Source organism: Calliphora vicina, chromosome 1 (genome assembly GCF_958450345.1).
Source record: "Calliphora vicina chromosome 1, idCalVici1.1, whole genome shotgun sequence".
Taxonomy (NCBI): Eukaryota; Metazoa; Arthropoda; class Insecta; order Diptera; family Calliphoridae; genus Calliphora; species Calliphora vicina.
This window is the reverse complement of record NC_088780.1, coordinates 85,654,486-85,726,574: the sequence shown is the minus strand read 5'-3', so window position 1 is coordinate 85,726,574 and position 72,089 is coordinate 85,654,486. Positions and strand designations below refer to the sequence as shown.

The window sequence follows — 72,089 nt, the reverse complement described above, 5'->3', positions numbered from 1 at the left end:
AAACTTCCCAATCACTTCATTATAAATAGCTTTTCACAGGTAATGCAACATGAGGCCGAGCATTGTCATGATGGAATATTACAGTTTCATCTCTGGCTGCATTTTCTGGAAATTTTTCTGTCAATGCTCGCTACAAACGAATCTGTTGCGTTCGGTACATGTTTACACCTTTTTGGTCCCACGAAATGCAGAGCTTTGGTGCCGATTCGGCTGGTTGGCCGGGCTTATGTAATGATTCGGTGAAAAAACGATTTTTTTTATATCGCTCAATCATAGCTTCGGACATGCCAAATCGTCTTTCAATGTCTCTCTTCTTTAATTCGTATTGTTCCCGATTTCCCTGCTTTTGGGAGAATCCTACTGCTCTCTAACGTTTTAAAATTGCTGCAATTTCAATTTTCGTAGACAAAATTACATATAAGTTATTAAAAACAAAAATCGTGTTTAAAAGATACACCATTTATTGTAAATCCCGCATTTTTAAGTCATACACCCAATATATGAAATAAAGATTGAAGCTTTTGAGTAAAAAGTCAAAACACTGATATTTTGTAGATATGAACTGAATGTTTATATAGTACAATTGAAAGAATTGTAATGCTTTTAGAAGAAAAATCAAAGATTAAAAACTCTTTTATTTACTACTACTATATCTAAATTTTCTACCTATTTAATATGGATTTGTTACATGGAATATTGGTAAAATATTTTTTGCTTTTTAGTCCTAATTTTTAAATATTACACAACTGCTTAACGAAACTTATTTTGAAAAGAGGTTAAATCTTATTCAGATATTGAAATCTATGTCAAACGCTATTTATTGAATGTAAAACAAAATAGAAAATAGATACTGTAAATGGAAAATTGAACCGCAGAACGATCGTTATAATTATCAAGTCTGCCAGGCAAATTAAAACAGAATTAAATTTAGAAGTTAGCGATATGACAGTGAAGAGATACTCGTTTGGAGGCGCAATATTTTATGAACGGGCGGGTCTAAATTTGTTTTATTTAGAAGTTCAGGCTATAGGAATTCCATTCAACTATATATGTATGTACGAGTAAATTAGAGCTACTCAAAATAATACTGAATATTTTTAAGGATGTTCTCCATAATGTTTTTCATTTAAACGAAATTTTTTAAAAATATGTGGGTTCGATTTGAAATTGGTAGATTTCGAAGAAAGAAAATTTTTGATTACAAATTTGTTAAAATGATGTGTTAAAAACATGTCGTAGCTAATTTTCTAATATTGAATTTCAGATTGAAAACTTACAATTTGCAATTTTAAATTGTAAGTAATAGGGCATTGTTAACCCTTTTCTGCTGTAGAAAATTGTGTCTAATGATGAAATAGATAATTGTGAACCATACGATTTTTATTGCTCATTTTCGCTGGAAATAGTTTTAGTCCTGATATTTAAAAAAATAATGGTGAAGTAAGCATCCAGAAATCATAAATACAAGGTATAAATGATATAATTAACTGATCAGATGTTCGCGATTACATTAAGCTAGTATATACTAGGGTATTCAATTAATCGGGTTTCTGGTTTAATCGGTTAATCGAGCAAATAATTAGATTTAATCGGTTAATTTTAAATTATTCGATTAACCGAATAAATTTCTATTTCAATTTTAAACTGAATATAAAACCACAAATTAATAAAATACTTATGTAAAATGCATAAAAATAAGCAAAACATAACAATTCATCCAAAAAATAAATAATATTTTTCAGTTTTAAAAAAACTCGACTTGGAAACCGAAAGTAAGGCATGATAAAGAATATCCAATATTTCAGTTATTTTTTTTGTATTTTCTAAGCATATAAAATACTCCATTATACTATTGGAGTCCTTTTTGGATTTTTTTTAGATTTTGAATACTTATAATAATTTCGATAAGTTCTGATAAGAGACTCGTTTCAGTAGTATCCCCAGTTTCGTCTACTATCGTGTTCTCATCCGAGAAATTCATGTAAATTAAATATTTCAGTTGTAATACTCACTAAACATGTTTCTTGGATGATCGAAAAATTATGTAATTTTACTTTGAAATGAATTTTAATTTGAATTAAAATGGAGAAATAAATGCAAAGAAATATGTTAAAGTACAAAAAAAAAGAAATTTCGGTTAATCGACACAAATTAATCGGTTTATTTGTTATTTGAAAATCGGCAATTTTGAATTATTCGAACAGTTAACCGACGAAAATTAATCGGTTAACCGATTAACGGTTAATCGATTGAATACCCTAGTATATACTAATTACATAGATGTCACTACTGGTTCATAAACAAACTCTGTTCATTTTAAAAACTTACAGTGGTGGCCAGCAATTTAGGGACAAATACTTGAATTTTTTTATCGACTGAATTTTAAGTGCGATATTGTCAAAACAAAGGGACCTTGGGGTATGAAAGCTAATATTTCTAGTTTCTAAAAAATTTTTGGAATAATTGGTACAACGTGACCTTTACGATATGGACAACGATATGTGGAAATATGTAGACCCGCCTCAGCGAACATTCGCTGTTAATAACATAATATAGCCGAAACAAATGTAATTAAAAATACGAAATTTTGTCTGAATATTTTCTAATAATCAAAATGTAATCATTTAAAAGTTAATAAATAAGTTCATTTAAAAAAAAAATTGGTCAAGTTGTAGAAAAATCGTATGTGTTCGTGGTAGATATGTATGAATTGACACAGCTAAATAAAACACACTTGTGTATTAAAACAGTCCTTTTGCATATATATTTGTGGAAATATTTGAAAAATTAATTAAGAATCACATGGAATTCAGCAAACAATTTTGTCCCTAATTAGCTGGCCACCTTCCATTGTTGTTAAGTTCCATCACCTTTATGTGTAATAAACTTCGTAGCCTAGACACAATAAAATATGAAGGTAGATAAGACGAAATTTGTTTGTTTAGTCAAATCATAAATTTGGAGATCATAAAATTCTTGTGTACATCGGAACCCTATCTTCTTGATCCAAAAAAATATCCGAATGACCATTTTCAACCAGATCGGGTAGTCAATTCAAGTCACGCATGTTATTGCATTTATAAATTTGTTTAGGTAATCATATACATATAACCTCAAACGATTTCATATACAAATGGCAGCGATATTAATGGCTAAAAGCTCCTGATGTTACTAGGTGTTTCAAATAGCCATCATAGGCTAACGTTCCTTTTTTAAAGAAAGATTTAAAAGCAGCTCCAGCGGAAATAATATAATATTCGATTATCGGAGGAAATCGTTGGTCAAGAAAATCCTTTTGAAACAATAACAAATCTAAGATTAAAATTTATTGAGTTATTAAATATAACGGGAAACATCTTTAAACATATTCAGTAAATTTTTTAATATGTCGAGTGGAAATTATTATCCTCATGAAAGAAGCTATCGAAAACTGGTACCGCAACGGGTGTGGAAATGCATTTACAAGGGGAAAAAGTTGAGTATTATTTTAACCCCAAGTGCCATTAAGGGTTAATTTCCATATATACTAGACTTCATGTTATATTTTTCTTAAGTTTCATCAACATCAGAACAAAAATATCTTTCCTTAGAAATTCCAAATATTGAAAAATTTGACTTTTGACCTTTACGATTTAAGATTTTCCAATTTTAGTAAAACTTTCAGAGTATATCAAACAAAATTTCCATACAAATTTTGTTTTATAAACCTTTGATAAATTTATAAACTCTTTATATATATGGGGGTTGGACTATAATATTCTGAATAGGTTTTACTTAAAATTAGGGTTCCTACGCGGGAAAAATTTCCCGGGAATATTTTTTTGTTATTTTTCGGGAAATGTTTGTCGGGAATTTCTTCATAAGTTTTCGTGTAAAAATTACAATTTTCAGATTCGTTTCGATGGCCAAAAGAAGTATTACAGTTGAAATAACCGAATTTTTTTTATTTTAATATTACTGAAAATATGTTAATTTTGTTCATACATTTCTAGTGGTTCTAGTGGCCTGAGACACGTTAATGGCCTTGCGAATTTTTAATAACTTTAACATTTTTTAACAAATATTTTATTATTTCTCATTAGAACGGTAATTACGTACACATTTCGATGCTTTTAAATTAAATTGCAAAAGGAATTATTTAGTGAAAAAATTTTACAAAAACTGAAAAAATTTAATTTTTCCCCTTGTAAATGCACCTCACAACTTCAGCGGCGTTGCGCCACCAGTTAAAGTTATCCTATCATCGTAATATTTTACACAACGTGATTCTACAATACATAGAACAATTCTAGATAATTCTTGCCTTTTTGGTGCACTCTAATATAAATTAAAGTGCTCCAAGATTGTCACTACCGCTACAATTGTTCTATGGAATGTAAAATATTAAGATAACAGAATACCGTTAACTGGTGGCGCAACTGCTCTGTAGTTTGGAAAAGGGGGAATAAATTCATTTTTTAGTTTATGCTAAAATTAGTTAAGCATTTTGATATAAAACAATCGAATGTGTACCTAATTATTGTTCTAATGAGATCTAATAAATAAGAAATGTAGAAAAAAAATTATCATATGGGCAATTCCAATCATCGTACGTGACATTTGTATGCCTATAGAGTGGAATAGATTTTGCAAAAATAAGAGTATCTGAAAAACAATTCGATATTTATGTTCCATTCAGAGGGTACTATATTTGAAAATAATAAAAAGTTCTTTCGAAATATTGTTATCCAAAATATTGAGCGAAATAAGGGTATATCGTACGTGACATAAAACGGAACTCATTTTGAAGTACATGCAGAAATATGCGAAAATATTCGAATCGTGAGAGGCGTTTTGTTTTCTTTTAATTTCTAACACTAAACGAAATATTTTTCCTTTACAATCCATCATATTTAAATAAAAATAATATTTGGATGATTTTATAATAAATAAAATTTAATATCGTACGTGACATATTTTTCTCTTATAATAAAACAATTGGGGTATTCACATGGTCTGCTATTAGTCATATTGTCATAATGTTCTAATATATTACAATAGTTGTTGTTGTGTTTTTTTTTAACAAAAAAAAAGTATTATTTTATGACAAAACAATAAAAATAGTTCTAATAGTGTTATTAGTTTGAAATTTTTCGTTTGAAACACAAAAAAAATTTGTTAAAACTGTCATAATATATTAGGACATTATGACCAAATAGTAGACCGTGTGAATACCCCAAATATATATTCTGTAAATATATTTATGTATACAAAATCTAAAAAAAATTATAGAAAATATACATTCGGTTTTAATAAACAATTTGACAATAGCAAAAAAAAAAATCAGAGTCAAATTCATTTCATATTACAAGCTAATTGGGAGCCTAGTTTTGGCCGCAATTTTAGCCTAAAACATTAAAAAATTAAATATAATCAGTTTAAACTATTATTTTTGTCTTTAAAATGTTGTAATATGATTTAAATACTTTCACATAGTAACGTTTTATTATTTTCTTCTATTCAAATCATCTTTGTAACGCTCAAAAATATTAGTCTAACACCCACCTTAAATTACACCGATCGACTTAGAATCACTTTCTGAGTCGATTAAACGATGTCCGTCCGCCTGGTTGGCTGTCCATGTAAACATTGTGCGCAGAGTACAGGTCGCAATTTTGAAGATATTTCAATCAAATTTGGTACGTATTATTTTTTCGGCCCAAGGACCAATCCTATTGAGACTGGCTGAAATCGGTCCATTATTTCACCTAGGCCCATACAAATGTCCTTCCGAAATTGGACTTTATCGGTCATAAATGTTCAATTTATAAATGTATCTCCACAAATTGAGCTCCAAATAAATTTTTTTACGATCGGTCCATAATTAGCCATAGCTCCCATATAGACCCGCTTCCTAAAATCACTTTAACGTGCATAAATCTTTTAAAAATGTTGGGTTATATACAAAATTCAACATAAATAACTTTCATATAGAAATAAATGACACGACCTAATTTCATGGCGATCGGTCCATAATTGGTAATAGCTCCCATTCGAAAATCACTTAAAAATATAAGTTATTGAAATTTTAAAAGAAAAATGTTTTTGCTATTTTACTTAGTGTCGGGCTTGACCGACCATACTTTCTTACTTTAAATATGCAGGTAATTTATCTATATATGAGTTTCCGTCTTAACATTTTTACAGTGAAAAAATAATAAATCGGAATTTAAATAAATAAAAATATACTCGGTGTAGGGTATTATATTGTAGGACATTACCGACTATACATTCATACTTGATTATAAAAATCCTTGATATTCTTATGTATAATTAAAGTAAATTATATAGCACTGTTACCTACTTATAAACAAAATAAATTTCATATTGATTAAAATCGAATTTGACGAGAAACTATTATCACACCAGTAGGTCGACACACATTAATAAGAATCAGCTAATGATTACAAATTAAAAAAAAATAGAAGAAAACTCTACCTCAGCTTAAAATCTATACAAAAAGAAATGTGCATTTGTATCTATAATAAAAAGTAACCAAACGAAAAAAAGCACATGAATCTAAACTGCCAATATTATAAATGGCCACCCATTAATTATAGGTTTTCGTTGGATTTGAGTACGGGAACAGGCATAAATATATGATACATAAACACTCCTTCTGAAATAAAAGGGCTTAAGCCCATAAATATGCATGTTTGTTGTTGTGTTTAATGTTGGCTTTAATGGCCATCAACTCAACTCAGTTCTACTCAAACCAAAACCAAACCAAAGTGTAATAAATTACAACACTTTATGATGTGAAGTGCAACAATTTGTTGATGAGCCTTGATTGATTTCTGTGAGGCCACACACTTGAGTTCTGTTGTGTTCTCTTATGTTTTTTTTTTATTTTGTGATACAATCCTATGCACACTATTGTTAAGATACTAAATGTGAACTCGCCCCTTGTGTAATAAATATTTCAAGTTCACACAAAAATACAAACGAATGAATACCAATCATTTCAGTTCTGTTTTGAAATTATTCTTTAACAAATTTCCAATACTGTTACGATCATTGTGGTACTTGCAACATGTTTGGAAATTGATTTTAAATCGTTGCTAATGAAAATTAATTTCATCTAATTGTTTATTTTGACAGTTGCCGAGATACCGAGTGAAGAGTGTTTATTGTTCATTAATTGACAGGTATAATAAATACACACCGCACTGTCTTATACAAAACAAAAGAAAACAAATCGCTTCTTGGAAAAACATTCGATAGCAAACTATTGGCGAAATATCATTTACTGATTTATCATTTTGCCAAACTGTATTAAAATTTTCAACGAAATATTTGCATGTTTTCCATCTTTTGATTACAATAGTCGTAGGCACAACGAAAACATTTAGTTGCGGCACCCTTTGAGAATCTGCTTATAATTTCTAAACAAAAACGAGAAAAGAGTTAGATGTATGTATGTTCCCTAGTGCCCCAGAGACCGGTAGAACAATGTTGGGTTTCTAAAACAAAAAAACTAAATTTAAATGCTACTTAGAAAACAATCAAAGCGCAGCATTAGTTTGACTTCCAGTATTTGCAGGAAACTTTAATCCTTTCCTTTGTATTCACACGCTGTGTGTACGATTTTCTTTGGTGGGCGTTACATCTTGTAGACGCCTGCATGTATGCAAAGAATTCAAAGTTTTAATCCTTTTTTCCTCTTGTTCTCTTCAAATTAGCAACAGTAGACAACTTTAATTGTGCTGTTAGGTGCTGTGTTCGCAAAATGCAAATATTGTTTGTTGTTTATTTTACAAAAAATACAAATTTTTTCAATAAAAGGGTTGTACGTTGTAACTGACTTTTTCTGGATAATCCCGGATGAGAGTCTATGAGACGGGATTAAACGGCATTGTTTGTTATTTAAAGACAAACAGCAAAAATGACTATTGATCCTTTAATAGACGGCACATTTAAAAAGGGTTTAAGTCAAAGTTAATCCTTATGGCCACTGTGCATTCGGGAAGCGTTTAAAAATATATTAAACAGTTATTTTGTTAAAAGTCAATCCATACTTTATTTAAGTCGGCACATGATGTTTGTTTCATGTCAATGTAAACGAATATTTTTAAAAAAATACAATAATTTTACAAATGTATTTGTAATTATTTTAGATATCTTGGAACTGCAGTATGCCTTACCGTTGTTTATTAAAAAAAAATTATAGCTGCAGCCTGTAAATGATATACAAGAACTGAGGCCAATCGAATTTTGTCGGTTGTAGTAATTTCAAATCGATTTTAATCGCACTTTAAATGTTGCGATTATTTTTATAAATTATAAATTTCATCGAATTTCATCACGATATTATTTATTATAAGGCAATTATGAATGTTCAAGTCATTTTTTAAGGTGACCTTGTATGGCGACTAGGGACAAATACTTTACACTATAATTTCAGAGTACTTCGAACTAATTTTTGAGGGGGTAACAAAAATTTGGTTGCTTCAACTGTAATTCTTCTTTATCAATTGATTTTCTGTTGATAGATCCGAAAAATTCTATGTTTGCAACCGAAGCATTCGATTGGGCACAAATTCGGTTGTAATCACGAATCTGTTTTCTCTGTGTTGGTTTTTAACTTTAATTTTTATAAAAATTGTCTGGCCCTTTTAGTGACTCAGTATTTTGTTGAATACGATGCATTGAGCCAATTAAAGAATGAATTGTCTCCTTTGAAAAAAAGTTTACCATTTCCATATAACCAAATTTGACAAAGCTTTCTTCATTGTATAATTGTGAGTCCGTTTTTTATACCCTACACCACCATAGTGGGGAGGGTATAATGCGTTTGTGCAGATGTTTGTAACGCCCAAAAATATTAGTCTAACACCCACCTTAAAGTATACCGATCGACTTAGAATCACTTTCTGAGTCGAATAACGATGTCCGTCCATCCGTCTGGTCGTCTGGCTGGCTGGCTGTCCATGTAAACCTTGTGCGCAGAGTACAGGTCGCAATTTTGAAGATATTTCGATGAAATTTGGTACATATTACTTTTTCGGCTCAAGGACCAAGCCTATTGAAACTGGTTGAAATCGATCCATTATTTCTCCTAGCCCCCATACAAATATCCTCCCTAAAATGGACTTTATCGGTCATAAATGTTTAATTTATATATGTATCTCCACAAATTCCGCTCCAAATAAGTTTTATATACACAAAATTCATGTCACCAAATTTTGTTACGATCGGTCCATAATTAGTCATAGCTCCCATATAGACCCGCTTCCGAAAATCACTTTAACGTGCATAAATCGCTTAAAAATGTTGGTATACACACACAATTCAACATAGTTAACTTTAATATAGACATAAATCACACGACCTAATTTCATAGTGATCGGTCCATAATTGGTTATAGCCCCCATATAAGGCCCACTTCCGAAAATCACTCAAAAATATAAATTATTGAAATTTTAAAAGAAAAATGTTTTTGCTCTTTTACTTAGTGTAGGGTATTATATGGTCGGGCTTGAACGATCATACTTTCTTACTTGTTTTGATCTACAATTTCGCTTAGGTTCTCCATCTGAAGGAGATCTGTCCATTGGGCAAGCCACTTAAAAACACGTACCTCATTTTATTGTAACCACTGCAACCCTATAGGTGTGATTGTATAGTTACATAGCAACGTTTATAATAGATCTGTATCCGATTAGAGTCATAGTATCATTTATGTGATAAATTTGACACAAACTTTGTCCTGAAAAACAGCTCCTTAATCTGTTCTGAAAAATGCCCCACGTCATAACACCTCCAAATATGACTGTCTTTTTTATGTTCTCCCATATCTGTCTCTTAATTGTATTTGGATTCATCCGAAAAGAGAACAATATTCTATTTCTGTCTCGACCAGTGTTTCACTTTCCCTACAGGTTAATTTTTTATCTTCTAAACTATGTCGTCACCAGAAATGCAAAGGGCGTAACAGTCAAAAAATTCAAAATTGAGTTTTTAATGGCGCATCAAGGCACACACACGTCTTCACAAATTTTTAGCTTTCTGTTTTTAAAAATAACGACTTTATTGAAGAAAGAAAATCATATTTGTAACCACAACACTTAAATTTTATTATGTTTTTTGTCTCTACTGTAAAATTTTAAAAATTGTTGATAGGCCCTTTTACAGTTTACACGCAGAGAAAAAATATAGTTGGGCATGGTTACTGTAACCATTTCAATATTGTTACAAGTTTTTTAACTATATTATAGTCACAGTAACCATTTACATGATTGTGGTAACCATAATATGGTTAACTTACGATTCACATGATTGTCTCAACCATATATATGGTTACACTAAACATATATATGTTTGTGGCAACCATTTATATGATGAAGGACTTATCATATTATGGTGCTCTCGGCTTAAGGCTTATCATAATCTGAGAACAACATATTATGATAAAATTATTCATCATAAATATGGTTGCCACAAACATATATATGTTTACTGTAACCATATATATGGTTGAGACAATCATGTGAATCGTAAGTTAACCATGTTATGGTTACCACAATCATGTAAATGGTTACTGTGACTATAATATAGTTAAAAAACTTGTAACACTATATAAATGGTTACAGTAACCATGCCCAATTATATTTTTTCTCTGCGTGTAGGTGACGATATGTAGATATTTTACTATGAGCTCTCATGGTAGGGCATAGTGAAATTCATTTAAATAAATTGTTTGTTATTTCAATGGGAACAAATTTACCAAAAAGTTTTTATTCATACAACTGCATTATCAATTTAACGGTCTGTAACGGCTGCTTGCAACATTCATCATGTTTATAAACATTTCCATCAGTAGAAACTTCTACTTGTAAACAATGTTGATAACAAGCTATTCATATCATTTTTTATAAGTACGACTGATTGTGGATGCTTATTGGTAAATAGGAACTAAGGTATTCAATCGATTAACCGTTAATCGGTTAACCGATTAATTGTGGTCGGTTAACTGCTCGAATAATTTAAAATTGACGATTTTCAAATAACAAATAAATCGATTAATTTGTGTCGATTAACCCATTAACCGATTTTTTTTTGCACTTTATATAGAAATATAGTTTTAAACACACAAACTTTATTTCTTAACTCGTGAACAATAGTCTTTTGAAGAACAGTACGAAAACTGAAACTAAGGAATTTGGAAATTACCTTTTATCTGAAATGTTCTATGATGAATTTTGTCATAATGAGTCGGAGGATGACATGATAATAAACGACACTAAGGACATTACTGAAACGAGTCTTTTATCAGAACTAAAAGAAGCAATTGTATATAAAATCTAATAAAAATCCAAAAAGGACAATGCATTGGTATGATGGAGAATTTTATATGCTTAGAAAAAACTAAAAAGAGAACTTCCGATTTCTCCAACATCTACAATCAGTGAGAGAGTTTTTTCTAAACAAGTTCTATTAAAACTAAAAAAATTGTTAGAAAGGAAAGCATTTAATTTTTTTTTTAGTATTTATATTTGGCCAAATTTAATTATTTTAAAGTTGTTGAGTTTCTTAAGCTAATAGGGCCTGAACTTCCTTAATGTAAATAAAAAATCATATTTTTATTACAATTTTCCCGACGTTTCGTAGATGTTATGTCTACTTTTTCAAGGGATCGTCTATTTAAATAATAAAACTTAAAATTAAAACAATATTTTCAAAACAAACATTTAGAACACTTACAGTTTTTTGTAGACATTTTCTTTACATCAAATTATTGTTACATTTATCATTAAACATATAATATTGAACATAAAATACATACATATAACCACAATTGTACAACTTAGTTTAATATCACAGTTCGTTTAATTAATAGCAACCCTTTTAAGTTATATTCTTTTTTAAATGATTATTTCAGAAGATCTCCCTTAAATCATTATTTACTTATTATTTTGTTAGTTTTTTATGTTTTTGTTCTTTTTATTAACAAAATGCTTATATAAATACACAAAATTGGTGTTTTTCTTTTCAATTTAAAATTAAAAAAGAAATTATTCGGTTAATAGAAACCGATTAAAACTAAACCCCGATTAATAATTTGCTCAATTAACCGATTAAATTAGAAACCCGAGTAGGAACGCAAATTTAACTATTTTTATCTATCTGTTGAAATCAAATTACCGTTATCTACTATATTTGCAGACAAAAACTTTAAATTTTTGAAAACTCCTAGATAACTTACGGACTCAAATAATGTACAGATTTATTAGAGATAATTTCCAAAGAATTATATTAAATATTGCATCAAATATCAATTAAATAGTTATCCATCTTTATGATTCAATGCAACAATCATCCTATACTAATCACAAACATTTAATGCTGATTCATTATCATTGATTGTCAACTAATTAGAACAAATTTTTGCTGTATTAGACACACAAACCGCATGCTGGGATTAACTCCAACCTTTTTCCTGGAAATTGGATACTTTGCATTGTTGTTATTGTTGTATAACGTTGTTGTTGCTGTTGCTGTTGGTGCCACAAAGCCAAAACAAACATCAAACTCACTCAAAGTGTTTAAGAGTTTCGTTAAATAACGACACATGCTCGCACTACATTCCTTCAGATCCAAATTGGTATGAGCGCGAATACAACCATTAACCAACAAGCACGAGTATATTTATGAGGAAAGCTATCGCATCCAAGCCATTGTCACTAATCAATGTCAACTGACGCTTCGATGTTAAATAGAGATAATGATGATGATGATGATACACATAAATGGACAAACAAACACATATACACTTAATAGGAATACAACGTTGTGCGGTGGGGTACTGGTAACAAGAGTTCTTAATTAAAAATCGATTCATTTGATGATTGATCGTAACTCGTTGGCACCTGTTGGCTTCTGGAAATGTGTTTAACACGAGCATAAAGAAGAATCATCAAAACTGTATACCCCTTTTTGGCGATGTAGGTTGCTTTGTTTGTAATGTTAAACTCAATGCTTGAGTGCACTCGCAAAATAAAAAAAAAATTAACAGCCAACTTACTCAGCCATGAGAGTTTATTTGGTATAATGAATGCAAAAGAATTGATTCTTTTCATAACCATTTTATCATAACCTAAGGGTGTGCAGTATAAAGCTTCAATGGTGATCCTGTCTAACAGCAGTTTCGAAAGAAGTTATTTAGGAAGACGGTTTAATATTTGGCCAATAATATAATGGCAATTAGGTATTAATGGATATGGAACAGGGATATCAACATATTTACTGATATCAAAGATTCTACTAGATTCCTAGAGAGTCATTCATGGGATAATCGAAATGGGTTCCTCGCCATGGGGAAGGTAATAAGATAGCTGATGTACTTACGAAAGCATAAATACAAATGAATTCAAACAAGATACGTCCCAGAAATTTCAAACTTTAGTATTTTCTTTATTTTCAATGCAATTTCTTATCTAAATAACCCATAAACCATGTTTAAGAGTTCATTATAATATTTGAATAAAAACATAACGGTACATTCATCTTGTCAATGAATTTCACAACATTGTTGAAATTTGCACAGTTTGGTATAGAACAAAGAGAAATAAATCTGTAACTTCTAAGATTAGTCCTATTTAAATGGAATTTTGCATAAAGAGGAAGTCTTGTCGAGTTCAAGGACCTCATGGACCCATCAGGGGCGCGGACAGGGGATCCAAAGTAGGACACCTCGGGTATGTTTAATTTTTAAAACGATTCTATTTCTTCGTTTGGGTTCCGATTTAAAAAAAAAATAAAATACAAAGAATCTCCTCCACTATAAAGAACCAAGCACTATAAAAAACCTTATAGCTTAGGAGATATTCGCATTTTAAAATTAAATTTTCAACATTTTTACCCATACTGCTCCAGTTTATTGATATCAAAGGGTCCAAATATTTCCCGACATTCTCCATATCATAATATTAATAGGCAAGTCGATTTCTTTAGACCCCTTTTACGCTCACATTATACATTCAATTTCGGCAAGATATATACCATTTTAAAGGGATTTATTCACAGAAGTGTAGAATATATATTTTATTAAAATCGGTTCAGTTTTTTTAGGAGTTATAAGCGTTTAAAGATGTTACTAACACATATGCAAAAACGTGTACATGTGAACCTTAAGCTAAAAAGTAAACAAAGCAATGCATGTTTGTCCAATTTGTTGTTGTAAATAAATAAGAGAAACAATTAAACAGTATTGATTTCGCTCTGTTTTAAGTGAGAGTTGTTATAGCAAACAAAGAAGAAGACCTTAGTAATTTAAAGTCGCCTTAAAAAATATATTTTGAAGGTGTTTTTTGTATTTTCTAACTATCAAAGGTTTATAAAACAAAATTTCCATTCAAAATTTGTTTTATAAACCTTTGACAAGTTTAAAAACTGTTTATGCATATGGGGTTAAATATGTAATTGTACATACAAGCAAATAGTAATTTTATAATATGTGCATGTATATATATATGTGTATATTTAATTGTGACGGTTTTCAAACTTTATACGAATCAATGACTTCTCACTCGCGAATTAATTTCTTATTACTGTGCGGAGTTTAGCTGAATATAGACGGAATTAGATTAGAGGGCATAGCACCCAAAATAGGAGGGGTCGGAAAAGGATAATTAAATACAAAGTAATAATTGCAAGGTTCTTCAAACTTTGTCCGCATAGCTCTCTTACCATTTTACACAGATTGGCTGAAAATGGTCGGGATTACATTAGTGGTTGTGGCACAAAGTAAATAATTAATTTTGAATATCTGTAGAACTATTTATAATTCTAAAAGAATTTAAACTCTTTATCAATCAATTTATTCATTCTACGGAGGTTAGCTTAAAACGAATTTATTCCCTGTTCCCTGTTCGAAGTTTAGCTAAGCTTGATATTTACATAAAAGGTTTAAAAATCGGTGCGATCAGAGCAGTGGAGTGGTATCTCCCATACAAAATTAGTTAGTTAGTGAACTGCAATTGAGACATTCTTATTTTCGTATTTCCGTTCATATTTTTTTTAATTTTACTAGGTTAGGGGTAGCGAAGTGCACCGGGTTATGCTAGTTTATTTTATTAGACCCATGCAGTGGAGCAAGGAAGGGTTGTTCTTCACTTGATATCGAAAAGCGTACAATGATGATATGCTCAGTCTGCAACAACTCTTTATGTTACGAGTGTTTTGGACCATTCCACAAATTCAAACCCTAATTACCTTTTTTAAATGCTATAAATAAGCAAATAAATGTGTACTTTCATCTAAAATTACTAAGATTCTGATATTTTATTCATTTTTTAATTTCGAATCACCCATCAAGAACACAGATTGGGATTTTATATCGCACGAAAAATGCTTATTGGGATTATATGTATGTCCCTGGATAAAAGGACGATTTCAGGATTTCTGAATATGCAGAACATAATATTTATTCCACATCTTTTAGAATATGCAAAAATTTCTACCATAAATATTTTGATTCTCAAAATAAAACTCCGTCCCGAAAGGGTTAAATAACATTTTTCAAGCCAGCTACATTTGCAGATTTAATTTAAAAATATAAAATATTGTTACGTTTTAACCTTTTCAAAACGTTTGTTTATTTCCTTTAAATAAACCGGATACTTTTGATTGCAAATAAAAGCCGTTTAGAAGTTTAAAAATTGTAACAACTCTTTATTTATTTAAAATGTACAACAACAGAATTGAATAGTCACTCAATGTTTTTTATACACGTTTATAAATTCTCAGACACACTTTATAATGTACACGAATTCACTTGAAAAACACAGCACTCTTTAAGGCACTCAGTTGATGTTTATTCAAATAGCGTCTCTGATAAACTCACTCACGACTGTAACCTCTGCCACTATTTATAACACTGCATTACCATCTAGAAAGCTCTATTTCTACAATGTTCTTTAACTGAATATTCAAATTCGAATATACTACGGTCGCAGCAAACAGCGTTGAAAACTCAATGGTCAATTGAAAGCTTTTATTTAATAATGCCCACAGATATGTTACAGTTTGCTATTACAGCACTGCTATTTGAAAGCGTTATGCTACTTTTAAATCAGCCCTTAAAATCGTTATATTTGAATTCAAGTACAATTTCGTAACAATATGAAAAAAATCACACTATTTATGAAATTATCTTGTATTGAAATCAATGGAAAAAGGCAATATATTCATTATTCGAATCATATTTTATTGCTATTACAAATAATAATGTATTCCTTATCAGATCTGTTTAAAAACTGGGAAGAGGTTGTCGATTGACTGAATGAAATTTTACGTCATCTAATATTTAAGGTTTAATCAATGCTGCAAAACTTAAAGAAGTAGAAATCAGTGTTAAACTTTCAATGTCCAAGAGATTTCTGGAGGCAACTTTCAGTTGTAGTTGAATTGATTGAAGAATAATGAATTTCTTAAATTTTAAAGATTTGATACAAGCTGCAGCTTTTGCTAAAATTTAACTACTGTATTGAGTAAAGAAAATTAGCCAACAAACCAGCCCATCCCTTTCAAATGGAACTGGCTGGACAAAAACTGAAAAGGAAGAACTTGTGACATTTCAAGCATGAAATCAACAACATTTTCAATTCATTCTGCTTGTTGTTTGGGCACATATAGAGCCGATACTCCAACTTTTTTTTCTGTTTGCTTAACTTTGCATAAACGCACACACTCTTAGTGTGAGTATATGAAAAAATATTAATATGTATGAGTGTGCTTTTGGACAAGTGTGTGTTTTTGTTCATAGCAAAACCCAAGAAGAGGAATAATCAATCTACTCCGTTTTGACATTGGATTGTCTTACAAGAACATGAAAATACTCTTAGCGATTAATTTATCATCGCAAAAAGATCTTCTTTTTCTTCGTTTTATTTATGCTGTTTGTCTGTTTGTTTGTGTGTAGGTAGAATTACTGTGCATAATTTGTATTTTATATTTCTTGCCATTCCATATTCAAATGCACACACAAACTTTTCCATGTCCTCTTCATATGATACAAGAGTTTATGGTTATTTTTTTTTGTATCCACCACCAAAACAGGAAGGGTCAATTGATTTTGTCATACCGTTTGTAACACAGAACAATGATGGTCTCAGATTTCATAAACTACATGTGTATTTCATACATGTCAATCGACATTTGTTAGATTATTTCTTTATCAGTCTGTTAAAACATCATAAAGCTAAAAAAAACTATGGGAATATTCCCAAAAATATTTGTCATCCACCTGCATTTCAAAGAAAGTTTGTACAAATACTCGGATATTTACTAGGGTATTAAATTAATCAGGTTTCTGGTTTAATCGGTCAATCGATCAAATAATTAATAGAGATTTAGATTTATTCGGTTAATTTAAAATTATTCGATTAACCGAATAAAATCTATTTTAATTTTAAATTGAAAATACAACAACGAATTTTGTGTACAAAAACATAAAAAACAGCAAATAAGGTATTTGAGATCATTTTTGTAAACATGTCGCCTATTTGCTGCAACAACGTCATAACTCAAAATCCGTGTTTTTTGAACTGAGTAATACAAAATATGAGCTGTTCTATAATCTTTCATATAATTTTATCAGTTTTCAAAAAAGTCAATTATTTTGTGTGTGAGAGTGTTTTTTTGTTGTAAACATCAAAATTAAAATTCATGTTTTCTCTAATATTTGACAAGTAAAAATTTGGATTAAATGCAGATTAGAAAGATATTAACATCTACTTTTTATATTTCTGAAATCGCATGATTTGTTTAAAATTTATTTAAGAAATAGTAAAATGTTATAAAACATTCAAAGACGTTTTTCTTGAAACGACTTTTTTTAAATTATGACGTTGTTGCAGCAAATGAGCGATGTGTGAGTTTTTTAGGGTTTTAGTGAGATCTTCTGAAATAATCTTTTATAAAAAGAATATAATTTAAACGATTTTTTTCTTTAGATTTACTAAAACTTTTCTTGGAAAAAAACTCTCTTGTTGATTGGATATGTTGGAGAAATCAAAAGCATGATAAAGAATATTCCTTTTCGAATTTTTTTAGATTTTGATTAATTTAATAATTTCGTTTAGTAATAATAAAAGACTCATTTCAAAAAAAGTTTCTTCTATACATGTAAAGACAAACAAAGTTTCAAATACAAATTAAATATATCAGTTGTTATACATACTCACTTATCATGTTTATTGGATGTTCAAAAAATATCTAATTTTAATTTGAAATTTGTATTTGAATTGAAAGGCAAAAATAAATACAAAAAAAAATTTTTAAATTGCAAAAAAAAAGGAATTTCGGTTAATCGACACAAATTAATCGGTTTATTTGTTATTTGAAAATCGGCAATTTTAAATTATTCGAACAGTTAACAGTCCAAAATTAATCGGTTAACCGATTAACGGTTAATCGATTGAATACCCTATTATATACACATGTGAGCTTTTTAGGATGTTCGTGAGATCTTTTCCTTTAAATTATTTTTTTCTTTAGTTTTAATAAAACTTGACTTGGCAAAAAATACTCTATAAATACTGTGTTTGTAAATGCTGTAGAAATCGAAAGAATATGAAATTTCGCAGTTCTTTTTTTAGTTTTTTTTTCCATTTATAATTTTCAAATTCCTTATTTTCAGTTTTTGAGCTATACTTCAAAAAACTATTGCTAAAATAAGTTAGGAAATAAAATTAGTGTGTTTAAAACTATATTTTGTCTATCATTAAGTCTAGACTTTAAGCTTTAAATTAAATCGTAAGCAAAAGAATTGTTGGCCTTCATCAAACTATTAATTAAACATTTTATTATTTGCTCAAATTGAATACAACCTTACTAATCTCTTATATAGCCACGTCCAACGGCTATTATTTTTAGATAAGTTTACCAAAACTAGTATTTCCGAATTTGAAGAAATATTAAAACCAACTTTTTAAATTAAACTCTTCATATACCCTAGGTACCACATATTGGGGTCTAAATTCGTTTTTAAAGTCCAAATTCAAAACTTAAACAACTACACCTGTTCTATAGCCTTGATAATTGCAGATTTATTTACAGTTTTATCCGTAATTCCCCCTACTGTGTTGCGTTGGAATTTTGGCAATTAGGCCATAAAAAAGTTTATATAGGATAGAACCTCCCTTTTTTATCATCATTCTTTTTATTTATTTACCTCCAATTATTGATACAGGTTCTTTAAGGTAAAATAATCATTAGTACTTAAGATTTTTCAAAGAATTCAAAGAATATTATTTAACTTTAATATATATTGACTCAAACCTATCTTTAGTATACTGATTTTCATGGATTGATCACGTTGGAAAAAAATACTGTAACTTGCACCAGTACGTCCACATATTCCAACTTATCATCATAGTTCCTTCCACAATTCTCTCCTATTCTTATTAAAATCACTAGATCCAATAACAGTAAAGTCATTTCCATTAATAAAGATCGTATAAAAATACATAACATAAGTAATTGAAAAATAACTTTTTTAAATTTCTTTGCAACACCAGAAGGGATGGTTGGAGTGCGGAAGTAATTTTGTAATTACCATGAGCTTTGTCTTTTTAGTATTTTGGACTATTTATATTTTGTAGATCCCATACTTTTAACCCACGGGTGCACCGGTGTCCCAACACAATAACTAAATAACCTGAAAAATAATGGGTTCCATTTTAATTTTAATTAAATCGTAAATGTGTCTCTTATTAATGTGTTTAGATTAAAACAAGATCGGTTACAGCATTTATTTATTATTTATTGTCTTTGAAAATTAACAGTTTTATTGGAACTGTATTCAAGAATTGTTCAAAAATTTATAAATAGGGGGCGGATTTATATGCAAATAGATACGAACGAGATCATTCCAATATATAAACATACTAGGGAATTCGAATTATTCGATTTTTCTCTTGTTCGAATAAAACGAATAATTCGAATAAGAGATTTTAACTTGTTCGAATAATTCGATCACGCGTTTAAAATTAATCGAATTACTCGAATAATTAAATTTTTTTTAAAAAAGTAAAGAATGAAGTTTTAATGTCTTCTTTTAAATATATTATTGTTAAAGAAAAACAAAAAATAACGTTAAAGTTAACAATTCAAGTATTGATAATGTTAAAAAACATTCGAAAACAAAGTCCATAACTCCCGAACAATCTACAAAACAATTGACTAGCAAACCCATTAGTTTCCGTTTTGGAGCTATGCTTTAAAAAATTTGAGCTAGTTGGGCATGATCCTGAATTCAAATACAATATAAACGTATTAAAAACTTTTTTATGTCGTTCATTATTAATTCGGGTTTTAAATTGAGTAACAAATTCTTTAGTAAATTAGTTATTCACTATTTCTAAATTATTTAAAACAAATTGTTTATACATCAAGCTCTATCAACGTTGCCGAATCTTTGCTTAATAAAGTGGTCTTTGGGAATTACACAATAAAGAGAATCTATCCAAAGTTTGATATCATTGTCAGTGAACATGATTAATTTGAAGTCAGGCAGTGCATTTTCATTGGTTCAAGTCCTAAGTTAAAAATTTTGAAAGATTTGTTTTTAGAATTGTAAGTTCTTGCAGTAATATTTATATATTTATAGAAGGAGCTATCGGAACACTCATCTGCAGTGATCGAAAGTCCCTTTGTCTTTAGTTATTTGTCGAATTTCAGAAACAATACAATTTATGTGAGTCATTATTTTTATTTATTTAAATTTGAAACTATGAAAATTTTTATGCAATTTAATAAATTTATATATGAACATTTATTCGTTTTATTCGATTATTCTACATCAAATTGTTCGAATTATTCGTTATTCGAAAATGGCCATTTTTAAATTGTTCGAATAATTATTCGTAAGAAATTATTCGATTAATCGAACGATCATTAGTCGAATGAATACCCTAATACATACATATATATACTTTCACTATTCTATTAATATAAATATGTAGAGATTTTTCCAATAATAACAAAATTCTTTTTATGCAATAATAATCTTAAAACAAACTGATTTCGGTTATGTTATAATTCAACAAAAGCATACAAAAATTGAGAAAATAAAAATGGATGTCGGTAAATTAAAATTGTTTATGTTTTTTTTATTTATTGGGTGTTAAAATGCGGGACTCACAACGTATCTTTTGAGCGCGGCTTTGTTTTCAATAACATATATGTCATTTTGAGGGTTGCATATCTGTCATTTATTAGCACTTAGTTATTGAACATTATAGGGTAAAAAAAAAAGATTTTATTACTTCGAAAATGTATATATGCTACTTGAACGCTATAAAAGAAAGTCAGTTTTGCATCGAATTAATACTAGCGATGAAAAATGGATCCATTACGATAACCCGAACCGTAAGACATCATGTGTGCAGCCCGCCAACCAGTCGAATCGAGACCAAAGCCAAGTATTCAATACACTTAGGTAATGCTCTCTATTTGGTTATTATCGAACGCAACTTATAAGTGTGAAGCGAGCATTGGCCGAAAAACGTCTGAATATGTAGCCAAACATGAAATCTTAACATTCCATCATTGCAACTTTCGGCCACATGTTGAAAAATCTGTCAAAAGTTATTTAGAATGAAGTGTTTTGGAAGTTTTGCTTCACCCTCATTATAGTCCAGACCTTGCCCCGTCCGACTACTATTTCTTTCTCTCGATGCAGAACGCTCTCTGGAATACTCTTCACTTCAGAACAGAGTATCCGAGTATCTTGACCTCAAAAGAGAAGCAGTTCTTTTTGGCAGGGAATCCATATGTTGCCAGAAAGATGGGAAATAGGTAATAGGTTGCTCTAAAGAAGCTAGAATTTTATGTATGTCGGAGGGTATACAAAATTCGTCTTAGCCTTAAAATTCGTACTTGGTTTTTTGCTTCATGCTAATTTTTTAGGGAAATATGATTGTTGATGGTCACTTGGTAGGTTGGTTGGTCGGTAGCCAGGAATAGTTGTGTGTACTCATGTGTGTGTTTGTGTGTGTCATATTTATTTATTAACATAAAATACACAATTGTCATATTCAACGTTTTCATCGTCTTGTGTTAGTTGTTGTTGGTGTTGTTTTTGGCATTAATCCGCTGCTTAACAATTCATAAACAAACAAACAGTCAGACAATTGAAGGAACCCAAAGAGAACCCACTTACTAATAGAGGCGATAAAAGGATTAAGTCCTACTTACATGAATAAATGAGTGAATTGCATTATTAGCAACCGTTCTCCTTGAAGAGGATTAATTGAAATACATACTCGCACTACTAAATACGAGGTGTTAAATTAAAGTTACAAGCATTATAACAATATACACAAATTAATACATTTATTAGGAATTATTTGGTTATTAGTAAATAAAGGAAATTGAATGAAACTAAGTACTTAGTTAATATTTTATTCAGATGATTAATTACTAAGTTTAAAAAGAAAAGAAAGAAGAAATGACTACAATTTTCATACACTGTTTGCCTTTTAACTCTATACAAATCGAGGTATTTTTTTTTTGTATATCTCGTAATATGTTTATGACATGTTGATATATGTATATGATCCACATACGAAAAACAATATTAAAGTATAAAAAGTCCAAGAAATCAATACGTGCACGGAAAAAGTGGCAAAATTAATTAGCTAATTTTATTTATATAATAAACTAGCTCAACCCGTTGCGCTTTACTACCCCTATCGAAGTAAAATAAAAAAATGTGAAAGGATTTTATAAACTAACAAACAAACAAATAAATGAATGTAAGTAATTCAATACAGACCATTTTACGGCAAAATATCTAAAATGATAAGAGAGCTATTCGGACAATGTTTGAAGAATCTAGCAATTATAGTTCTCAAGATATTTAGAAACAACTATTTTCTTTGTATGGTAGGTGACTCACCCCCCTTTTTTCTACCCGTCCAATTTTTGGTTAAACCTCATGCTGTGATAAGAAATTGAATCGTTTATAATTTGAAGACTTTCACAATTATAGTTCTCCAGATATTCAAAATTAACTATTTACTTTGTATATGAGGTGCCACGTCCACAAATCCCCATTTTAGGTTCATGTCGTAATATGAAATTGATTCATCTAAAGTTTGACATTAACAATTATAGTATTCCAAAATAACTACTTTAATAACTATGATAGCCCATTTCAGCCGCCCATTTTCAGCCAAACTCCGTACAGTAATAAAAAATTGATTTATACAAAGTTTAGATACTTTTACGATTATAGTTCTCCAGATATTCGAAAATACATATTTACTTGTGCCACGCCCCCTGTTCGGATCGGCCCCAGTTTTGGGTAGACTTCATGCACTAATAAGAAATTTATTCGTATAAAGTTTAAAGATTGTCACAATTTTAGGTCTGCTGATAATCTATACTAACTATTTCCTTTGTATGGGAAGTGCCCCGCCCACTTAAAATTTCAAAATAAAAAGTAGCCTATTGTTCCTTCCAGATATAGAGGAACATATAGTAAAAATTTCAAGAGAATCGGTGTAGTGGTTTGGGCTCCTATAAGTAACAGAATAACAAATAAACTGACTTCCATTCATTTTTACATATCGTCATCTTAAATGCAAATGAACGTAACTACACTTTTATTTTTTTTTACAGGAAAAGCAAAAAGGTCATAAAATCAATAATAATAAAGTATTCTTGGCAATTTTTTGCGTTTCAATTTCCTTAATAAAGTTATAATTTTCGATCGCAATTGCGTGTGTATGTAGTTTGATAAAAAGAACCACAATCAATCAAAAACTCGATTTTGAATTTGTATGTAGTTACGTCCGTTTGCATTTCAGGTGACGATATATAGATTCAAAATAAACTTTTTCAATTCTATTACATTTTTCAAAAAATAAATTAAACTGTGGAAACCTGTTTTCTTAAGCTTAATCTGAATAAAGTATAAGAAAATACAATTTCATATTTGGTTGGGAATTCGAAATAAATTCCACAAGCATTTTGGTATATTCTAGACCTTATTTTTTATTTGAAATTTCTTGTTTTAATAATGTTTAACTCAAGTGATTTCATGGCAGTTTCAATGAACGTCTACTATGTCCAATATTCTTTTTACCAAAAAGACTATTCTCATTTGGGATTTTGGCATTGCTACTAAAGATGCCAAAATCCCAAAAATTCTTAAAATCTGAGAATTGCATTTCTACAACCTTAAGTTTTATTTTATTTGTTTTAAAATTGTTTAAATAGTTAACGAGTGACAAAATACAATAAATTTCTAAATGTTTCAGGTATTTCTCTGCTTTTGACCTGTAAATGGTCTGACAAAAATTTTAAAATTGCTGTGGACATACAATAAAATAAATAAATAATTTACATGAAGCCTTTGATTTATCCGTCTAAAAATATCGTCAAATGGCTATTTTAGCTAATTTTAAAATTATCATGAAGTTTACAACATATTTTTTTTATTCAAAATCGTATTTTTCTTATTTGTTTTGATTTAATTTTGTATTAGGCAGCTAAATTAATTTTTTTCATGAAAACCACTTATAGCTTCCAAAAGTATTATGCACTTATCTTAAATGTGCAGGTATGAACAATGCACTTAAATTAACGAATTTATATGGAGTTTGGTAAATAAATATACAAAACACAAGTTTTGTGCACTTATATGCAAAATGCTCTTAAGTGAAAGGCAGTTAAGTCAAAACTACTGTATATGGTCGGGCTTGGCAGACCATACTTTCTTATATCGATAACATCGATAACATTCGATCTGCTTTTGCCTTTTCGTAAAGGCATTGAAATTGCCGGAGATTTCGTAACCTGAACAATATAAACGCCTACCAAGGCTGTAGAGTCTACAGACTATTTACTTTTGGTTGTAAGAGAGAGCATAATTAACAACAATATTCTATATAAAAGGAAGAACTCTTAATAATTCCTTAAAACAGAGAAATATATTGAAAACAAGTAAGATGAGCAAAGCACTAAGTAAATGAGCAAAACATTTTTCTTTTCAAAAACATCAAAAATTAATATTCGTGAGTGATTTTCGGAAGTGGGCCTTATATGGGGGCTATGACCAATTATGGACCGATCACCATGAAACTAGGTATATTTAATTTTGTATTTCCAAAAAATTTTGATTCTGCCCTTTCTGTTTTGTATTAATTTCCATTTTTGCATTGTTATTGTATATTTTGTTTTCGCAAGTTTCATTAAAATTGGCCCAAAAATTCATAATATTTCGCTGTCTATCATATAGAAATTCCAAATATTTCAAAATTTTACATTTGACCTTCACGATTTAAGGGTTAACGTTGTCCGATGTTATTAAAACTTTCAGACTATATTTAAAATTACCTGGACTATAATATTATGAATAGGTTTTACTTAAAATTCATAACAGTAAGGAAATTCGGCTCGTTCGCCAAAATATGGCCAAAAAATTAGTTTTTCGAGAAAATCGCAAAATTTAAATCACAGGTACGGAAAAACTATAGAAGATATTGTCATACATTTTTCATATTTTTATTCCCTACTATGATCGTGCGGTGGTCGAACTTCGACCACTTTTAAAACGCTTTTTACCACTTTTATGAAAAGAATTTTAAAACAATTTTTGATATTGTGCATATCTAGAGAAAGACCCCTTTCACACTAGGCAATTTAGTTGCGCAAGTCTCTTGCCCAACAACAAAACAGCATGCTAAATTTTCTTCTCCTTAACCCGATATTACCTTAACCCGAAACCATATATGTATGTTTCAATATTAGTGGACAATAACATACTTAAAAGTGTCCCACAAAAAAACGTCTTATATACGTTTTATTGTTCCCAATAAATCCCAATGTAATGATCAAAAAATTCTGAAATTTGTTTAACAAAACTTTTAAAAATATGAACTTGGATTTTTGAAACTGCCATTAAAAAAATTAATTTTTGGTTATACCTGCGAATATGTTAACGGTATCCTACGAAGACAAAAACTCATATATGGAATAGTATATTTGGATATACTTCAAGTAAAAATAAGCTTTTATTTAAATATTTCTCAAAATATGTTAATTTTGTTCTTACATTTCTTATTCTAGTGGCCTGAGACACATTAATGGCCTGGCGAATTTTTAATAACATTAACATTTCTTTTATATCTTATTAGAAGGACAATTACGTACACATTTCGATTCTTTTAAATTTAATTGCAAAATTTTTACATTTAAACGGTTAAAATCATAATATACTTTTGATGTTTTAAAATTGGAACTTTAAGAATACCGTTATTTCTTGTTTTTCGCAAAGTGATCGAGAAGAACTATAAGTATTTACGTACTACCCAGCAGTTAAGTAAGTATCTCTTATAGAAAATAATTGTCCCTAATGGCTGATCATTTGGCTGAATTCATGAGTTCTTTGTAGTTCGTACAGAAGTAAATTGTTTATTTTGTACATCCCATGTAATCCAGCGTGAAGACAATTTTCGCTAAAGTGTATCTAAGTAATCTAGGTTTTATACAAACGGTTTTGATATAATTCACATAAAGTTTATTTACTTTTTGCTTAAGTATACTTAGACTACTTTGGACCAGCTATCAGTGATTGTAACCCTAAGTGATAGGTAAAATCACTAGTTCGGAACAGTCACAAAGTATAGCTGGGTATGGAATAGCTACATGAGAACCCCTGCATAGTTTTTCGTTCACTTTTGTATCTCTGTGACTTGTTCAATGTTTTGAACATTTTTGATTTATTGTCACTGAAGCTTTTAAGGAAGCGTTAAAAAAGCACCGAGCACTGACTCAATGTTATTCACTTTTAGCACTGAGTAATGATGTTTCCTGTTATAATTGATAAATGCAGTTGATTTATTTTTTTTGTAAAACTTTCATTTATATTTTATTTGGTATTTATTAATATTGTCTAATTTTGTGTGTTTTTCTTTGTTTAATTAAATATTTATTAACATAATAATTATAATAATAATAATTAGAATCAATATTTTAATTGTATGTTACTTAAAATTTAGATACTTTTCAATGATAAGGATTAACTATTTGTAGTTGTTTTTTTTGTATTTTACAAACTTAAAACTAAAACTATAATTACGTTTTCCTTTATAAACTAATGAAGTAGAATAGAGTTCTGTTTCTTTTGTTTTTTGAATAATTTTTTTTTAGAAATGTAAAATTTAGTTGATCAAAAACCCTTGAATGAAATGTTTTCAATATTTAAAAATCTTAACTATTTCACTGTAATATTCCGATACAAGTTATTTTTTGTAATGAAAACGAATTCAAACAATTACATACATACTTATTAACCGCATTTAAATAATATACACATATTAATTTACTTAATTTATTTAAATTCTATTGTTTATAAACTATATTTAAAGTAACGCCATACAAACATGAAAGTTAATAATAATAATAATAATAAAAAGAAAAAATATTTGAAAATTAAATTAAAATAATAAAGAAAAATATTACACAAATAATCACTTGGTTGTTGGTTGATAGTTAGTTGGTTTTAACATATTGACACAATAGAGACAAACCTTATATGAGTACACTGCGAGAAATGATGATGCATTTGTCATAATTACAACCAGTTGAATATAGAAATTCCCAATTTGAGTGCTATATATGGGTACTATAAATGTAAAATATATTTGACAATAACTTAATTTCTCCTATTTAATCCTTATGCATGCTAGTTTTAAGTAAAGTCCAGTTTTAAGTAAAAACTCAACTAATATTTCCGGAATTTCAGCACAGGAATAGCTCTATTATACGTTAGATTGATGCTTCGCAATACATAGCCTTTCAATACATTTTCTTATATAGTTTTGTTTTAAGATTTTCTTCAAAAATATTTTTCCTGAAATTGTCTAACCATATTCCTAAGTTACTTCGTTGGAAAGGTATGGAAATGCTTTAAATTTGTTTGTACTCAAAACTATATACTATACTATCACTAGTACAGAAATGTTGGATTTTTTATGTTACGATTTCGATGATTTCTTCAATATAGGAGCTTCCAAAAGTTAATTTTTGTTTTAATTATATATCAGCAATTTCTTGACCGATTTTTTTGATTTTCAATTCCAAAAGTCTCGCGGACCATTTGTTATCTTGGGACTTCAACATACACACAAACAGGCGGACATAACTACCCAGCAGTTAAGCAAGTAGTCAATGTATACTTTAAAGACAGTAATTGTAACAAATGTCTTATCACTTGGCTGACTCCAATTTATATATTTTGGTCATTTGACACGTATGTGCTCTTTGTAGTGCCCAGATAAGACAATTGGTTACTTTATACATCCCAAGTAATCTAGCGTGAAGACAATTGCCACTTAAGTGTCTCTAAGTAATCTGGAGTGTAGTCACTTTAAACGTTTAACGTACTTTATAGAGACGTTAATGAATATTGTAGAAATTACAAACTGAATGAAAAACTTAAATTACCACTCATGGTGAATAGTAGTATCAAAATATAAAGCATGATTTCAATGTGTTGAAGTAATCTCGTAAAAAAAAACTACGAAGTGGCAAAATCAATTCGTGAGCTAGTAAGTATCAGATATTTTTCTGCTTCATAATTAAGGCATAATTAAGCATTTCTAGGCAAGAGTTTTAAATTAAAAATTTTACAAGAAATATTGGCCGTCTGGAAATTAATGTCGCACATTATAAGAACCTGATCATCAATATTTATGCACTTTTAATTAACTTGTTGTAATAATGACAATTGTTCTAGATTTTTTTCAGTGTACTAATTAATATTTTAAATAGAATTATGTATATAATTTCGGAATTTTGTTTCTTTTCGTTAAAAAATTTACAAAAGCTTTAGGTACTTAAATACTCTTACACTTAAATTGTACAAATATATGAAATGAGGACACAAACACAATTTTTTTTTCTAAATTTAAAATTAAATGAAAAAAAATAAAAATGAAATCAATTGAAATTTTGTTTAATTCTAAAGTGTGGTCAGATCGTAATCTTGTTTTATGTGCTGTTGCAAGTTTGTCATTAGATCTTGTGTATGTTGCACATGCCCTTGTTGAAGTTGTGAATGTAGATTTGATTGCATTGGATTTGTATTATTATTGCTATTGTTGTTGTTATTATTACTATTATTGTTGTTGTTGTTGAGATGTAGACTATTATTGTTGTTGTTACTATTTGGATTGTTACCATTCATGCTGTTGTTATTGGCGTTGCCGCTGCTGGTATTAACATTAACATGAGAATTTTGTGCGGCCGTTGATTGAGATCCATTATTGTACGTATTACAGGGCATTTGTTGTGGGTTCATTAAACTTGCAGCATCACCCGCTGCTGGTATATATGGTGGATTATTTAATGATGTACTCACATCACCCATACTTTCTAAACTATCTGAGCGCATACACTGTAAAGAAAACAAAAAAAATGTGAGAAAAATTCAGTGAGCAAATTGAATAAATTTCATTGGAAAATTTATATTTTATATTATAAAAATCATAAAGGCATAAAAATAAATAGAAATTGCGTGAAATTATTAAATTTATCATATTTGTTATTTGGATTGTAAAGATTTATATCGCAAAATAAAAATGTCGACTGTTTATTTCAGTTTATACATCATAAATTAAATAATGTTAGTAACTTATTGAAGAGAGATTATACCGTTTTCCTTGGCCAAGATTTTTATGTTGCCAATAAAAAAGGGTTTAAGTTAAAGCTGGTTTTGTAATTGTCTAAGAAAGGTTTAAAACGTCAAGCCATCAGCAAGTGCTGTAAGAATTCCTTAAGCTAAATTTACACTATCTGAGTTCGTTTAGAGGTTATTCTCATTATTTTTTTTTATCACAGATCACGCATGATTGGTGTCATCCTAATTTTATTCAGTATTGTTTGATAATTCGTCATGGAAAAACTAACACCGCAAAAACGTCTCCAAATTAGTCTGCATTATTACGGAAATCAGCCTTCTGTGAGCAATGTTTTTTTTTTCTTCGAACAACAATGCCTTTATTGAGAAATCATTTTGGTGACCTGCTAATTTCGTTTTCCGGACCTGTCAACTCTAGTAGGCAAATCAGTAGTAGGCAAATAGAGGGATTTAATTTGTGTGCATGTATGGGTTTTTACGCTCTTTAACGCTCTATTGTTTACATTCGGGTTGTGTACGTGTAAATTGACGAAAATCTTCGTAATCTGAACAATATGAAAGCGCATCGCTGGTCTAGATCATGTGAAATCACACCTCTGAATTTTTTCTTTGTTGTGATGTCAATTCAAAAGTCGCATTTCGTGAGATACCGAAAGCAATGCTGGATAGAGTGAAAATGAATAAATTTCTTCATGGGATATCACAGTCTCCCAAGTTGGAAAGTGGTACCAGACAACTGCGTTTGTTTGGATTTTTCAAATACTTTTAAAATTTTTTCTAATTTTTTGCTCCGAAATTTTTTGTAACGAATATTGAGAAGAAAAAGATATAAATAAACGAATGTCCAAAACATAGTGGTAAGTATCTTCTGATTAGAAAAAAAACGTTATTGTTGGTTTTTTGATCAGAGGAAAAAACAAATTCTAGTTAATGGATTTGCTTTAAAAAATAAAGCCATCGAAATACAAAAAGTCTTTATAATGGTGGATTCCTATATATTCAAGAAGATACTTTGTCAGACTTCCTAAAAAATCAGGGGAGACGTTACATCCCGAGCTGATTTAGAGGAGACCTTAAAAAAATCAAATTAATTGAACACAATCTAAGTCCTGATGTTATTTTCAATAAGGACATTCTGTACAGAACTGTTCTCTATTGGAATGCTCTAAGGCATCTGGAAGAAACAAATTAAACCCTTTTCTTCTTGGAAAGGTAAGTAAAACCCGCTCGTAATACCTCTTAATCTTGATACAACGAATGGGTCTGACAACATATCGTTCACTATATTGGCATTTGCCTGTATTTGTTGTACATAATTGTATTCCAGCGTTTGGAGACGCATAAAGAACTTTATAATAATCGTTGTACAACATTTAATATAAAAATTTTGGAAAACTCCTTATTAACATAATAATATCCTTAAGACTCTACTACAAACTTTTAAAATGTCATGCATCACAACAAATACTATTAATTTCAGAAGCATTACCCCCAAAATCCTAAATTCTCAATAATATTTACCTCATTTATCACAGGCTGTTGTGATTGTTGGTGCTGCTGCTGCTGTTGTTGTTGCTGTTGCGCCTGCTTTTTAGCACTGACTCGTTTTGGTTTTTTGGTCACTGGTGTTATTGGATTGCCATTTGCGTCGGTCTTTTTGCGTACATTCTTTGTATTTGGTAATTTATTATCTTTCTTCCATTTCATACGTCGATTTTGGAACCAAATTTTAATTTGTCTCTCCGACAGCACTAATGTGTGGGCAATTTCAATACGTCTTCTGCGGGTTAAATAACGATTATAATGGAATTCTTTTTCCAATTCCAGTATTTGATGGCGTGTGTAGGCGGTACGTTGTCTTTTTGGTTCCATGCCTGGCTGATATGAACCATTTGCTAAAATTGCAGAAAAAAAACAAACAAACATTAATAACTAAAAAAGAAATACAAAATATAAAAACAACATAATTTTATACTAAATAAGGAAATGAAATGAAATAAATATAAACACATGTTATGAAAAAATTAATTTAAATTTAACTATGAAAAAAAACATGGACAACGGGAAAAATATACATTTGAAACAGAAAAAACTTTAGTTTTTGTGGAATATGGACTCAGTGAAAATAGGTTTAAATTTGTTATAAACCAAATAGATCATGTTTCAAGTACTTTTTTTACTATAACAGAAATATTCATTTAGTACATTACAACATTTTCATTTGCAACTAATTCGGTTATCTCAATAAAATTATTTTCTTTGTGTATGTAAACTTGCATATGGGAAATTCCATGTCATCGTAAGTGACATTTGTGCGCCTATAGAGTGGAATAGAGAGTATTTGAAAAATAATTTGGTATTTATGTTACATTCAGAAGGTAGAGTAACTTCGGGTATTGTGGACTATGCGTCTAATGTGGACCAGTGTCTTTTTTCACAAACTATTGAAGGTATGATAAAACTGATTTGTCGTACATTTTACAATTTGTTTGAAACGACAATTGCACATTTGCTGTCATGAGTTATTGATATGTTGACTTTATATTCTTGTATTGAAATTAATGCGCGTGCTCAACATTTTTTTCGGCTCAAGTAAGAAACAAAATTTGGTACAGTTACTTTGTAGAATTTAATGTTTGGTTGTTTTATATAGTTAAAGTGGACACGTAGTTTTGCATATATTTGATAAGAATTTAAGCACATTTAGATTATTAGGTAAAAATATTTTTTTACCACTGTAACCCAAGTTCGTGTAATGTGGACCACTTAAATTTCTTGATTATGTACTACTGGTCCATATTACCCGACAATAACTATGTACTTTGTAAGCAATCTATCTAAGCCAAGAACGCGACTTTTTAGTTTGTATTAATAAAAATATATTGAAATTAAATTTTTAATCATACATGATTAGCTGGTTCATGAATTTTATGTATTAAATAGTAGTCCACATTAACCTCATATAGTGGTCCATATTACCCTCCAATTTTTTTAATGCTGGTTTTTGGGTTCCTTACAATATTTTCACATAATTTTTTGATCCTTTGATGGAAAAAATTTTCAACTGCAAAAACAATTAGAGAATACATTAGCTAATATATTGCTTCACAACTTTTTTAATATCCATATATATTGTGGCCAAAATTTAGAAAAAACAAAACGGTAGTCCACATTACCCGAAGTTACTCTACTATATTTTAAAATAATAATAAGTTCTTTCGAAACATTGTTGTCCAAAACATCAAGCGATATAAGCGTATATCGTACGTGACATAAAACGGAATTAATTTTGAGTTACATTGCTAATCGTGAGAGGAGTTATGTTTTCTATTAATTTCTTACACTAAACCAAATATTTTTCCTTTACAATCCATCATATTTACTTAAAAACAATTTTTGGATGATTTCATAATAAATAAAATTTAATAACGTACTTGACATACCGTAGGTGACAGATTTTGCTCTTATTGTAAAACAATATATATTATGTAAATATATGTATGGTAGAAGGGGGATCATTCGCCATAGGGGCACATCTGCCCAAATGGTGATTTCGTAAAGAAGATTTTCGAATTTTCTCATACAAACATTTTTCATCTATATAGTATATAAAAATGGATGTATGTTCCGAATGAACCCAAAAATGGCTGGACCGATTTTAATGAAATTTTCAGGGAATCTTCAGAAAAGCCCAGCGGGTAACACTCTAAAGTCAGATTTTTGATTTTCGGTCTGTGGGCGGAGGGGTGTGTCAATTTTTACATTATACCGCTAATGCCATCTATATATATAAAAAACCGCTGGACCGATTTTGATGAAATTTTCAGGGCATCAGGTAATAGCCCAGCGAGTAATACTGTATAGTCAGATTTTTAATATTCGGTCTGTGGGCGGAGGGGCGTGTAAAAATCCAATTTATACATTATACCGCTAATGCCGTATATTTCATAAAAAATGTGTGTATGTATGTTCCGTATGGACTCAAAAATGGCTGTACCGATTTTGATGATATTTTCACGGTGTCTTCAGAAAAGCCTTTTGGGTAACAGTGTAAAGTCAGATTTTAATTTTCGGTCTGTAATAAACAATTTGGTTTACTCTTACATATTAGGTACATGAATAAGAAATTTCCATACTGAATTTTTGAATTCATTGGAACCAGCCGAAATGCAACTACATGTATTAACATTGAAGGTTGATTCACCGACTTTGTCCGACACTGTATATTAATATCGAGATTGATATGCACTATAAACCAGATGTTTTCTAAAGGCCAGCAACGCGTACCGGGTTCAGCTAGTTGTGAATAAATTCGGAAATAGTCAATCCCTTTTTATGATCGATATCTCATTTTATTGCTATTATATGTGGGTTTGTGATAAAGTGATAAACCTGAAAAATTTCTGCCGTTTTCGATTTTTCATGTTTTTTCATATTTTTTTAAAAAAATATATTTTTTGCTTCAATTTGTTATTATAACTCCGAAACTACAGAGCCGTTAAAAACGCAATATATAAACAGATTAAAGGTTATGTAAATTTGAACTTTTCCAAGACTATTTCAGTAATATCGGACTAACCCTAATTATGTGGAGAAACATCTACAAAAATTCGTAATTTTAGAAAAAAAAATAAAAAAAAAACTTCTCCATAGAATTTAAAATTTGGACCATATTTGTACTACTGGAACCACAATACATCAAAATTGTGTAGTGGTTTAAAAAGCCTCTAACATTTTTTTGATTTTGTTGCCCTGTGTTATTTATCATCTTTGAAATTTGGAAAGTTTAATTTTACATATGATGTGAGGTAGACGCCATCAATTGTTTTTCAAAAAGCTGTGAAAAAATTTCATCTTGTGAATTTTTTTCTACTAACTTCTTTAGTTTTTGTGATACAAAAAAGATATTGGTTGGTGATAGAATGTCAATAATAGAGAACAATAAGTGACAATATATTTTTTGATCATTTAATTGTAAGTACGATAAAATATATGTATGTATATTAAACATGAAAACTTCCCCTGGGGAACATTCGCCAGATACAAGTAATCCCTGTGATGTAGAGTAAAATGTTGATAAAATATTGGAATAATCAGTCGCAATTTGTTTAATTTGTTTTTGTTAAGTTATGCGAAATAAACAATAAATATTTAGTTTATTATACTTTGTATTGTGAATTAAGGTATATAACAGTAAAATACGTTTTTTTTGTTTTATTTTACAAATGACAAATCTGCCCTCTTTGGCGTATTTATCCCACGGGTGGTGTGGTTTCGCCGTTTTTTGTCAGTATAGAAATGTTAAAAAATAAGTACATTAAGATGAGATATAAGATTCTCCTTCTACCCTATCCAAAAACTAAAAAAATAAATGGAAAATATATATTCGAATTCAAAAAACCAGTTGATAATAGCAAAAAAAAAACAATCAGATCAAATTCATTTCATACTACAAGCTAATTGGGAGCCTAGTTTTCGCCGCAATTTTAGCCTAAAACAAACTAATTAAATTAAAAAATTAAATATAGTCAGTTTAAACTATAATAAGCTCTAAATACTTTCACATAGTAACATTTTAGTGTTTTCTGATATTCAATTGGAATTGCCCATATTTCAATATGTTTTTAAACTTGAAAATATTCTTACAAACTTTATGTCTTAAATAAATTTTTTATATTTTGTCCTTGTCATTCATGAATTTAAGTTTTAGTTAAATATAATATAACATTCACAATTAATTACAATGTCAAAATAGCTAAAAATGAAGTACATTTTTGGAACTATTAACTTCGCGAAGTTGGGGCTTCGTTGCCCCCAAAAACACCCAAAGGGTTTTAAGATCAATCGCACAACATTTGTCAAATAAAAATTGCACAAAATACATATTTCAAAAATATATCAAATAACAACAATGCACAGCTGTGCGTAATTGTTGTAATACAAAAATGTTCCAAAAAAAAAACAAAGAAAAACTTTGAAACCAATGTAACTACATAGTATGAGGTATTTTCCCTTCTTTAGGCCTTAAGGAAGTGTTATTGACCAATATTGTTGTTGTTGGAAATGCGAGTGTATTTTCTTAATTATAAAAACAAAAGGGCGAATAAATGTGAAACAGCGCGGCGTCTTAAACGGCCAAGAAATAGTAAGTAAGTATGTAGCACAATATATTAGTTTACATTTCCAATTTGACGTTTTACGCGCCAGGATAATTAATCAACTTCAAAGATATGACGAAATGGTAAATACTTGCACAGTAACATTTTTGTGTAACAGATAAACTTTTCGTGTGTGCGAGAGTTTGCAGGAAGGCAGCACCTTAAACCTCTTTTTTACGCCGCAGTCGTTTCTTTTTAAGCATAAAAACAACCCCTTCTTGTTAGTTTTTCTTACAAAGTTTATGTTCATTTTAAATAAATTAATTTTCACTTCCAGTCTCACACCTGCTGTTGTCCTACAATATTTTGAATTAAAATAGAAATTCACTATTTATTGTTTGCTCATGTCTACAATTTGAACTTCCATTTGAATTAATCTTGTGAAACTTTTGACAGTCTTTATCAAAATAAAACCTTTATGCTTATCCTCCTCCCTCTTTCATCAGCAACCAACATTTAGTTTGAGTTAAATGCCAATAGAGCCGTAAAGTTTTGCATTAGCAAAAAAATTTTGTTTTTTTTTTCAAGGTTATTTTGTTTGGTTTTTGTTTTGCAACAATTCGAAACTGTATTCAGTTTGAATTATTGTTTTATTAGTGACAGCTTCATCAGTTGTCATTGGGTAGATTTAGTTTGATTTGTTATAGAGAAAACTGTGTTATAGCTAAAAGTTTTAAGAGCAGCTTAACTGTAATAAATACATCATCGTTTTTGCTGTAGATGGTGATATAATAAACCATATAAAAAACGATTATATATTTAAATTATTGGGTATTCAATTTTTTCACACAAAACTAATAATTCTAAAATGTTAAAATGGTTCGAATTATTCGATTTTGTATAAAAAATTTTAAAATTTATGTATAAAGACAAATTACGTTGAAAATTTATTAATAAACTTTAAACGAATCTGGTAAGAAATTTAATCAAATGGCATCCAATTTTTTTTAGGCCATGAAATATAATTCCCGGTTTCTTAATTCTGTTTCCCGGAAATAATAAAAAAAATATCTTCATTAGCAAATTAAGCCAAAAATTAGTAAAATTTATCAAATAAAAGATTTAAGAGGTTAAAATTGGAATTCTTTTGGTTTTCAAAATGAACTTGAAATTTCAATTTGTATTAAGTTGACCTACTACAAAAGTAAACTTTCTTGTTTTCAATAAACAGTTTTCTGTTTTTGTCACACTTAGTTTTATTTGTAGCATTTCTAAAGCCTTTTGGAAAAAGATTTCCTGATGATCTGGCCTAAGTAACCAATGAAATGCGCATAGGAACTAGATTATCCCCCAAAAATAAATTTCAGTGAATTTATAAATAATTGGGAATTCAGCCCACTAGAACTTACCAAAATAGTTTTGGTTGTTTCATTCTAAATGACGAAATTTTTCTGTTGTAGCTGAAGAATGTTTTTTTCAATTATTTAACCCTTAAATGCATGATTTTTATTTATTATATTTCATTCATTTAGCTTTAGTTTGATTTAGAATTTCGTTAGCTGAAACTTTTCGTACTCCATTTGATTTTTCTGAATTAGAATCTGAATCAGTATCAAGATTATATTCGTCTAAAATTAAGTGGAACTGGAATGTAGACAATTGGCAACAATATGCGTTAAAAGGTTAAATTGTGATTCTTCTTTGTCAACTGATTTTCGGTTGCTAGTATCGAAAAAATCGAATCATTCGATTTAGAACCTATGTAAAAACAGGTATCAATGAGATCCAAGTTAGTTCCAAATGACACGATAAAAGAATAAGCACATAGATTTATCAATGTATCAATTCCTGATCTAGGTTCCACCATATTGAATGTATCCTCTATGTCAAAAAAATGCATTTAAAGTAAATTCCCTATAGTTCACAGATCTTTCTATCAGCCCAATTATGAATAAAAATTCTACAGGAGTAGAATTTTCCCATTTTTCCTATTCAAAATTAATGGGAAAAAAACTCCCGGGGAATTTTTTATTCATAATTTGACTATATATAAATCAGTAATGAAATTTCAATTTGTATTATAGCGTGAATTTATTCGTTATCAACATATTGTGCCTTAAATAAAGTCCCAGAAGCAAGTAGTGATCTTGAATTAAGGACTCAATAATCATTTCAATAGTCTTCAGAAAAAAGAAAGCCTGATTGGTCTTTACTTTATATAATGTCCATCTTGATGGAACATGTGGTACACGTTGTCATGATCTAAGGATCAATAAAATCAATGGCGCCATAGTTTTGATTTAGATGTACATCTGAACCAGGAGATTTATATGGACGAATGATTTTTTTATTTCCTGTCGTATTCGGTGCTGTATAATCAGTGTGTCGGTGATATCGAAGATATCAGTGTACTGATTTTCCATTGCGTGTCCCGACTGTTCCAGATTTGATTATTTATTATAAGAAAATTTTAATTATTTGTTTTTAAACAAGTAAGAGAGCTGTATTCGGCTGTGCCGAATCTTATATACCCTTCACCAAATTATACTTTAAAATTAAATTTTTAAATATTTTTAGGTAAACAAGATTTTTTTTTTTTATTTTCGAAATTGATTTTTAATTTATTTTAAAACATTTTTTTCCAATTTATTTTTAATATTTAAAATTTGTTTTTTAAATTTATTGAAAAAAAAATGACAAAAAAATTGATTGGAAGTTTTGCGTATAAAATCAGTTTTTTATCATTCATCTAAAACAGATTGATAGTAGGTAGGTATCGCACACGAACCAAAATCAGATTCCCTTTGAAGAAACACACTTTTTGCAATAGTTTTGAATTGTTTTAGTTCCTCCCTATTAACATATCTGTTTCAGTTTTATTTTCTCTACGGTCTTTTTTTTTATTCATATAACATTTATTTATTTTTCTTTCGTTTGCATTGTTCAAAAGAAATTTTAATAATTTTCATATTAATAATTGCGTATCATTTCAGTTTTTAACAGTTTCACACAAAAAAACTATATATAAGAAATGTATATATTACAAAATTCTTGTTGACGGATGTCTTGATGATGAAGTCTTTTTTTTCATACGTATGGCTGGACGGATGAAAGGCTGGCTGGCTGACTGACTGCCGTGGATGTGGTTGAACTACAAACAACTGCCACATTTGAAAAGTCATGTCATAAAGCAGAAATAAACTTCAATAAAAACTGCATTGTCATTGATTACATGTAATAAAGGATGAAATTTTTTACTCCAACAAAAAAAGTAAAAATTATACAAGAATAATGGAAAAAATAAGGCCAATTGTAATGATATTTCTTCTCATTCTCTCATTCATACTGTCTGTGTGATGAAATGGCCAATTTAAAATGAAAACGAAACTAAACACAATGCTGCCTGATCATAAAAGAATAAAAATGAGCCACTAATTCACACAAGAGAAAAGTGTGAATTTAATAAAAGAAATAACAGAGTTTTAAAGGAGTGAATTATTTGAATTTATTTGCAAAAAAAAAATTAATTTTAAAGAAAATATCATAACATTTAAATACCGTTAACTTTATTCTATAAATTGTGAAAATATCATATTTGTTATTCGTAATTGAGTTAATTCGATACCTAACCTGGAGTAAATTCATAAGACCTAACCTGGAGTAAATTGAAGACAGATTTATTATACAAATACTTACCCCCATATGCATAAAAAAATTTTAAATTTATCAAAGGTTTATAAATCAAATTTTATATGGAAATTTTGTTTTATAAACCTTTGATAAATTTAATTTTTTTGCATATGGGGGTAACCATAGAGAATTATACATAGAGACAAGACACTCTGATTTGTCAAACAAAAATACAACAAACAGTATTTCTGATACAACAACAAAATACATTGACTAGCATGTATTTTGTTGTTGCAAGAGATAGGTTTTTGACAACAGACTTAGGTTTTTGACAATTCCGTCTCGTCTCTATGTTACCCTATGGGGGTAACTTTCTAATTTTGATAGAAGAAGTTGTTGCAATAAAATGATCAATTCTTCTAATTCTAATTTCAAAATTTAAAGTTTTGTTTACCCCAGCGAAAACTTAATCCTTTTTTGTCGATCAGAAACAGAAATCACATATATAAGTTTCTGATTATAAATTATGCGTGTCGTGTTTTTTATTACTTGATTTTTATAAACATTCATAAAATTCCAATTATAATTTTATAACATACTCATAACAAAATAAACAAACGAGTAGATGTTTCTAGATACAAACATGTGAATGTAGGATGAACAAAAATTAAAAAAAAAATGTTGATACGCAGAATTCACAGTTTGTTAAGAGTGTAGTAGATGGAGTAATAAGTAGTAGATATGTGGTTGTTAAACTCGTAGAATAGTAGTAGTTAATTTTATTTATTTTTCATTTTTACAACAATTATGCGTTCAATTTAAGTTCGTTTTTTAAACACCGCCACCGCATGTTGCTGCTGTCGTCATACCCACAAATTTTCGACTTGTACATATTTTTTTCCATGATTTATTACTTGAATATGACTAAACAGTTTTCGCCATTTGCAGACACATTTTTTTTTTGTATTTCAGTTTCATTTTTCGTATTTTAACATTTCATTGAAATGTAAACGTTGAATTTTTGTATAGAGTCTGTCGCACTGATGGACGGACGGACGGTTGGACTGACAGACATTGCGTCATGGTGGCACGGCTCGTGTATTGATCAAGTTTGCACTGTAATGTCATTTCACAGAAATTATGCCAGTCGTTACTTTTCTTAAATTCGTTTCAATTCTCTTTTAAATGTATTTGAAGCGAAGAGCGAGGGAAGAGAATGATAAAAAAACAAACAAGAAAAGCCATACCGTCTTTATGATTGTTTTATTGTCTTCAATATATTTTTAATCCTTCACCAACAAACATGATCCATTCATTGATTGATCAGCTTGATCAGCCAGCCATAAAGGTAGACAGACGTTCAGCTCAATTTAAAGATTTTCAACAACAAAAGGTTTCAAAGCATGTATGTAAATATACTTTTAGACGGCTTGGCAATCAACTTCCGGGCTTTAAAATAGTTCAAATCACGATCAGATAATGCACATGCTCACATTCGTACACTCGTTTTACACTCACACACCAATTACAGTTGGACTATTCAAATTCAGCTGATTTACATTCGTTATCATGGATGGTTGGTCGGTTGGATGGCTGGATTATGAGTTCATTCATAGTGGGACAAATACTACTCGTAATTGAATAATGATTAATTACTTTTTCTTCTGATGTTTATTTAAATGATTTCTATTTAAATAGAAATATTTATTCAAATGTATAAATAAATGTTTTTATTTATTTGTTTTATTTTCTACTTTCAGTTTAGCAAGTGATTTTTAATCTCTATTAATAAAGCGGACAAATTTATCAAATAAAGTTATGACATTTGCTTAACTATTTATTTATTTATATCTATTTTCGTATTATTATTAATTATAGAAAATTTGCAGTTCATGGAATGAAACACTCGAGAAAAAATTAAGGAGGTATTTGGTATTGCTTTGAATACTGAAATAAATATAGTTTAGTTAAACCAAGGGATTTTGAGATATGTAGGTTAAACAAATGAACACTTTTGATTGTGAATAGGTTTTCTGTAGTCGATTATTCGACTTCATTAACCATTTTGTTTATACCCACAACAATGGAAATATATCTGGCCCCACACATTGGAGCATTGAGTCACCGGCAGTGGTTGTGTTAGATTTAAATTCAAAACTTATAGTTGGGGTATAGTTGAGCCTATAAGTCAAGCGAAGTTTTATTAAAAATAAAGATTTATTTGTTATCATAATTTACACAATTCATACAATTCTCAGTGTTGAAATTAAAACTGTCTGTATTAAAAATATTATAAAATTAGATATTAATGGTAATCGAATTTTCACATTAAACTAAATAACTTAACAAACTACAAACTCTTTTCTGTGAGCGTAAACATTTATTTAGCAGGAAAATAAAACAGAAAAAATTAGGCAACAACATTTCAGCAACAGCGGGAGCTGCATTAGCAGCTTGTCAAATGACTTTGCAATTTGCTTTCAATTTTATTTTCTATATTTCATTTTAACAATTTCAAAAATAAATATGAGCTCATTGTCGTCAACATATCATTTGTTGAAAGATGGATAGAGAGAATCATCTTATGAAAAACAATTTTTTTCCTAAAACATAAAAATTAAAATTTTGTGAGTTTTGGAAAATTAAAATGTTCGCTTGTTATATTTATGTATATTTGACAACATAAAAACTATTTAAAGTCTAAAAATAGGATCTATCTGGGCAAACTGAAAACTGTATCACTTATAATTTAGAGGGTTTCTCTATCAGCCCAGTTATGAATAAAAATTCCCCGGGAGTTTTTTTTTTCCATTTTTCCTATTCAAATTCAATGGGAAAAAACTCCCGGGCTGTATATGTTCAGTCAGAGCATTTGTGATAAAACCTTTTACCATTTGCACTGATTATTTTAGGAAACTTTGTTTTAAATGTTATATTAAATTTTTAATAAAACCTTCAAATCGTCACCTAAAATTCAAAAGGGCCTATCAAGACTTTTTTAAATTTTACAGGAGAGACAAAAAACATAATAAAATTTAAAGTGTTGTGGTTACAAATTGATTGATATTTGTATCTGAGCTCACTTGAAAAATTAAAGTTCATTTTCACGTGTTACTTTTCCAATCCAAAGTTATGCGTAATTCTCGAGAACTTAAATCATCTCGATCTGGTTCTCACTGAAGGTATTTTTTGGTAAATGAGCATTATTTGAAATTGCTGTATATACCGTGAAATTTGGAATATGTACTTCAGGCTACCAAAGTGATGTGGTTTTTATATTTGCTTTTTAAAAGAACAGAGAACTGGCACAGATAGGGATATTTGAAAATTTTTACTCAACGGCTTCTGTAGAATCCGCCATAACCAGAAACCGTAGGGATTATAAGTGATATGAAAAAAGTTAATTTATAACAGTTATTTTGTAACCTTAAAAATAAAAATCCATCTAAAACTGTTATTTTTCAACGTAAAAATAAAAGTTCGGATGAAACTGTTAAAAAGGGAATTTTAATTTGCCGTCACAAAATCAAACTCATTTCAAGAGTTTTATTTTTCCCGTCAAAAAATAAAACTCATTTGACCTATAGTTCATAAAGACCCGTAATATCCAAGATCGTGATACGTAGATATTCGAGTGCAGTTCAGTGACAGGGCAAATCATCAATTCTTTTCTTCATTATGGCCAAAACCGTAAATAACGTTTATTCTGAAAATATAAACTAAAAACTCTCCATATACTGTCATTTACCAATAGATTTGTATTGAAGTGCTCTTTCAGAATATTAAAATGAAATGATCTCAACTCAATGATTAACAGTTATTTTTCAACGTAAAAAAAGTTCGTTTGAAAAGAGAGTTTTAATTAGCCGTCAAAAAATAAAACTCATTTGAGAAGTTTTATTTTTCCCTTCCGAAATTAAACTCATTTGAGGAGCTTTATTTTTTCCGCCATAAAATAAAACTCATTTCGTTTATTTGCTTCTTTTTATTCTTTATAGAGTCTATCTGATATAATTTATTTCTTTAAGAAAAAAACAACAAAAATAATAGGAATAATAAAATCCCACTTGTTTTTATTATGCTTTACATATTGTAATGATTGTCAAACGGCAAGCTTAAGCTGTCAATTTACATAAAATTAGTTTTATTTTCAGAGGGGAAAAATGAAACTCCTCAAATGAGTTTTATTTTTTGATGGGAAAATAAAACTCCTCAAATGAGTTTTATTTTATGACGGGAAAAATGATTAATGACTGAATCGTTCTTTCTTCCTGATTCTGGATCTTCCTATCACTTCCATACTACCACAAAGGGATATCGGAGCTAATAAGTAATGAGTTAACCTGTTCTATAAAATTTAAGTCATATAAAAAATTTAGTTTAGGTTAAGATTTGAATACTTATTGTAAATTTCTAGAAAGAAAGATTCAATAAAAAAAAATATAAAAAATTTAAATAGGGTAAGTTTCAAATCGCAAATCTTGGAATTATGAAAGTACTTGTAAGACATATAACTTGTGTCTCTAAAATGTAATTGGCAAAACAATTGATGATAACCTTAAAAACGATTTATGTGTTACCTTTAGGTGTGGGTTTAGTTTTGTGTCTCAGTTTAAATTTCATATTGTTCCAAATAAACACCAACCAACACACGGAAAATGATCTCCACAACAATGGACTTAAATAAATATTTAACTGAGATACAATACAATACTACTAATGTACACAAATAATTCTTTAAATGCAACATTTTATTTAATTATTGTTTTGTATACCTTCAAAAATGAAATAGAACTAAATGAACAACAACATTCTAACAACGCCTAATACAAATACAATTAAACAAACAAAAAAGTATTCAAATAATAGAAATATGAGACTCACGTTTGTGAATGTCTACTCGCTGTTATACAGTGTACTTGTAGAATAAAAATAAATAAAAAAAAATCTAGCAAAATACACTGAAAGAAATACGAACTGAATATAATGACCTTGAATATAGTTTGGATTCAATTGATGAACTTAAGCCAAACAAAAGCAGCAGCAACAAAAGAAAAAATTCAACAACATTGACGATAATGATAAAACTAAAATACCAACAACAAAGGCATCAATTATTTGTTTGCTATTTTTTTATAGCTATAGAATGAAACAAGTATTTTTTTTATTACTAATTTTTATTTTATAGCTAGATGTTATTAAATCTTTAACTTTTCATTTCGTTGTTGTTTGTTTCGCTTTCTCAAGTTTTATGTTGAAAATCCCTCTAAAACACTAAGACATCGTTCGCTACAATACAGCAAAATGGCAAATTTAAAATGTTTAATTAGCATCAAGATACAATAAATCTGCTGAATAATCATACAAAAATAGCAGCAGTCAAAAATACATATATAAAAGAACAGCAAACATATCGTTTCGTATATCTTAATAAAGTAATGAAAAGTTTGTATATTTTGTAAACGTAACCCCAAAATATTGTGTTTTTCATCCAAAAAAACACTAACATGCAGCGAAGGAATAGTTAAGCTGCTAATTATATTGGCATTTATGTTTATTGTAATTTGGTTAAATTTCTTAGCGAAGTGCTGGCGAAGGTAAATCCTTTTTATAAAGAAATAATTTTTTGAGTAGAGAGACTCAAACAACGTAAGTGCAGTTTTTGGATGTAGTAAGCAGATGAAAGAAATCAGACAACTAATGAATTAATCAATTAAGGCTGTATGTTGTTGAAATTATATGTTTGTTTAAACGCCAACACACTTTTGCCTTCCATATGGGCTGATCTTTTACAGTTTTTTTTTCGCAGAGTCTTAAAAGGATCAATTATTTGCTTACCAAGGAAAAACACCCAATTGTTTGGGATCTATTATTATTTATGAAAGACCTAAGAAAAGTGTTCTAATCACCGAAAATATTGTAAAATATCACGCAAATTAAAAAATGAATATTAACGCAGAATTTTTCAAAATCCAAAATTAACCCAATGCTATTCAGCCGAATCTTAAAAAAAACACTGTAAAAATATAGTGAAGTGATTATAATTTTATGATATTTCCAGACAGTCCAATTTTTTCAGCACATCCTGAGTCGTATAATATGTAAAATTAAAGATTAACGTCTTGACCATAGAGAATTATACATAGAGACGAGACACTCCGATTTGTCAAACAAAAATACAACAAATCATATGTCTGATACAAAAACAAAATACATTGACAACAGACTTAGGTCTCGTCTCTATGTTACCCTATGGTCTTGACTATATACTGCATTTATCGACATATTTTCTTCAAAAAATCAAATTAAAAAATATTTTTTTTATTAAGTGTTTTGAATTCCTTCCGTTATGGGCCGATTTTGTTAATTTTCGGTATCAAAATTCTCATGACTATATCTGATATTTTAATAAAGAAGTGGCCACTTAAAATCCGTACGGATTAAAGCGAGCATAACTTTTAAATGAAACAACGTATGTTAACATTTTATACATGAAATTAAAGGTAATTTATTAAGCTTTAAAAGAAATATAACTGTAGGTTTATGTGTCTTTATTGCGAATAAATTTTCTGGCTTTTCTTCTTATACCTCCCATTAATAGCTGCACAACTTTCCTTCCCACTTCTACCGTTATTCCAGCATATTTATTCCATTTGGTTCTCATCAAAATCTGGTTATTTACTGTACCAGCACTCTTTTTGAATTTACGTTTAACAATTGCCCAATATATCTCTATTGGATGAAAATTTGGGCAAATTGATGTGTTTTGGTATAACATCAATATTATTCTCATTATACAACTTCATAGTTATATTTGAGTAATGACAACTTGGCTGAAACTTTGTTTTAGATGTGTGATGTCTTATAAATGACAGGAATCGCTTTTCCAAACTCTCTTTTTATATATAATTCTGAAAATTCTTTAAAAACATGTCTGAAAAGCTTGACTATTCAAACCGCAGCTGCGGATTGCCTGCCAAATTAAAATTTTGGTTTAATATTACGTATTCATATTTAAAGACCACACAACCTCGAGCTGCCGAAACGTAAAAATTTTGACCTGATATCTGCCGAAAATCAGATTTTGCCTATCTTTTAACCCGACAAAGTCGGATATTCTAGATATTTGTGCACAATTTTATCTCTAGCTTCATTTTCCATTGTGTCTACACTTTTTAAAACTAAACATAATGACTTGCAATTCATTATAGAATACTGGTAGATTTGTTGTTAAAAACGTATGTAAATCTTTTTCCATTTTGATAACAGTGGGCGTTGTTATGATTACTATAGTGCGTACGGATTTAAAGTGACCACTTCTTTATCAGTTGATACGTAGAATACTTGTGGCTTCAGTAAGTGTAAAATAGACTCCGTTATCTATAAAGATCCTGTTTATATATTACTCAAGAAGCAGGTATGTTTTAAAATTAAAACATGAATATACATATTTTAATTTTTATCTTAAAGTAATTATAAAACAGTGAACATATGTTTCCATTATTTGACTGCTTACTTTATAAAAATGGTATCTCTCGAAGTGGTTAATTTAATTAACTATATTTCAACACGCTTTTAATTTTAGAATAGTATTTTATTGAGAGTTACATGATTCCCAAGATATTCCGAATGAATTAGTAGGTTTCTATCAGCTATTCGTAGAATTTCGATTCAATAAATTTCAACAAATATGTAGTGCAAACAAGCCTGAACCTACAATAAATGTAAATTGAAATTAACCCCTTAATAGCGAAAGTAAGCACACAACGAAATATTTCAAATAAAAAGAAAATCTACAAAATAAAATTATCTACCTCAGAAAAGCGTGATCCTTCATGCCGAAATATTTTTGAAAAACATACTAATTGGACATGTAAGGAGATACATTTGCTATTTTTAACGAGACACCTTATCGGACATGGGTTTGAGATCATTGATTGATCTTGAAATAAACCATGCAACCAAAAGTTAAATCAAACTTAACAAAATAACGAATTAAATTATTAAAGTTCTGCAGTGATATCACTGTTTGCCTTTAAGTTAATGGCTTTGTTGCTGTTCGTTCGTTCGTTCCCAAACCCTTATTTTTAAAACATTAATGTGTATTTTTATCGCGTAGTAGAATAAGTTTGGGTCTGAAACATGGCTCATCTGTCATAAAATGCAAACTTCTTAATTTTCAACAAGTCATTGTCGACAGTTGTGTGTTGCGGATTTTTTTTTTGGTTGTTGCTGTTGTGTTCGTTTTCAGTTGTATCTGTTTCTTTGTTGTCTACTAACAACAACATGCACGTAGACAATGTATCTATAGTATACAGATACGTGTAGATACACGTACTACAAACATATGTAGATTGTATTATGTACATGTGTATTTTTATTTATTTACCCATACAGTTTTAAACAATAATCAATACTTTTATTTTATTTAATTTTTTGCTGCATCAGTATGATGCTGTTGTTTATTGCTCATATTGTTATTAAATGCTGCTGCTGATGCTGTCGGTGTTGTTTTTTCTTAGCAATTGATGAAAATTATTGCAAGTCATCAAATATTGAACTGAACTTTTTTTTCAGTTTTTGTGGGCCTTGCCTTTGGTAGTCTAAAACCCACTAGGGGGACATGCCATTGAATTTGTACGATTTACAAGGCTACAATTGCGAGTTGAAATATTTAATTTTATTTAAGTATTTTATATTAAAGCTAAGCATTGAATATTATTTGATTTGAAATAAATTCATATATTATGTATTATTTCAAAGTATGCAGTATGTTACTAAAGTTTTCACATGTTTTAAAATACTTATTCTGTAAATCCATCATCAAAGTGCATTATTATGTGCATCATCTTTATCATGTGTTTATGTTGTTCAAATCCGTTGCCTCAAAATATTGCAACTTGACGTAAATCTCTTGTGATGATGCTACAAGACTTCTTGTGTTCATATTTATTGTCTTAAATATACAATTTATAACTTCATATGAATGTAAACATACGTACATACATACATGTATTGCAGCATGTCATGTTACCAACAGAAAGAAACGTAAAAAATTTAAAATTTTAGGAGCATTCACAAGGTGTAGTAAGTAACTCCATAAAATACTCGTTTGTTATCTTTTGGATTTGGATATTAAATATTGTTTTTGTTTCTGTGAGCTTCTGTTGTCATAAAATTGTCCCATTGTAAAACTAAACCTGTTAATGTTCAGCTTGGGGCCAGTTTTAAAGTATCATTTTATTCAAATCTTTTTAAATAATGAATGTTACGAGTATTTATTAATTAATTAGCTAAATATATAGCCAGATGTTGTACTTTGAAAGTTCATTTAAATAATAAAACAAAAGACTATTTTTGATAGTCTGTTTATGTTTTTCATAAAAAACTATCACAAAAAAAATTCGAATAATTGTTTAAAAATCAGTACAAAGCATTTTTGTAAATACCCAATAATATAAGAAAAAACTATTTGTTTGTATACTGTATTAACTCAAAATTTTAAAATTTTCAGTAGAGGGCAAAAACTGTTTGTGATTACATTTTAAGAGAATTTGAAAGTCCGTATACATCATAGTAAGCAAATTCCATTTGAAAATATATTTACATTGTTTTTCTTTAAAATTTTTGCAATTATTACAAAATAAATATATTTTTTGAGTTAATACAATTTTTCTGGAACTTCTCGATATTTGTTTGTATTATTTTATCAACAAAACAGTATCAACTCAAAATACAACCAAATTTAAATAAAATAATTTGATTATTTTTAACTTGAATAAAGGCTTAATTCAAAATAATACTGTTTTTTATGAAAATATACGATGTATTTCTATTTAAATTTTTGTACTAACTCAAAATAATACATTTTTGTTGATACAAGGTAGTCACTAATTATCACGAAAATGGTTTCAATGTGATTTTCTAGATGAAAGAGTAATCGGAATACTTTGAAATTTATACAGTAGATAGATATTGATGTTGTTAGTTGATTTCTTGCAAAAAGTGAATTTTTAAAAATTTTGAGTTAATACAGTATTGTTGAACGAGTGCGATATGATGTTGAACTTTGGAAATTGTTCAATTAAATAATAAAACCAGAAAATTTTAATAATGTTTTTTTACTTTAATTGTTATGATTTATAATTACAAATATACACAGTTTAGAAGAAGTATGTTGGCGAGATGATATTAAATTTGTGGTCAAAATTTAATGAATAAACAAATAATTAAAAAAGTTTTCTGATATTATATATTTAATAACGTACATAGTTATTCTCAATTCCATTTGACAACAAAAAACAAGCAAGAAAATATTGTCGGTCCTACACTGATTAAATGAAGAAAAACATTTTTATTTTAAAATTTCAATAATTTATTTTCGTAAATGATTTCGGTAGAGGGCCTTATATGGGAGCTATGAATAATTATATGAATAAAATAATTAAATAATGTTTAAATGCAACTTATTTCTGTTGAATTCTATGTGGACACCAACAGTTTTAAGAGATTTATGCACGTTAAAGTGATTTTCGGAAGTGGGCCTTATATATGAGCTATGACTAATTATGGACCGATCAGCACAAAATTAGGTGACATGACTTCCTTATACATAAAACTTATTTGGAGTGAAATTAGTGTAGATACCAATATAAATTAAACATTTGTGACCGATAAGGTTGTATTTTGGGAGGTCATTTGTATGGGGGCTATGTGAAATTATTGGCTGATTTTTGCCAAAATTTTGGCTGAGGCTTCGTCCTTGGGACGAAACAAGCGAATATTTATTGGGACGTGCGAGTTTTTTTTTTATTTTTGCGATGCTCTATTCGATATTGATTAAAGGGTATATAAAATTAAAATGATTTGGTCATTATCAGCGCATCCAAAAATATGCACTAAAAAAATATTTCATTTGTTTAAATCTTTCAACTTCCTTTGTCTGCTGTTTATACTTTTTGAAAATGTTACGCTGATTGAAATATGTTGTCAAAACCCGATTACTAGACCGATTATTTATTTTATAAAGTATTTTTTTAAGGATATTAAAGTTTTCGTTGAGGGCTCCAAAAAATCAGCATTTTAACAATATTTTGTATTTGGAAATACATTTCTAACGCTCTTTGGCGAACAGATAAATTTTTAGTTAAAAAATAATTAGTTTAATATAACTTTTGTTGGTATTTCTTGTATTTTTGTATGCGTTTGTATGTGTTTTTTTTAATTAATCCGCATATATTGAATAACAGGTTAACCGTGTTTTTCAGCTAATGCAGTATTCGAAACCGGTTTTTTAGAAAATTAATTTTTTCGAATAATCCAGAAACGAGTTTTTTTAAAAAAGTCTCTTAATTTAATGCTCTAATTTAGAAGGAACTTTATATTTTAAAACATTTTCGAATATGTAATGCTCGTAAGGTCATACAAATCAGCAGACACTATTTTTATATTAGTGGTAAGCTGTAGATGCCCAATCATAATTGTATTAATCAAACTTTTATAAGTATTTTTTACTATTTTGAAAAATATTATTATGAAATATTAATACATAGTAGTATATATTTCATATGTATATCGTCACCTAAAATCACATCACATTTAAAAAAAAATCAACAAAAATATAAAATATGCTATAAAATTCAAAATATTCAAAAATATGCTGTAAAGGAGCCATATATGTATGGAAAAATATGCACTAACAAACGATGCAAAATTCTTAAGATTGTCCGAAATTACTAAATAACTAACTCAGAAGTTTATACGACGCATAGAAAAATATATGAAATTTTTTGGTTGCCCATGTTACTCAGTTAAATCAACTGAAAACATTTATGTTCCCCATATCAAAAACACTATTTAAAAAAAGTTTACTTAATATGCAATAATTAACTATGGATCGCACAATGCCTAAATAGTACACAACTGAGTTCCCAGCAGTTTTAAAATTATAATTGTTCTTCTGAGGAAACGATGGATATATGAATTCAAATATCTTGGAATGAATACTTGTTTAACGCCATAATATTTAGAGCCCCCATCAATTGACTTGCTTTTAAATTCATCAAAATTTTGCATCCAACCTTAAATTTCAGCTCGTAATAAACAGCCATTTAGTGGTAACTAACTTTCGGTAACGAACTCTCTTAAATATCGAATTGCAATGAGAACAAATATGAATGTTTTTGATACATAAAATGAATTTTTGATACTTTAAAAACTTTTTTGAAGCAAAATGTTTTGAAATGATAATTTTAATTGCTGATAGAGATATGTATATAAGAAGTTATGATATTTCTATAACAAATTCGACAAAAAACTTTTTGTCGAGACGATATTATAGCCCAATGACGACCAAAAATAATATTTTTATTAAAAATTATGTCAATATGCATATAAGTATGCATTTTGAATTTAAATATAACAAAATGTACATTATCAATAAAATGTAGCTAACAAATCGATGTCATTTTACAGAAAAATGTGTGATTCAGATAAATAACAATTATTCTATATGCATTTACATATAAATCCACCCCCTACTAATGACTAATAATGATTTCTCGTTCTCGATGAAGGGTATCATGTAATCGGGTATTCTGAACATGTTTAAAATAAATGGTAAGTTTTATAAACAAATTATGATTAAAAACTAATTTATATTGGGTACTATTAATAGTATAGGAAATATAAAATTATTGACTAGTTGTGTTCCATAATATTAAGCCATTAAATAATGCAGCATAACATAATTGAACATTGTAAACGAAGAATAAAACTATAGTAAAATCATTATTATATTAAAACTGTGGTGTAAAAAAAGGGAATAAAGCCTAAAATTGTCAAGACATGATTTTCAACTAGACAACATTAAAAACAGCAAAAATATTGCTACAAACTCACCAAATATTTATTGAGAGAATGAATCTACAACTCTAAATATATTTGAACTGTCCTTCCAACAACAATTGTGTTTAGGGCATTTTTCATGAAATACAATGATTTAGTTCACGTCTGTTTAACATGTAATTATTCAATGACACAGTGCCTACAGTGTTCAACCCATGCAAACACATGAACATTAACATCATATTTATAACATAAATAGTTGAAGAATAATTATAGTAATCAAATATTTTAGAGGAGTGAATGATCACTGTGTGGTCATTTCAAATATGTTGTCATAACATACCAATAACCAACAGCAACAACTCCATGGATAGAGTAAATGAAAACTTTATTTTTCATACATTTAGTAAGTGACGAGTGCATTTGCATGAAAACCCATTAAATTATTGTAAATCATGGGATACAAACAAACAACTACAGAGACTAGAGAGACAGACAGGCATAAATATGGTCGTGTAAAAAGACATTTAACTAACCAAAGAACATCGACACCCAGCAAATCAACCAAACAAACAAACAAACAGATGGAAGGACGGACAAACAAACAAATAAACTAACCTACTAAATTTACTACTGGCTATTTTGTATTTACTCTACTCCTTTTATACAAGTGGCTTCTTACTGTGAAGTTTTATTCAAAGTCCAACCAAAAAGCAAATCAAACGTAATGGAATGAAGTGAAATGAAATGGAAAAAATGACATTTGATTAATTGGTTTTAAATTACACGTACTCTGTGTTTTAAGTCGTTTTAATAATTTAAAAGTCCAACAAATTATTTTTACTCAGTTTTCAATGTTTTAACTAAATGTTTTACTTTTTTTTATAGATTTATGTAAATTTTTGATTGATTTGTAGTTGTAAATATAAAATTAAATGTGTTTTATTATGGGAATATTTTGTTACCAACCACAAAAATGTTTAGTTGAAGGAAACTTTTGAGATATTTTTTATGTAAATTCGTCAATTCCCACTGGGCATAAATATTAAATGTTTGTTTTTTCGGAATTTATTTTTTACCACAAACTTTTAGGTGTCCAATATATTATGAAGCATATCATTAAGAAATTATTACATACAAACTTGTAGTCTGCAAGTGTGCATCGCTTTACAAACAAGTGTCATGCTGCTTTTCTAAAAATAAACTCAAGCAGTTGTGTACTATAAAAATGTAGTGGCGGGCCACTGTGTACAATAGGTAGATACCGATATAGTTTAGCATTATAGTAATATGATCTTTATAAATATTTATTATAAATAGTAGATGAATAAACATTGTTGGTAATTAAAAATTCACTTAAGAAACATATATTTTTTTTATAACATTTACGTTATTTTCAAAAATCCGTAAGTAAAGTTTTAAGGCCTTATTCATAATCAATTTTTATCATTTTCTTTCAAACAGCCCAGCTTAAAATATGGCGAACTTTCTTATTTGAAAAAAAATAATAACAACAAAATCTATGCTATTTAAAATTTTATTACCAGTGAAATTGATTTAAATAATGTTTCAAACTTTTTATAAAAATTTATCGTTAAGGTCTTGTGATACCTTAAAGATCATTCAAATTAACGACTTTTTCAAGCAAGATTTTGTCTAAATCCTTATACGCCATTTTGTTAGCCACCTTTCGTATTTTCATCGTGCCGAATTTCAACAAAATTTTATCAGTTAGTTTTGAGATATTCAGTTTTTTTTTTTACTTTTTTTCATATTGTTACGAAATTGTACTTGAATTCAAATATAACGATTTTAAGGGCTGATTTAAAAGTAGCATAATGCTTTCAAATAAAAGTGCTGTAATAGCAAAGTTGACCATTGATCGTAAGTTGGCAACGCTGTTTTCTGCGACCGTATACTCGAATTCGAATATTCAGTTAAAGAACATTGTAGAAATAGAGCTTTCTAGAAGGTAATGCAGTGTTATAAATAGTGGCAGAGGTTGCAGTCGTGAGTGAGTTTATCAGAGACGCTTTTCGAATAAACATCAACTGAGTGCCTTAAAGTGTGTTGTATTTTTCAAGTGAATTCGTGTAAATTATAAATTGTGTCTGTATTTCTGCGAATTTATAAACGTGTATAAAAAAACATTGAGTAACTATTTAATTCTATTGTTGTTGTACATTTGAATAAATAAAGAGTTGTTACCATTTTCAAATCACTAAACGGCTTTTATTTGCAATCAAAAGTATCCGGTTTATTTAAAGGAAATAAACAAACGTTTTGAAAAGGTTGAAACGTAACAATATGTTGGCCTAACCCTAAAAATATTCACTATTACAAAAATCAAAAACCCAGCTGTGCGTGCTCATGAAAAACTCTTAAAATCAAAATTTCAATCATATCGGTCCAAAACTTTGCCTGAAATTAATTATGGCCTAAAAAGTAGATCAAATTACCTACTGTGCAACGTTGGGAAATATTGCAAACTTTGTTCGTGAAATTGGCTTGGTAGTGGACAACACTCATGGTACGTTACGTACTGACGGCTATGGCCGATAGTTTGCAACTTAATCCATTAAGACATATCGGTGAATGGCGATCGCTACAGAGCCATGATTACGGTATTTTTATGGACTGAAATAGAAGTTATGAACTTGGATAATCTTTTGTTTATGCAGTATGATGCACTATGTGACACACTTCATAAAACAGTCGATTTTTGCATACTATCGTGTTATCAGACGTCTTGGCGATGTCAATTTGCCGTCTCACAGTGGCCTTGAATTTAGTTATGCAGCTAAATTACAAATAATGTAAAAAAAGATTTAAAAAGAATCCAAAAATAAACGATTTTCATTTTAAAAATTCAATAAATAGTAAAGTTTTGCTGTTTTTTGGGCGAAAAGGTGACTTTAAGAACATATAAGAACATATGTCGGCCTTACGCCCTTCGGAAATTCACCTATTTTTTTATCAAAATTTCAATATTGGGTCACATGCTTTGGGACAAGCAACCTTGATGTGTTCCCTATTTATCCCCAAAGCATTTTCTCAGCCGCGAAGGAAATGTGGATCCTATGGGCAAAATTGTAAAAAATATTATTTTCAGATTTTCGTTCCAATTTTTTGGAATTGCACGATTCCCTTTTACCTTTCGAAAAGTTTTTTTACACTTTGTTATTTAGACAGCAAGGTGAAGAAGTCTTGAATTACAATATAAAATTTAACAGTATCTGATTCAACTCAAATTTTCAAGTTTCACGATGGTCCTTCCCGCACTCCTCAAAATATTCAGCATAAATTAAAATTTCATTTAAATAGTTGGAATAGAAAACCAAACATTAACTGAAAAGTTGTCAATGTAAATTTCCATTAATTCTAAGTAATTATGATGCTGATGATAATGAGCATTTAAAAATAATAAGTGGCCCATTCATTTACTCTCTTCATCCGCACACCTAAGAAAATCATCTAAATTTCAAGTTTAACAACAAAACACACATTGATGAAGCCGACCGTCGAGTGACGGATGAGCCATGTCATTTGATGTTAATGTTGTGACATTTATCATGGGCGCGCACAAAATACAACTTGCAACACATTCCTCATACCAAATGTCATACATACAAACACACAAGCAGACACTCAGCAGTCAAGTCAGTCAGTCTATAAAGTCAAGTGAGTGCAAGAAACTTGATTATCGCCTCTAAATCATAAAGAAGATGAGGATTTGAATGCTGTTGATGAGATAAAGATAAAGATTTGAATGATTTTTTGTTGTTCAATATTTATTACTAGCATAACCCGGTGCACTTCGCTACCCCTAACCTAGTAAAATTAAAAAAATATGAATGGAAATACGAAAATAACACATACATAATTTGAGAATCTCTCAATTACAGTTCACTTGATATTCGAAAATAATAATAAATAATAATAAATAATAATAAATAATAATAAATAATAATAAATAATAATAAATAATAATAAATAATAATAAATAAATAATAATAAAATAATAATTTTGTATGGGAGATACCACTCCACTGCTCTGAGCGCACCGATTTTTAAACCTTTAATGTAAATATCTAGCTTAGCTAAACTTCGAACAGGGAACAGGAATAAATTCGTTTTTAGCTAACCTCCGTAGAATGGATAAATTGATTGATACAGTGTTTAAATTCTTTTAGAATTATAAATAGTTCTCCAGATATTCAAAATTAATTATTTACTGCCACAACCACTAATGCAATCCCGACCATTTTAAGCCAATCTGTGTAAAATAGTAAGAGAGCTATGCGGACAAAGTTTGAAGAATTGCAATTATTACTTTGTATGGGACGTGACTCACCTCCTTTTCCGACCCCTCCCATTTTGGGTGCTATGCCCTCTAATCTAATTCCGTATATATTCAGCTAAACTCCGCACAGTAATAAGAAATTAATTCGGTAAAAGTTTAAACACTTTTACAATTATAGTTCAGCAGATATTCGAAATTAATTATATACTTTGTATAGTTATAAAATAACTATTTAAGTATGTACAATTACATATTTACCCCCATATGCATAAACAGTTTTTAAATTTGTCAAAGGTTTATAAAACAAATTTTGAATGAAAATTTTGTTTTATAAACCTTTAATAAATTTAAAAATTGTATATGTATATGGGAGTTAGAAAATACAAAAAACACCTTCAAAATATATTTTTTAATGCGAGTTTAAATTACTAAAGTCTTCTTCTTTGTTTTCTATAACAACTCTCACTTAAAACAGAGCGAAATCAACACTGTTTAATTGTTTCTCTTATTTATTTACAACAACAAATTGGACAAACACGCATTGCTTTGTTTACTTTTTAGCTTAAGGTTCACATGTACACGTTTTTGCATACGTGTTAGTAACATCTTTAAACGCTTTTAACTCCTAAAAAACTGAACCGATTTCAATAAAATATATATTCTGCACTTCTGTGAATAAATCCCTTTAAAATGGTATATTTCTTGCCCAAATTGAATATATAATGTGAGCGTAAAAGGGGTCTAAAGAAATCGACTTGCCTATTAATATTATGATTAAACAATGAGGCTGTTAATCATGATGCTACTTTCTTTAGGAATTTTTAAAGAGTTTTTTTTTCTTTAGCTCCCTAAAACATGAAAATCTAATTTGTATATTGGCCAGTTTTTGATATTCGTATCAAATGACATGTGGTGGTCGCTATTTGTCAAATGCATGTACTCGTAGTGTCTCACTGTCGCTGTGTCTTGTTCCCATTATACGGTGTGTCAAACATTGATTGCTACCAACAATTAGTAGTGGAACTCAAATTTAAGACAAAATTGAATGGAAAAAGTGTTCAATTATCCCTGAGTACTTTTGGGAATTGTACATTTCTACTTAGGTGTTAAATACTGTCATAATTATGGTTTTTGAGAATTTTTAAATGAATTGTAGTGATTGAGTTGTGTTTTCATTAATAGAGACAGACATTTATGACATGATTATATTTCTTTTTGTTTATTTGAAGTACATACGTTGAAGCATACACTTACGCACTGATATGTTCTTTAAGAGAATTTTAACACATGTTTATACATATTTATACCCTACACCACCATAGTGGGGAGGGTATAATGCGTTTGTGCAGATGTTTGTAACGCCCAAAAATATTAGTCTAACACCCACCTTAAAGTATACCGATCGACTTAGAATCACTTTCTGAGTCGATTAAACGATGTCCGTCCGTCCGTCCGTCCGTCTGGTTGGCTGGCTGGCTGGCTGGCTGTCCATGTAAACCTTGTGCGCAGAGTACAGGTCGCAATTTTAAAGATATTTCGATGAAATTTGGTACATATTATTTTTTCGGCTCAAGGACCAAGCCTATTGAAACTGGCTGAAATCGGTCCATTATTTCACCTAGCCCCCATACAAATGTCACCTCGAAATTGGACTTTATCGGTCATAAATGTTTAATTTATCTATGTAACTACACAAATTTCGCTTCAAATAAGTTTTATATATACAAAATTCATGTCACCAAATTTTGTTACGATCGGTCCATAATTAGTCATAGCTCCCATATAGACCCGCTTCCGAAAATCACTTTAACGTGCATAAATCGCTTAAAAATGTTGGTAGACACACAAAATTCAACATACTTAACATTAATATAGACATAAATCACACCACCTAATTTTATGGTGATCGGTCCATAATTGGTCATAGCTCCCATATAAGGTCCACATCCGAAAATCACTCACGAATATAAATTATTGATATTTTAAAATCAAAATATTTTTACTCATTTACTTGGTGTAGGGTATTATATGGTCGGGCTTGACCGACCATACTTTCTTACTTGTTTTCTTTTCAGTTCCATATTTTTGTACATAATTTCTTTAATTTGATTAATGATTTGTTAGGAACAAAAATAAAACTGTAGTTTTTTTGTTTTTGTCACTTGATTTGAGTTTAGTTCCCTTTAGTATGTGCATTCACTTAATGAACACTTTAAAACAACTTAATATATTAAAGACTTACCAACACCAGCTACATGTATTTTCTTCATCCATGGATATATAATTCTTTCGCCATCTGTTGTTTCAACCATCATATCATCATCAGTATCCGAATCCAAAATATCATCATCTAAACCAGTTGATCCCAGTTCATCTGGCGATCGATCTAACATTAGACGATCTTCTTCCAGCATATCATCCTATAAATATGAATAATTTTATTTAATTTTACTTGAATATTATATAAAATTTGTTTATTTAACTCACATTTTCCGAACCTTCATCATCACAGCGCAGCCTCATGCCCAGTTCCTGTAATTGCTGCCCCGCAGGTACAGCCTCTTCAATACGTTTTTCTAATTTTAATCCTATAATTTAAGAAATAGTTGTTTATTATTTACGAGGGTGTTCTTTAACAATTTTATTAATTAATAATAGTTATCACTAACATAAAACTTAATGGGTGGCAGGGAGCGATTTTAGTTTATAACAAGAGGCAAGTCACTTTAACATGGCATTGTGATAGGAGCCGGTCAATTGACACCATTTAAATTATCTTAGTTTCAGAAATCTTCAAAATTCGTCGATAAATTGTCTATTTCTTAAAACATACACCAATTACGTGATATGTCCTACATTCATTGGTAACGGTCCGTAACTTGTGGTATTTAAATTTCAAAATACATAAAAACAGATGTCTAATTAATAATTTTTAATCGGTCAACAATGCAATTGATGTTTCTTAATATTATGAGTTTCATTATATGTTATCATTGAATATCTGTTTTTTGAGGAATAAACAAATGTTTTCAAAAATGTACTATTGTTAAATTTGTAAAAAAACACTTAATTACAAAACTTTAGAGGTAACAAATGCATTCACAACTTGTCAAAGTTAGGTACGGATTCTATACTGAAGTTATAGTCAGATCAGTTAAGAAAGTTAATGTGCAAAATATATTCTGGGTCCTTATGAAATTCTAAGCCGAAAGCAGCTAGCTAGCTGTTTGAAATTTTAAAGAAATACTCTCTGTTGGTAAGGTTCATTTGGTATTGAAAATGTCCCGCCCGGAATACTCTTTGAGTAGTATTTAAAATGTTGATTATGCGCAAAGTACTCTGAAGTTATACTGTAAAGTATGGTGAAAATCGGGCAAAATTTGTCCCTGCTCGCTATACAAGGTCCCCTTAGAAAACGACTTGAACATTCATAATTGTGTTATAATTATTAAAAACGTGATGAAATTGGACATAAACAATTGTTGTAAGAACATAAATCTTTCTGCCAACTTTTGTGAGGCTCAGTCTATATTTTATTGTCACATATTGATGGTGGGTATACAAGATTCGGCACTGCCGAATAAAATACGTTTCTTGTTTAACCCTAGATTAAGATTTTAGTGAATAAGGATTAAATTGAATTAACTTATTTGAAGTCCGCTTCAAATTTGTATTTTAATACTTTTTTATACGACTACAGCAATAAATCATATCTGGTATACAGTGGCGGCCAGCTATTTAGGGACAAATATTTTAAATAGAGGTTTAATAGAGGCTTCAAAATGTTTGGAATAATCGGTACAACATTTATGGACAAAGATATGTGGAAAAACGTTGACCCACCTTAGCGAACATTCGCTGTTAATAATATGATATGGCCGAAAAAAGTGGAACTAACAATACGAAATTTGGTCTGAATATTTTCTAATAATAAAAATATAATCGCCACCACTGTATGTCTATCCATTAGTAACAAGAAATTGCGAACTTCACCAAATTCAATAATGCCCACGTTAGCAAAACGGGGGTCTCTTTAGATATTTGCCTTCAGCTTTATTTTTCCATAATCTATGAAACATTTCGGTGAACTTTTGACAAAACAACTTAAGTGGAATTTTCAAATTTTTCAGGAGAGCACAAAAACTGTTGAATTTATCGATCAATATTTTATTATTTCTCCTTGAAGAACTTTACTATTTGTCTCAAAGAATTATACAAAGGATAAATAATAAAATAATTATCGATAAATTCAACAGCTTTTGCGAATTAAGTTGTTTTGTGAAAAACAAATTAACAACTCCAAATAAGTCGATTTGTTTTTTTATAATATCTCAGAAACTAATATTAGCAAGAAGAAGCAGATTAGTGTAAACGGAGCGTTTTGAACAGCTAGTTTTATTATAAAAAACTAAGATATTTTCTTATCTCGACTTAAGATGTACGCTACAACACTACGACATCAATTGTGAATTGGGCAAATATGTATGTACATTATTGAATTTTGACGAATTATTGTATTTGAAAAATATTACCGAATTTTGGGTTAATTAAGTCTTAAAATCCCTAGGAATGAACAGTTTTTTTTAATATTTCCTGGGTATGGAAATAGTCCGAGAAATTAGGAACGTTTTTCGGCATGGTATGTTACAAAAATCTAATATCTCCAACTAAATAAAGAAGTAAGGTGTTATTCTTACGAGAAATAAAAAATGTTATCGTACTTTATCCCTGCAGAAAATGTGTGTCAATTGTTTTGATCCATGACTTGTGAAGAGAAGTAATTCCACATTAACTGTCCAATCGTAACAAAAAGTTTAACATTTATCAATGTATTTGAATATAAATAATATCCAAAACAAAAAAAGTTCACTGACATGGCACAGAATAGCTGAAAGGTGTAAATTGAGTACCTCCCTTTTCATATAAAGTGTTTGAACTAGAATCGTTGGCTACCAGAGATGTGCATGAATACCATTCAAATGACATATTTATTATTTTGCAAAAATGAATACTGGGGCCGAATTACCGCATTCGTTATCGAATAAAATTTATCGTAATTTTCTTATTTGAGATTATGTCATTCGATATCGAGCAAGAAACTTAGTACATGTTATCATAATTTCGATAAGGAATGCGGTAATTTGGCCCCTGATAGTGATAACTATACATAAACTAAACGAATACTGTTATTGCATGATTCATTACAGCAAGTGTTTTGTTACAAAATGCATGTAATTGCTTGCATATTCTGTAAACACTTACCATTCACAAAAGCAGCGAATCAATATGAGTGTTTTGAATATACGCAGAGTAAATATACACTTTCCTCATATAAGGAGGATTTTTCACGCATATTTATAATTTTTATAATACGGAAAACGCCATTTTCAATATTTTTTATTATTTCGGAGTTCATTGTATCAAAATAAGACGAAATTTATTTCTTCAACCACGCGCGAAAGCTTATTTAAAAGAAATTAATGCACTGATTTTGTATTATGTATTATCATCGAGCTTTTTTGAATCAGTAATATATCATATGCAATATACAGATATACAGTAATCATTTTTGAGTTGTTATTGCTAACAACATTTAAAAACTGATTGAGAAAATGGCAATCAATTGTGAGTGCGCAAGCATTATTATTAGCACATGTTGATGATTGAAAACACTACAAAAGCAGTGATTTCATTCATATAGAAAAAAGCGAATCAACTCATGTACATCTCTGACTGGTTCTTCCAGTCACATAATTATTTTTGTGTCAGATTCGATCTTCATAGGGATATGTTCTTGTTAATACAAAATTAAATTGAAGGACTTCTGAGTACAGTAACTTGATAAGCCAATTCGAAAATTGATTAATGTATTCATTCAACTACTACACAGAGAAAACAGATTCGTGATAGCAACCGAATTTGTTGCCAATCGAATGATTCGGTTGCACACATCGAATTTTTCAGTTCTATCAACAGAAAGTCAGTTGATAAAGAAGAATTTCGGTTGAAGCAACCAAACTTTTGTTACACTTTCCAAAATTCTGTAGCCACAACTGTAAAAATCGATCACTAAGGTGGAATCATTCGATTGGCAACAAATTCGGTTGCTATCACGAATCTGTTTTCTCTGTGTAATTATATGCTTGGTTCATCCAACAGAAATACTATCATTAATTTCAAATAGAGCTCCTTCCAATAGGGACTACCGAAGCTGCATCTTCGGAAATCATCATTTAATGATATAGAGTTCAGCAGATAAAATTGTTTTATTAAAATGGGTGTTCTGCTCGGGCGCGCTTCTCCCATTTATGTGTGAATATTATTCATTAAATAAGTACGTCAACAAACAAAATTGTAAAATTAGGGACTATAGCCAATGTATCCCGAAAAAGTTACAGTTTATAGTGGATTTTAGGTTAAAGGCGTCTTCATTGAGAACAACGTTGGTTTGACCAATAACGTCAACGGCGAGCAGTATAGGACGTCGCTACGTGCAATACAGCTCATGTCACATTGGACATTCTGCACGAGCGATTTGAGGTCATGGTCATCTCATGTGGAGGAATTGTTAACTGGCCACCTAGAGTGCGATTTTATCCCGTTATATTTTTTCTTGGGGGAATTTTTTTAAGTCGCATGACTATGCGAATAAGCCACAAACCACAAGGGCTCTTAAAGCCAAGCCATGCTATCGGTCAAATTCAGCCTGATTTAAATGCCAGAGTCAAGAAAAAATTAACATTTCGAACAAGATCATTTATGGAATAAAGTCTCCCACATTCCTCTTCTTTTTTTTTGAAGATTTATTCTTCATTGTTTTCATGAAAAATGGCTTACTATGAGACGCATACATGGAATTGCGCAAAGCTAATTTTAAAAGAAATTAGCGTAAATAACAGAAAACTATATTTTAACACGCTGATGTCAATGGAGGCATGTACTTACCACAACCGCTTATCAGTATGTCATTACTTTAGTATCACTATGGTTACAAGATAATGTTTAAACAACCTATTGATAGACAAATCTCACAGAGGCCGTTATTCCAAAGATTGCTACATTCTTGCAGCATTACCTTAAAGTGGTATAATAATGACTTCTTAATTATATGATACTAGCTGACCCGGCAAACGTTGTTCTGCCATACAAATTATTTCCAGTGAATATTATGGTTGTTAAATAAAAAATGACGAATGTACTCTAAGTGAATTTGGCATATAGATATTTTTAATGCCAAATGAAGAGATATACAAACAAAATTTTTTGGCGAAAAATATTTTAAAAAATGGGTTGATAGGGACATTCTAATGATCTAGCGGTATATACTTTACGACATATTCTCGTACCTACCAAAAATATATACAAAATTTCATAACTACCAACTACTACATACCAACTACTAAAATTTCGACTAAAAAATGGGTGGATGACGGTTCATGAAAATTTGGGGTTATAGGTTTTTTTAATGCCAAATAAAAAAATGCGAAAAACAAATTCTGGATAGGGACGCCCTAATGACTAAGCGGTATGAAATGTACTTTACGACCCATCATAGCTCCCAAATATACAGTGGTGGCCACCAATTTAAGACAAATACTTGAATTTTTTTCATCAACTGAATTTTAAGTGCGATAGAGCCAAAATAAAAGGACCTCTAAGGGTATGAAATTTATTATTAATGTTTCTAGTTTCTGAAAAATGTTTGGAAAAATCGGTAAAACATATATGAACAAAGATATGTGGAAATATGTTGACCCACCTCAGCGAACATCCGCTGTTAATAACATGATATGACCGAAACTAATGAAACTAAAAATACGAAATTTGGTCCGAATATTTTGTAATAATAAAATTATAATGATATAAATGTGAGAAAATATGTTTGTTTAAAAAAAATTTTTTTTGGTCAAGTTGTAGAAAAATTTTATGTGTTCATGGTGAATATGTATGAATTGATACAGTCGAATAAAATACACTTGTGTGTTAAAACAGTCCTCATGCAAACATATTTGTGGAAATATTTGAAAAAATAATTGACAATTACATGGAATTTAGCAAACAATTTTTGTCTTAAATTCCTGGCCACCACTGTATATACAAAATTTCATAAAAATCGGCTCAACCGTTTTGGAGGAGTTCAAACACAAACATTGTGACACGAGATTTTTATATATTAGATATAAGTGCTAATTTACTAATGATTAAACTAACATTCCGTTTTTACTGATAACGACTTCTGTGAATCCTTTCATTTCAATGAGTTATTATAGCCGCCACATTTAAATAATTTTAGTGATATCAAAATAATGACTTATTTGATAGCGATTGTAGTACTTCCACCAATGACATCACCGTGTAAGAATAATTACACCTTTATACTCTAATGCTTTTAATAGATTGAATTTAATTTATGGAGAAGCTTTATAATTCCTAATATAGACTAAATACATAGGTACATATTTACCATTTCAATATTAGCAATTATTTTCAAAAATGTAGTTAGGTTGGACGGTGTGGGGTTCAGAGATGATTACAAATTTTGTGTACCTCACAATAGTATAGTACCAGCATATTGGTAATACTGCTCATACTATAAACCTAAGTTTTATATACATATTTGAGAAATAAAGCGATTTCAAAAATATTTTAATTCTTCTTTTAATTAAAATTTTGTAATAATTATCAAGCTTCGAATAAAGGTTTAAATAATAACAAATAGGTTTGTTGTATTTATGATATTTTAGATACTCCAAATTTCCACAAATGGAAAAAGTCCATTTATCTCTCTTAAAGACTTGAAAAGTTCTGTCTTAAATACTTGAAAATCCAGTACTTCCCAGTTTTTAACCAATTCGAATGGATTAATAGGAACAAAATGATTTAGGTTTGTTGTGATCTTACCTAACTCTTGCAAACCCAGTGCCGTGTTCGTTGGTGGTTCTGTGGAGGAACACTGCAGTGGCATATCCATCATTTGGGAGTGAGGTGAATGACCCTGAGAGTGTGTGCTACCCACACTGCCATTTGTACCATAGTAACCACCGTAATATCCATTGGTGGCGATGGGATTGCCACTGCCATTCGGCGATGTTAACGCTGGAGCATAAGTATTAGTTGTGCCAAGTGAGGTTACCGACGGATCGTTGTGTAACGCTGGACCCGCCGACAGATAATCCGGTGTATGATGTACAGCGGCTGCTGCAGCCGCCGCAGCGGCATGATGATTATAGTAACCGAGATTCTGATGGTGGGCATGGTGATGATGATGGGTGGGTGTAGTTGAGGCATAATTGGTGTAACTGGACGTTTGGTGGTGACCCGACAGTGCACTATTCGTATGAGCATGGGAATGCGGATGATGGTGGCTGGTGGCGGAATGATGATGAGCTGCCGCTGCCATATAATCACTGACCATATCCGCGGGATGGGTGGCATGGGGATGTGAGGGCATTCCACCAGCGCCACTTCCTGGTACCATATGACCCGTGGAGGCAGTCATCGAATAGTGGCTGTTGTACTGATGATAATCATCGGCAACGGGTGGAAATTTCGGATCCAATCCATTGTTCATGCCCATGGAACTTTGAACATGATGGGGTGCATGTGGATGATAACCCATTAGGAATGAGCTCATATTTGTACAGGTTTCTATCGGAATTCTGTTATAATTTTTGTTTTACAATGTATGTATGTATTTCTTTTTGTTTTATCACACTGGTTTTCTTTTTCTCTTTATAACTTTTGTTATTATTTTTTTAATTTAATTTTTTTGTTTACAATGAGAACAATATATTTTTTTTGTTAATTTTTCTTTTTCCTTTGTATATTTCAATAACCTTGAATTAACGAAACTTTTAATTTTTTTCTTTCTTTTATTTTCTGTATTTTGATTTTTTAAATCTTTTATTTTGTTAATTAAACACTAGCACGGCAGGAGGTATTTTGTTGTGGTTTTGGTATTTTTTTTTTTTAGAAATATTTTTTTTTTAACAAATTTTTGTTTAATTAAATTAAATTTTGTTTTCAAGAATTTTTTAAACAACTAAAAAAAATTATTTTGAAATTCTTTTGTATCATCCATTGAAGATGATACTCATTCTTGGGGCACGACAAGACAATAAAACTTTCCGCGGGTTTGGAGCGAAAAACAAAATGTGAAGAATTAACTTGGCCTAGAATGTATCTAAGCTTACAACACTCTACTCATACGGCAAGAGACGTTACAATAAGACAGACACACTGAAACACACGCTATCGCTTACAAATTCACAAAAACAATCCGTCCGTACCGTTCGTGACGAGACGTTCTTTCGCAAAGATACTCAGTTTATCCAACCGTTCGTTCGCTTGTCTGTCTATCACTCGCTCATTCATTTGCTCGCTCGCTCACTGTCCAAAGTACATACATACTGGTGCTGCAGCAAACGAAACCCAACAAAACTTCATTGATTTGTTTCCATTACGTCTGTTTGTTTGTTCGTTCAGTTCTGCAATTTTCTTCTCTTCAAAATACAATATTTTTTCTTCGTTTTTGTTCATTTTCAAACTTGATTTACTGGTTTTCAATAACAAACATTTAAACAACATCCAACCATCCATTAGTTTGCTCATACCTCTGTCTGTCCGTCCGTCCATTGTACGTATTTAGGTAGCCCAACTCATCATGTACGAGTATGTATTAAGTCTATAGTGTGTGTGTGATTGTGTTTAGTTGGACCAGCCCACACGCACAGTATCACCCTGCAATATTTGGTTAAGAGAGTGTGAATATGTGTGTGTTTGGACTAGTTGTATGGATTTGAGAAGCCATGACTTCGTGTCGTCTTCCTGTCACTACCATTAATTTCTGATTGCATGCACCACCAAATACTACACAATGGTTTGCCACCATGTTTATCGTTTCATATCCGCAATAGCGTTGAGCAGTTGTTAGAGCAAGATGTCTGCAATAATGAAGTGAGACAGCTTGTGTTTAAAACACACCCCATTATGAATACTCACTAGCTTTAATCTATTACAATTTTACAGTGTTACACTTAAATATGAGGCCACTATTTCATAAGTTGGATTTAGTTGGAATTCAAGCTTTTTCATAGAAAAAACAAGCTTTCAGGAGAGCAAAATAACTCTTTATTTCGCTTTTTTATGAGGAATAGAGCCGCTAATAAATTCTGCATTTCAAGTACTGAATTACTCTATAATTTATTTTTAACATTTTGCATTATTTGCAGATTTTTTAAAGATAGATGGTTTTTTCTACAAACATATTAATTTTCACGTTGGAATTTGTTGAGAATATAATAGGGAATGAAAATATGAAAAAAGTATGACAAGACGTCCTTAAAAGTTGAGGGTAATTTTAATCCCATGTGCTATTAAGGGTTGATTTTAATTTTTGTGCTGTTATTGTAAATACTATACTTTATGTTATATTTTTTTAAGTTTCATGAAAATCGGTCCAAAAAACATTTCACTATATTTCCATAAGAAATTCTAAATATTGAAAAATTTGACCTTTGACCTTCACGATTTTAGGGTTAAGATTTTCCGATTTTTGTAAAACTTTCAGACTACATTTAAAATTAGTATTCTAAAAAGGCTTTACCTACAATTCATAGCAGTAAAGAATTTGGGCTAATTTTTTTAGTTTTTCAAATTAGTTTTTCTCGAAAATTGCAAAATTTAAACTGCAGGTACCGAAAAACTATAGGAGTTATTATCATACTTTTTTCATATTTTTATTTCCTATTATGTTCTCAATAAATCCCAATGCGATGATCAACAAATTCGAAAATTTGTTTAACAAAATTTTTAAAAATTTTAAATTGGATTTTTGAGACTTCCGTTAAAAAATTTGTTTGGTCATACATTTACAAGTAATTATGGATATATTTTAAGTAAAAATTAGCTTTATTAACAGCACAAAAATGGAAATTAACCCCTAACTTGGGGCCAAATGACTGTGTTTTTCGTGATTTTAAAAGTTCAGGGTCATTTGGACCCCAAGTGATATTAAGGATTAATTTCCATTTTTGTACAGTTATTGTAAATACTAGACTTCATGTTATATTTTTCTTAAGTTTCATCAAAATCGGTCAAAAAATATATAACATTTCGCTATCTTTCCATTAGAAATTCCAAATATTGAAAAATTTGACCTTTGACCTTCACGATTTAAGGGTTAACGTTTTCCGATTTTTTGATAACTTACAGACTATATTTAAAATTACCTGGACTATAATATTCTGAACAGATTTTACTTAAAATTAAAAATTTAAAAAAAAAAATTGGTTTTTCTAGAAAGTCACAAAATTTATATCGCAGTTACGGAAAAACTATAGTATGTATTGACATACTTTTATCACAGTTTTATTCCCTATAATGTTGTAAATAAATCCCCTTGTTATGATCAAAAAATTCTGAAATTTGTTTAAAAAAATGTTTAAAAAATTTAAATTTTTTTGTTGGTTACACCTGCGAATAGGTCCTATGAAGATAAAAACTCATATACAAGTAAATATGAATATATTTTAAGTAAGAATAAACTTTTGTTTTAATATTTCTCAAAATATGTTAATTTTATTCCTACATTTCATGTTCTAGTAGCCTGAGACACATTAATGGCCTGGCGATTTTTTAATAACTTTAAAAATTTTTAACCAATTTTTGTCTTTTATATCTTATTAGAACGACAATTACATACACATTTCGATTCTTTTAAATTACATTGCAAAAGTAATTATTTAATGGCAAACATTTAAAAAAACTGAAAAAAATGCATTTTTTCCCCTTGTAAATGCACCTCTAAACTAAATAGAAAGAACAAGTTAAACATTTTTTTGGTGATTTTATAGGTCATTACGAAAGTTTTTAGCGGGTTTACCGTTTCAACATTTCAAAAAATTTAATTCTAAGGGACACTCTAATGTATACGAGTATATATATACAAAGTTCAACACGTACTTAGAATTATGTACATTTGAATTTACTTTTGTTTTCCACTGGATCTAATCATATGAAGGAATTGGCCGATAAAAGTAAGTATCGATGCTTTTTGTTCAATACTGAGTAGGTAGGTTTTCTTTTCTGGTATAAATTATGGCTTTTTTCTGCCTTAACACTTATTTTAATTAGCTAAGCGTATAGCGTGTTCTTGGCCTTCACCCTCAATTTTATCAAAGGTTTAGAAAGGTACCACTTTTTAAAAAGCTTTGTTAACGAAATAATTTTTGTATTTTTGTGTTAAAATAGATGCAAAAATTATAGTTTTAGAATATTTACAACATATTGTACAAACTATGTTGGCAATATTTTGTGTCAGAAAAGTCTCAACTAGGCAAATCTTATTAACTCTTATAAAATGTATAATGTTCAGAATAAATAAGAGTATCGTCAAATGGAACTAAAAAGGCAAAAATTAATCCAGGGTCTAGTAAATAATAGTTATTAACAGGTGTGAGTGCTATCACTGAATTGAAAATAATCAGAATGTTGAAAAAAATATACATTGTGTATTATTATATTTGAACATGACTGTTTTGCTATTCACATCCAGCATCTTAAATTGTAATAGAACACACACTTACGACCGAAACAGTTATACATACCGCCATCTCTTTTCAATTATCTCGCATGGCGCATGAATATTTTGAAACGTCATCGTATTTGACATGGCACCGCCTCTTTTCAATACCCAGATGAACGTTAAACATACATAACATAAATAATATACTTAGCAGCAGCACACATTGATCTGAGAATCAGTTTTCAACATAAATACACGAACAAAATTAGAGAAATAATAAAAACGTGAATTATTTGTTTATTTTACTTTGCAATATTTTTGTATTGTTGTAGGTACTCTTGTATATTTCAGCACTTAGTTTTAGTTTTTTCTCGCTTCAAATGAAACAAATAAATAAAAGTAAAGTTTATTTTTATTTCATTTGATTTGAAGGTGATGAAAATCGATCGTTTATGGATTTTAAGATATTTACACCCAGTTCTTATATTACGTGGATTTAACAATGTTTAAACAGTATCTGTATTAGTTCCCTAAGAAGTGAAAATATATGTATATTAATAATGTCCCAGCCAAAATTTTAATTCGGATGCAATAGAAATGAATGGAAGTAATACACTGCTTCTAAAGAGACTTTCATTAAGCGCTTTTTAAATTTAAATAAAACAAAGTGTGTGTGAGATATCATCGATGCCATTATGTATGGAATATAACATCGTGCAAATGTCCGCCACCCTAGAAGTGAATGACGCATAAATTAGGTTGAATTTGAACGATGTCATGAGTTAAGTTGGCTTGAGGCCACTATTTTTTAAGACTTAAGAAAAAGTCTAACGCGATCAAATCCCAAGATCTTGGTGGCCAGTTCACATCACCTCCACGTGGAATGTCCTGTTTAAACTACATATCATTCAATTCAAAGAAGTTGGTAATCATCGACCTATAGCGCACGTCGTTGACGGTGCACCGCGGTGATTTTATTCTTCGGTATTCTATAGACTATAGCCATTACAAATATTTATACCCTAAACCATCATAGTGGTGTACATACTGTATAAATAAGAGATAAAATTAAGTTTTCTTTTGATAAAAAATATTTAAAAAACGGCCCATTTTGAAAAAAAAGTTTTTGATTTTGTCAAAAAAATATATTTATTTTCAAAACCTCACTAAGCTTTCTTTTGACCAAAAGACAAAAATGCAAAAATGGGCCCATTTTGAAAAAAAGTGAGATGTTGCAAAAAAAAAAAGTCATCCACTAAGCGACCAAAAAGATCTTCAAGGAAAAGACCTAAGCTTTCTTTTGATATATATCCAACTCTTAGTGAGATGCGAGTTCGACTTATACAAAACTTATTTGTGCTGAATTTGATTTGGATGTTTTTATAACAAATATATTTATGAGAGCTTAAATATTTTCAGATAGGACAATAGCAGGAGAAATAGCAACCAAAGTCAATAGTCTTTGTCATTATGGAACTACATATATACATTAAAGTGACAGCCAATTTTTTTTAGATATCAGAGTGGAATATTGTGACACTAGGCCTAAAAGTTAAGTGCTGAAAATTTGAGCCAAATCGGAAAACGATTTCTGAACGTGAGTCGAGGTCAAAGTTCAGAAATTTTAAAAATTTTACTATTTATATGAAATAAATAGGTGAAACTCGTTAACTTTCTGCATTGTTTACTAGAAATATATAGATTTATTTATATTAATGAATATTACATTAAAATTTTTTTTTGGAAATTAACCCTGTATCTGCTTTGGGTCAAAAAGATCCGAAAACTTTATTAATGCCAAAATTCTGAAAAAATTCAAATTTTTCTGTTTTTGAAAAAATTTTGCTACTACATAAATACTTTTGCAATTGAATGCAAAATAATTGAAATATGTACGCAATTATTGTTGCAATGAGATAAAAATTACAAAATTTTGTTAAAAAATTTTAAAGTTATTACAAATTCTCCAGACCATTAACTCTCAGGCCACTTGAA

General features: G+C 29.6%; 1 protein-coding gene across 1 annotated transcript; it reads right to left on the bottom strand.

The window, feature by feature from the left end:
• Nucleotides 1-29,014: 29,014 nt before the first annotated feature.
• Nucleotides 29,015-66,254, bottom strand: Dfd (Deformed). The gene is made up of 6 exons (XM_065499148.1): nucleotides 65,471-66,254; nucleotides 59,057-59,157; nucleotides 58,812-58,989; nucleotides 31,214-31,587; nucleotides 29,325-29,449; nucleotides 29,015-29,216 (listed from the first exon to the last, which is right to left on the bottom strand). Exons 1-6 carry the CDS (start codon nucleotides 66,201-66,203, stop codon nucleotides 29,015-29,017), a joined length of 1,713 nt encoding a protein of 570 aa, XP_065355220.1. The 5' UTR covers nucleotides 66,204-66,254.
• Nucleotides 66,255-72,089: the final 5,835 nt, after the last annotated feature.

Coding starts and splice junctions, on each gene's coding strand:
- Dfd (XM_065499148.1), bottom strand. CDS start 66,203: ATGAGCTCATTCCTAATGGGTTATCATCCACATGCACCCCATCATGTT. Junction 29,450..31,213: donor AACAGCCTGTGATAAATGAG/GTAAATATTATT, acceptor TTTTCTTTACAG/TGTATGCGCTCAGATAGTTT. Junction 29,217..29,324: donor CAACAAATGCCCTGTAATAC/GTACAATAATGG, acceptor CAATCCAAATAG/TAACAACAACAATAATAGTC.